General features: G+C 35.7%; 1 protein-coding gene across 1 annotated transcript; it reads right to left on the bottom strand.

The window, feature by feature from the left end:
- Positions 1-58,662: 58,662 nt before the first annotated feature.
- Positions 58,663-63,346, bottom strand: LOC114183448 (lysine histidine transporter 1-like). The gene is made up of 8 exons (XM_028070470.2): positions 63,057-63,346; positions 60,677-60,834; positions 60,218-60,601; positions 59,746-60,139; positions 59,530-59,635; positions 59,332-59,423; positions 59,171-59,239; positions 58,663-59,082 (listed from the first exon to the last, which is right to left on the bottom strand). Exons 1-8 carry the CDS (start codon positions 63,099-63,101, stop codon positions 58,984-58,986), a joined length of 1,347 nt encoding a protein of 448 aa, XP_027926271.1. The 5' UTR covers positions 63,102-63,346; the 3' UTR covers positions 58,663-58,983.
- Between the last annotated feature and the right edge of the window lie 8,743 nt (positions 63,347-72,089).

Below are 72,089 nucleotides of genomic sequence, written 5' to 3'. Positions count from 1 at the left end.
TAAGATCGAAGAACTGGTACGCGCCGGCCATTTTCGCCGCTTCATCCGCAGGGATGACCACGCCTCCTCCTCCCGCACCCGCCACCCTCCACGACACGACCACAGACGACACCATAAGCGGATCCATACTTGTAACCACGGGTGTACTCTTTTTCCTCACTTGGTCTTTTTTCCCTAAGGAGGGTTTTGGCCAAGGAGGTTTTAACGAGGCACCCCCATTTGAATGAATAAAATGAGTGGTTCCCTACTTTATGACTCTATACTACTTTACTCGTGGTTAATTCGTTTAAGTTCCCCACCCTTACCACAAGTAAGCGACCTGGGTCGAACACCCTTTACTCATGGTTAATTCATTTAAGTTCCCCACCCTTACCACAAGTAAGCGGCCTGGGTCGAACACCCTTTACTCGTGATTAATTCGTTTAAGTTCCCCACCCTTACCACAAGTAAGCGGCCTGGGTCGAACACCCTTTAATCGTGGTTAATTCGTTTAAGTTCCCCACCCTTACCACAAGTAAGCGGCCTGGGTCGAACACCCTTTAATCGTGGTTAATTCGTTTAGGTTCCCCACCCTTACCACAAGTAAATGGCCTGGGTCGAACACCCTTTACTCGTGGTTAATTCGTTTAGGTTCCCCACCCTTACCACAAGTAAGCGGCCTGGGTCGAACACCCTTTACTCGTGATTAATTCGTTTAAGTTCCCCACCCTTACCACAAGTAAGCGGCCTGGGTCGAACACCCTTTAATCGTGGTTAATTCGTTTAAGTTCCCCACCCTTACCACAAGTAAGCGGCCTGGGCCAAACACCCTTTACTTAATTTAAAATCTTTTTAGTTCATCACCTCCACCACACGTAAGCGGCCCGGGTCGAGTACTCTAGTTTAACATACAAACGTCAACAATACTCCCCTAGGTAAATATGCATATAACATAACATATCACGTACATAACATCATTATCTAACAAACACGTTCCTATCATATATGTTATCGTCAACAACCACAAAACATATATATCCACAATATGCATCACATTAAAAACAAGTTAAAATATTGTACGAGTTATTACAGACTTAGGATTCAGTGCGAAATAGAATATCATAAAAACTACATCCTAAGCTGCTTTGTTGTCATCACCCTCCACGGTCGCGTCCACATCCTTCTCTTCCTCGACCGCCTCGTTCCCAACCTCTTCCCCACCCTCTTCATCCTCCCCTACCAACTTTCCGCCAACCACATCTTTATCCACATCGAACCTCGAATCCAGGGCATCCACATCCTTATAGAAGAAAGCCGCTTGCCGCAACCCCTTCTCGAAACCATTTATATGCTCCTGGATAACGCTGTTCTTCAAGTCATCCAACTCCCCAACAGCCCCGTCATATTTGTCCTTTAAGTCCTCATAGTCTTCTTCCAGCTCCCCTATACGCTTGTTCAGTTTCTCCTCGGAATCTAAACAACGCACTTTCCATGACGCCAACCTCTTCCTCTCAGCTTCCCAACCTTCCTTCTCCTTCTCTAACGCCGCCTTCTCCTCCGCAAGTTTGTCCACCTTACCCTGCAACTCCCCCACCTCCTTCACTTCCCTTCTGTAAAGGGACCCCACACGTCAACCCAAGACTAACGCCTTGCTCCCAAACTCAACCATGGTTCTCACGATATGATCAACCTCCATGTTATCGATAGAGTTCACAACAGTATCTGGGAGGTTGATCGAGATGTCCTTCCTCACGGATATCTCCGGCAACTCAATCAGCTCGGCCTCCGGCAACTTCTCCCCGCTGGCCGATCCCGCCCCATCAGCTGACCCGAGGATAGCTGCCCTTATTTTCTTCACATCCTTACCCTTCCCAGGTCGAGGCGGGAGCTCAGCTCTCCTCTTCGTTCTGCCATGTACATGTACTTCCACCACGGATTCCTGCAAATTGGGAACACCAGCTTTCCCAGCCTCCTTGGCCTTGGCGGCCATCTCCTTCCTCAGTGCTTGAAAGAGCGCCAAGTTCTTCTTACCAGATTGCGCCATATGCCCTGCAATAACATATCACAACTCGGATCAAAACAACTTAGCATCATTAACACAGCTTAAGTAATAAACAGATACCTTCAATATCTATTATCGGATGCACCGAATTATAAACCCTAACTAAGCCCTTAGTGGGCAACTTATCCACAAATCTTAACAACATCCCCACCACCTCCTTGTCTCCAACCGACAACTCCTCCACTCCCATGTCCTTGTAACGAAAAGGATTGTTGGTCCAACTAAAAGGGAACTTGGTACTCCCATCCGCATTCAGAAAATACGGCTCACCTCCCTCCTTCACTACAACCTTGAAGTACCCGTCTTTGAAGTGCTTGAAAGATTGGGAGAATGCATCCAACCTGCTAATGCTAGGACGACTGATTAAAGAAAGCCAAGTAGCCGGCCTCCGGGGTCTGGTATCATAAAAATACAAAAATGCATAAGGGGAAGGCTCCAAGTACAACGACTCGCATAGAATACGGAAGGCCTGTAAGTAAGCCCAACTATTAGGGTGTAGCTGAGTGGGTAGTCCATAGTGAAGTCGTCGAAGGGTAGTCATATGTGAAGCTGAGAAAAATGGCACATATACATATAAAAGAACTTCTCGGTAGCCCCTTCTTGCCCGTGGCATACCCGATCGATGGCGCTCACCCTTTCCAACGAAACAATATCTCCGCTGACCCCTCTAGACATGACGGGTGTACAATTAAGCCAAGAGTTCAACAAGCGAGACCACCTAAACAGTGATGACTGGTCACGAACATCAGATGCGACCCACGCATAACCGCCCTTGGCCGGCTAGTTACTCTCCTCCAGCTCCTCGGGAGGATCTTCTCGAACTTCCCTCACCACCTCCATTGGCATTCCGCTTGTGCCAACTCCAGAACTCATACCCTCTCCGCGAAGCTGTTCATCCCTACTCCTATCCGACTTAGTACTTTGACTACTACTAGACGCAGATAACGATGTGCTATCGCTACTAGACATACCTGTTTTCGTTTTTACGGAAAGATGTCGGTTGAATTTGGGAACTAGTCGGACAATATGATGCGCACAAGATCTCTGAATTCGAAACTCTCGCAAATGAACCAAGTAAACCCTCCGCTGCTTTCAAACCCATATTTATAGTCCACGATCCCAAACGACTAAAATTCTTCCCGCCAAAATAAAACCCCATACCAATCAACACCATCATTATGAAGGATATGACACACAAAACGACGGCGCCAAAAGTTAACGATGTGACCACCTGACGCCATTGCACCTACCTTCTGACACCTGCAAATCCCAAGCCTTAACACTGTTCACCACACCTAAAGGCTGGGGGACTGGTGTATTACACCTAGCTAGAGATGGCAAATAAACCCGTCCCCGTGGGTATTGCCCGAACCCGTCCCCGTTTTGACGGGGAATCCCCGCATTGACTGGGTATGGGTATGGGTATGGGGAATCCCCGACTTTTTCAGTTGGGTATGGGGATGGGTATGGGGATGTACATATACCCGCCATAATACCCGTCCCCGCCATATCTTCATTCTCGTTTAAATTATTAAAATATTAACAATTAATCAAGTAATCCCTATATATATATATATATATATATATATATATATATATATTCTATTTTTTATTTCTTTTAATTATTTCATTTGTCATGAAACTCATTCTCATCTCCAATATATTTTTTATCTTATCATAACCTTTATGTAATTATGTTAAAATGATGTATGTTAATTAAAAAAAAATTATGCCTCACATTGAATATTTATATTAATTTTTAATATTTTTATTTATTATAAATTTTCCTTTCACATGAAAATGTTTATACTCTCAATTTAAGGTAATATAAAAAAAATTCTTTACTTATTATTATTATTATTATTTATTTAATTTGAAGAACTCTTTTGTTTCATGAAAATAATTTTCGTTATTTTTCAACCAATAAGTATATATGTTGATATTTAAAAAGTTTTCTTAATTCTCTAAGATATTTTTTGTCTTATCATACCTTAGTTATACATTTGATTTCCTTTGTGTGATTTTTTTCGATAGTCTCTCAAATTATTTCTAAAACACACATTTGTTAGTTTTTTAATATTTTTATTTATTGTTTTTATTTTCATCATGTAGAATAATATTTCGATATATTCTATCTAATTATTTTTTATTTTATAACTCATTATTAATCATAATGTAATTTTTTATTAAATTATGTTTGAAGTGGTTAAAATTATATATATATATATATATATATATATATATAATGATATTTAGGAATAGTATATGATAATTCACTACAAGAAAAACATGAAATGGTGACTGATTTAGTCAGTAACCCATATCAGTCACTATTTTTCGTCATTGGTGGTAGTAGTTGATTTATTGTCTGAATCAATGACTAAATTAGTGATCGATTCAATGATCGAATTGGTACTTGATTTAGTGACCAATTTAATTACTAATTTATTTGTAAATTAATGACAAATTTTTTGGTCACTAATGATATTTCTATTTAATTTTAACCACTTCAAACATAATTTAATAATTAGTTCTCTTAGGTATTTTTCATTTTATCATACCTTAATCATACATTTGATTTCCTTTGTGCGATTTCTTTCGATAGTCTCTCAAATTATTTCTAAAACACACATTTGTTAGTTTTTTAATATTTTTATTTATTGTTTATTTTCATCATGTAGAATAATATTTCGATATATTCTATCTAATTATTTGTTATTTTATAACTCACTATTAATCATACTGTAATTTTTTTCACTTTAATTGTATAAATAACTTTTATTTACTACAATATAAAAATTTAATGTAATTGCTATGAATATTTTTTTTGTCACTATCCAACATATATTGAAGTTTAAAAAATACAAAATCTATGTCAAATTTTTATTATTATGTTTATTATTTGTTCTTTGTGTCATTTTGATCAAGTGATGTATTATAACTTTTATTAGTGTATAAAAAAGAGATTCATTATAATTTAAAAAATTGAAGTAAACAAACATTTAAAATATATTTTAATTTGAATATTTATTTTCCTTTTATTATTATGTTTATTATTTGTTCTTTGTGTCATTTTGATCAAGTGATATATTATAACTTTTATTAGTGTATAAAAAAGAGATTCATTAGAATTTAAAAAATTGAAGTAAACAAACATTTAAAATATATTTTAATTTGAATATTTATTTTCCTTTTATATTTTTTTGAAATATTTTTTAATTTTATCAACTAAGTTCATCAATGTTGTAGTTTGCAAATTTAATAAATGTTTTGGTTCACATGAAATTTTATTTGGTATTCTAATATAAAATATAAACAATTATAATTTATTTTAAGGTATTTGGCATCGAAGAAAATCCTCCTAATATTGAATATTTCATAATATTATGTTTTCTTTACGGTAATTTTTTTTCTTTTATAAAAATTAATATTGAAGTAGTTAGAACACGGGTACGGGTATGGGTACGAGATTATACCCGTTACCCGGTGGGGATGGGGATGGGAAAAAAGTTTGATACCCGTTGGGTTTGGGTATGGGGATGGGGATGAATTTTTTATGCGGGGATGGGTATGGGATAGCGAAACCCGTCCCCGCCCCGCCCCGTTGCCATCCCTACACCTAGCCGGTTTTGCTAGTTCACCAACACATGTAATCCTTGACCGACAACTCATATCGGACAAGGCTGGGGGACTGGTGTACCGTACCTAGCCAAACTCAACCAAGTAAACAATATACACATCAAAACCGCCTAGCATCTAGTACCCGGACACCACCGGCATAAGCCACCTAGGCAGGTAGCTGGTTGAAACCGACTACCTGTCTAGAAAGTTAACTAACGTCAATGCCCCGCCTTCAATAGGCCTCCAGGGCCTGTTTTGGGGCCCAGGCCCACTCATGGCCCAAGCTGGGGCCCAAGTCAGAACCCAGCCCATGCAATGGTCAAACGTCATTAATGTTCTATAAATACACGTGGACCCCATCATTTATAGGTACGCATTCATTAATCACTGATTTGACTCTCTGAGAGCTTTGACTTACTTGAGCTTCGGAGATTCTTCTGCAGGTAACCCCTCCTGGGTTCAAGCCGACATGTATCGAATGGGAAGAGGCCAACTGGGGAGATAGCGGACTACATGGTAAGGTGACGCTTGTGCCTGACTTCTTATTTGTTCTCTACAGGAACATATATATATATATATATATATATATATATATATATATATCACACAATCACAACAAAGAAATTCCTTGCTTTGATTTCATACCATGTAAGAGCCTGGAAAAATTAGAATAGAAGGAAGACACATGGAAAAATTGATGGCTTGTTTGAGATTGTGGATTTATTTAAATTAAGTATTTTACTTAATTTTGATATATGATGAAATAATTAATTGATTGATTTAAGTTAAGTGTTGTTTATTTATTTTAATTATTTTTTGAAAATATTAAATATGAAATATAACTGTATATAAACAATTGGTGCACTTTAATTCATGAGAATATGATAAACAATTGGTGCACTTTAATTCATGTGAATCTGTCTAGTTCAGTGGCTAGTGCCATGACTATGTGTGTGTGGGCACATGGGTTCGAATTTGGTCGTCCCTATATAGTTGTTTTAATTTTTTTTTAATTATTCAATTAAAGCATATAGATCTTATGCATTTATAATTTACTGATGCTTGTAGTTTGGTGGTTGTTGTGCGTGTTACTGCTGTGAAGGTACACGTGTTCAAACGAACCATGGCAGCGACATGCGTCAATTTTTAATGTTTTTATTTTCTTCTCTTTCTTCTTTAATTACGGAATGGAATTGTGTTTCACTTTTTCCATTCACTTAACGTGCATGATACAATGTATATATATGGTTGTTGGTTTTTTTTAGTCAAATCCGTTTTCTTTTCTTTTGAAAAATCTTTGCTGTCATATTTTAATAGAAAGGCCAAATGGTCAAATAATATATTTTATATTTTAAATATAAACAGAAAAGGTTAGGAATAATAAGAGATAAAATCTAGTTTTAAATATTAGGATTTTGAGAAGGAGAGAATGAGAGTTGGAAAAACGGGAGAAACATGGAGAGTGAAAGAGGAGGCTGTCGAAGAAAGGAAACGTAGGTTGGAAGCTGCTAACAAGGTAGGGGAAGTTGACCTTCTTTCTTTTCTTTTGTTTCATTTGAAGCGTGTTGCTCTTGTTCCTCCTTCACCAGTGCAGAAAGGGCCTTTGGCAGCGGTTGTTTTCAATATTCTGCACCGGTTCGAGAACCGAAGCATATTGGGACGAGGCCAAAAGGGTATAGCTTTTTGCCTCGGTTAAGAACCGAAGCCATAGAGTCCCCTTCTGCCTCGGTTTTACATTCCACTTGAGGCCATATGGGCTTTTTTTTTTTTTTAATTTGATACCCCTTTGGCCTCGGTTTTGGGTACACCCGAGGCCATATGGGCTTCTTTTTTTTAAATCTGGCCAATCATACATAGCCACATCATCATCTCCTCCATCCTTCTTGCCTCGCACTGCAGCGTCAACGTCGCAAGCAGCCACTGTTCGTGAGCAGCACCTCCATCTTCTCTCCACGCACCACTACACTGCAACAGCGCCTCTATACTCGCGCACCAGCAGCCACCAGAGGAGAAGATGATGAAGGATTGACCTCAATCAAGGATGGAGGCACATGCTTAAGAAGACTAAGCATGTTTAGAAAGGAAGTTCACTAATCCTTCATCCCTTTCATTTATGCTTGTTATTTTTGATTCCCTAAGTTGACTTAGTTGAATCAACTTTAGTTGACTTGTTGACCTTTGACTAGGTTTGACTTGTTGACTATAGTTGACTTGACTTAAGCCAACATGCTAATCTATGTTTATTTGCTTTGTAGGTTAATTAGGAGTAAGAAAGCAATGCTAGGTGGCACATGGTGATTGGGGAGCATAAATGATGTGGAGGAGAGAGTAAAGCAAAGGCATAAAGCATAAAGAAAAAGGCATAAAGCAAGTGTACCTATGTACCTTTGGTCTCCTTTGTTTTTAGCACACTATGGCCACTTTCTAGAGACATATGAGACATATTCTTGGTCTCCTTTTGTCCTAGAACGAAATTAGGCTTGCACACACCATAGTTAGCTCTTTTGTCTCTCATTTTTGTAACCTTATTTGACCTAGTTTCTAGAAGCTAGGGTTAGGTTTTTGTAGAGACATCCTTAGGTATATTTTATTTGCTTAGAGGCCCCTAAACTCTTCTATATAAGGGGTGCTCCTAGACATGTAAAAGGGTTGAACATTTTGAAGTAAAAACACTCTTGTGTCTCAACCATTTGTGAGAGTTTCCTCCCTTGGGAGTGAATACTTTTAAGCCTTATCTTGCATAGCAAGTGGCGGCACACATCCACTCATCTTCAAGGTTGCCATGGCTTCTAGCCTAGCCTTGTAGTGGCGTGCTTCTCACATTTTTACCATTTCTTTCCTTTCCATTTTATGTTTTCTTCTTCCTTTAATTGTTCTTGGTTTTCTATGGTTTATGTGCCTTCCATATCCTTTTTGTTTTGAATCAATCCATCATCTTCTTCTCTTGAGCTTTGTGAAAGGAACCTTCACATCTAGATAGCTTGCTATCTTAATGTCCAGTGGGGATTTCACTTAGCTTTCTTAATCAACTCACATCATATTCAATATTCTTAAAAAGGAACAAGATAATCATTCATCATTTGGTATCTAGAGCCTAGGTTATCTTGAATATGGTGCTTTTCATGTGCTAACCTTGTCTTGTTGTAGCTATCTTGGTATGGTTCAAATCCACTTCCATTACACACAAAAACAGTGCTGGCAGAAAACGTGACGATTTTAAAACAATAAACTGCACCATCTCAGTTGTCCAAAAGTTACGTTCATGGTGTCAAAAGAAAGCTCTTTGTGTCTAGTTTCCAGCAAAAAAAGAACCAACGCATTTGGAGTTCTGTGGAGTGAGTTATGATCAAATGAGTGAGCAAAGGTCAGAGTTCCCGAGAATACGAAAAACAACGTTTTCAGGTTATGTTGTGGCAATTTTGGCTTCGGTTTTGCACCTCTTTAAGCTCCTAAATGTGGTTGGATAACATGTCTTTGGATGCTTAGTCTTTGAGCCTCAAATCCATGAGTTTAAATGCATGATAGCTACATGTTTGTGTCTTTGTGTATGTCATGTTGAGTCTTTAAATGTGTCTAACTTTTGCTTGAGTCTCTTGTCATATGCTTCTTTGAGTTTTCTTGTTTTTGTTTCTAAGTTTTTGAACTATTGCTTGAGATCTATGCCTTGTGTTGTTGTAAGCTCCTTGAAATTGATTTTGACCTAATTTTAAGGAACTAAGTGTTCAAGACACCCTAAAACATCCTTCTCATCATTTTAAGTACCTAGTTTTGAAAAGAAAAAGTGTTTTCAAGAACAAAAACAGTTTGGCCGAGAGCTTTTACAATGCTTGGTGAATCCATTTGGCCATTTTTACTAGGTGTTATGCTACCAAATTTTATACTTGGATTTTGGGTGATATTGGCAAATTAGTTCCATGTTTTAACTTGGTTATGATCTTTCTTGGTGTATGCATAATTTGAGGTATAATCTTGGCTTGTTCAAATGCTTTCCATAGAGTCTTTAAAAGTGTTTTTCATTGCTTTAGTCTTATTCAAGTTTTGTCTTTAAAACAAAATTTCCTTAGAAGTTAAACTTTCTTGTTTTTGTGCTTTTCTTGCTTGTCACTAGGTGTTCTTTGTTGTGTCTTAGTAGTTTTCTTTTCTTGAAACTCTTGGGATGTTGTGGCCGAATCACTTGTCTTGCATTTGAAAGGCTTTGAACAAGTTTTTAAAAGTGTTTGCTTCACTCCTTTGGTGGATTTTGAGTGCTAGCCTTGCCTTGTTACTTTGGGAGAGTGATCTAAACACTTGGGTTACAATTTGGGTTGGATTTGGTCTCGGTTTTCATGTTGTCTAACCTCTAATCCATTTATTTTGTCTCGGATTTGAGTGTTTTTGTTGTAGGAATCATGGCAAGTTCATCAAATGCACCTACACCAAACAAAAACAATACATTGATGAGATTGCTTCGGGATTTGGAGTTGTCTAGGAAAGAGGCCTTTGAACAATTAAGAAAAGACAAAGAGCAAAGTGACCTAAGAATCCAAGAGCACATTCAAAGGCTTGAAGCTAAAGAGCAAGAAAGAGAGGCTAGGAAAAGAGGGCATTCTAGGCGCAACCCATCACAAGAGAAGCAAACTCCAAAGATTCCTAAGTTCTATGGAGGAAGTGATCCCAAAGTCTTCCTTGATTGGGAAGCTAAAGTTGATCAAATTTTCAATGAAAATCATGTAAAGGATCAAACACAAGTTGATCTAATAGTTTTAGGATTTTTGGAGTATGCCAATACTTGGTGGCATAAAGTTTGTAAGAATTATGACCAAGGGCCACCCGCGGCTTCTTGGATGGACATTAAAACTCTTATGCGCGCTAGATTTGTTCCTCCCTCCTATAGGAAGGAACTTCTTTTGAAGCTCCAAAGGCTTCACCAAGGTTCTATGAGTGTGAGTGAGTACTTTAAAGAATTAGAGTCTCAAATGCATAGGGTTGAAATAAAAGAAACTAACAAAGAAAAAATAAAAAGATTTGTGAGTGGTCTTAGGAGAGACATACAAGACCAAGTAGAGTTGTATGAGTACTCCACTCTTGAAAATGTTTTCACACTTGCCCTTGGGATTGAAATTCAATTGAAAAGAAAAAGAAGGGCAAGGAAGAGTTACTCACCCAACCACTACTTTAGTCACTCATGGAAGGGAAATGATAAAATGAAACATGATAAGTTCCCTTCTAACTCTCATCAAGAACCACCAAGTAAAAGTAAGTCACCAAGTGATCACATTCACCATTCCACTTCTCAAAGATCAAGTTCCATTAAATGTTTTAAATGTTTGGGTTATAATCACATTGCTTTAAATTGCCCAACCAAAAGGACCATGATCTTAAAGAAGAGGAATAATGTTGAAAGTGAACACTCATCTCCCCATTCTCTTTCAAAAGAATCTTCTTCCTCTAGTAAAACTAAAATTTTTGAGAAAGACCCTATGTTATTAAGGCGCATGATAGGTTAAGATCAAAGTGAGCTTGAGCCAACTCAAAGAGAAAACATTTTTCAATCTAGATGCAAAATTAACAAATGGGTTTGCTCTCTAATTATTGATGGAGGAAGTAGTACCAATGTAGCTAGCACAAGGTTGGTGGAAAAGCTTAGCTTAGAGACCATTCCTCATGCTAAGCCCTATAAGCTTTCTTGGATAAGTAAAGAGGGAGAAATAGATGTCAATAAACAAGTCCTAATTAACTTCTCTATAGGAAGCTATAAAGATGAGGTGTTATGTGATGTTGTTCCCATGGAAGTCACACATATCTTACTAGGTAGGCCATGGCAATTTGATAAACAAACTTTACATGATGGCTATACCAACCAATACATTTTCTTCAAAAATGGGAAAAAGACAACTTTACAACCTCTAACACCTCAAGAAGTTAATAAGGATAGAAATAAAATAAGAAAAGATAAAGAAGAAAAAGAAAAGGGGCAAGCTTTAACCAAAGTGTTACTTGCCTACAAAAAAATTCTTCCAAAGCAAGATGTGCATCACTCTTCCTTCTCTTCCCAAGCCAAAAAGGAAGGCCCAAAGCATAAGCAAGAGAGGAAGAGTAGTCTAGAAAATAAAGATGGCCTAACCAAAGCTAGGGGTAATACCCTTAGAAAGGATGGAACAAAAGCTCATAAAAGGGAGGCGCAAATCCTCCCCCAAATCAAGTCAAGTTCCATCCACAAAGGCTTAAAGAATTTGTGGTCAAATTCTCTCCAAGAAGGGGAGGATGATGAAGGATTGACCTCAATCAAGGATGGAGGCACATGCTTAAGAAGACTAAGCATGTTTAGAAAGGAAGTTCACTAATCCTTCATCCCTTTCATTTATGCTTGTTATTTTTGATTCCCTAAGTTGACTTAGTTGAATCAACTTTAGTTGACTTGTTGACCTTTGACTAGGTTTGACTTGTTGACTATAGTTGACTTGACTTAAGCCAACATGCTAATCTATGTTTATTTGCTTTGTAGGTTAATTAGGAGTAAGAAAGCAATGCTAGGTGGCACATGGTGATTGGGGAGCATAAATGATGTGGAGGAGAGAGTAAAGCAAAGGCATAAAGCATAAAGAAAAAGGCATAAAGCAAGTGTACCTATGTACCTTTGGTCTCCTTTGTTTTTAGCACACTATGGCCACTTTCTAGAGACATATGAGACATATTCTTGGTCTCCTTTTGTCCTAGAACGAAATTAGGCTTGCACACACCATAGTTAGCTCTTTTGTCTCTCATTTTTGTAACCTTATTTGACCTAGTTTCTAGAAGCTAGGGTTAGGTTTTTGTAGAGACATCCTTAGGTATCTTTTATTTGCTTAGAGGCCCCTAAACTCTTCTATATAAGGGGTGCTCCTAGACATGTAAAAGGGTTGAACATTTTGAAGTAAAAACACTCTTGTGTCTCAACCATTTGTGAGAGTTTCCTCCCTTGGGAGTGAATACTTTTAAGCCTTATCTTGCATAGCAAGTGGCGGCACACATCCACTCATCTTCAAGGTTGCCATGGCTTCTAGCCTAGCCTTGTAGTGGCGTGCTTCTCACATTTTTACCATTTCTTTCCTTTCCATTTTATGTTTTCTTCTTCCTTTAATTGTTCTTGGTTTTCTATGGTTTATGTGCCTTCCATATCCTTTTTGTTTTGAATCAATCCATCATCTTCTTCTCTTGAGCTTTGTGAAAGGAACCTTCACATCTAGATAGCTTGCTATCTTAATGTCCAGTGGGGATTTCACTTAGCTTTCTTAATCAACTCACATCATATTCAATATTCTTAAAAAGGAACAAGATAATCCTTCATCAGAAGAGAAGCTCCGCCACCATAGCCACCGCACCTGCAACGCACAACAGCGACGAGCAATACCATGAACGAACCTCCACAAATCAGCACCACGCATCAGCATCTTCGTTGCCGCAACGCCATCCCTGCACTAGAAACGAAACAGCACCGCTCTTGAAGTCACTCACTGCAAAAAAAGCCATGAAAGCTCCAGGAAACCTGATGTCGTCAGCCATTGTCACCGGACCGCCATGAACGCGTGTGAACCAGATTCATTGCAGCACCAAATCCATTGCAGCACCAGATTCGAACCTGCATAACGTTCCTGCATCAAATCAAAATGGAACACCCTTGCCGGAAGTCCCAACGATAGAAACCACAATAGAGAGAAAGAGAGAGCACGCGAGAGAGAGAGCGCGCGCGAGAGAGAGAGCGCGAGAGAGAGACACAAAAATGGTGGTCGGAGCGCAACAGTAGCAATGGAGGTGGGTGGCTGAGAGAGAGAACGCGCACGCGAGGAAGAAGAAGAAAAAAAGTGATTCGCGATTTTTGAACCCTAATGAACCTTTTGGCCTCGGTTCAATTTTTAACCGAGGCAGAAAACAGTTTTTGGCAGCGGTTCAATTCCACCCGAGGCAGAAAATAACTTTTGGCCTCGGTTCAATTTTTAACCGAGGCAGAAAATAGTTTTTAGCAGCGGTTCAATTCCAACCGAGGCCAAATATCATTTCTGTAGTGGCAATTTTGAAATATAGGCAACGTTTAGGCTTCGAGTCTTCAAAACCGAGGCATATAAGACTTTTGGCACCGGTTTTCTAATGAACGGAGGCATAAAAGTTGAAAAAAATTACAAAAGTGCCACCGCGCCATTTTATGCTTCGGTTAAGCGATAACCGAGGCCTATAACGCGAGTTAAAAGGTCAAAACTGCACTAGTGCTTCTTCCTTCATGTTTTGATTATTTGATGGATAAATCCTTGAAGTGGTAGCTATCAAATTGTAGATGTAGTGGTTAGTTTTTATTTTGATATACTACTTGTGATGGCCATTGTTGGGTTTCTTTAACCACGTAAATGCATGGATGTGTGGTTTCTATTTTTTTATTTCTTCAGCGTGCGTAACTTTCTTTCACAATGCCTAGCATAATATTGTTTTCCAATTATCACGCTGCATTCGTTTTTCATGGGTTCCGTGAGTTTAATGCATGTATGAGTCAAGCATTGGTTGGAATCTTGTCATGGCCATGGTTTATATGAATCATGCTATGCTATGTAAATGCATGGGTGTTTTTCTTGATTGCATTGGCTTTACTTTAAGATGGGTTGTAGAGTTTGAAATGGTGCGGGTAATTATGTGAGTGTAGGGGCTGTTTTGGGTTGCAGCGAGCTTTCTCTTTCATTTTAATGAGGTGTATGAGTGGTTGCATGGGTCTCATATATCACATTTGTTTTGGTAGAATATGTACAGGAATATATATATATATATATATATATATATATGAATGCATGGTGCAGTGTTTATTGTGTTTCACATACCCAATATATATTGTTTCGTTTTGAGTGTATGCTTCGATTTTATTATGTATTTAATATGGCATGAAAAATTGTATTGGGATAGGAAATGATAAGTTGGAAAGGGGCACACGGCCTACCCATGATTGATTTTTTGTGCTTTCACATCTCGGTGCAGTTTTGCTAGTGTATCAAGTGTAACTAAGAATAGTTTTTTGTTGTCTTTAATCATTCATAATACATTTGACTTTGTGGACCTTGTTTACATTTTAGACCTCACATGATTGCATGATTTGATAGATTGGAATTTATCAAAATTTATACATTGGATGGGACGTTTGTTTTACGTTAGCTAGTTTTAATCTTTGCACTCACCATTAATTGCTTGGTTCACTTTTTTATCATTTTCCTACACTGCACATCTTTCGTAAAATGAAGGTTCCTACTTCGTTAATTGTTGGATTGAGCTGATATTTTAACAGATGATACCTAACACATAGTTCTTGAATTTGGCCAGTCGGATCTTGAATCGGAGCTCTGTAGTGAGAGAAGTTTTTATCGCAAGATCCTTGTAGTTTGGTTGTTGACAACATTGACCTTTGTTGCTTGTTTGGTGCATAACTTTCTCTATAGTTATTCAATTAAGTTGGTTATTGTTGCATTTGATTCTTGATTCAATCATCTTTAATTTGAATATAAATACAAAATTTTTGGAATTTTACACAAGCTGCAGTTTTATTTCTAAAATCCCAAATCGTTTGCATAATGTGTTAAGTTGGACTGGATAAACATTATAAGAATTAGTTATTTTCCAAGAGAAAGAGATGTAAGTGAGGATGTTGAGGCATGAAGGTGTGCAAGGCTGAGTCATGGTAGGAGAGTGACGTGAATAAATGGGTTATGTCATTGGTGCTTTTTCTTGGTTTGTATGGGTTGCATGGTATGGAGTTTAAGTGTTGATTTGGAGATAATTTCTTGAGTATGATGTTATATTGTGTTTGAATGAATGTCACTCGTTCGGTTCGTTGTATGAATGTATTATTTGATATGTGGATGAGTTTTTGTTATGGAAATTTATTTCCTAGGCATGATGTGATAGTGTGAATTTTGTTGGCAATTTGTAACTCTGATGTGTTGCATGTTGAGAGTGTTTTCCTTGCTTGAAAACTCCTGTTGGAATTGGGTGTTGTGTGAGGTTTTCGGTACCTAGGAACCCAGTGAAGACTCTTTTGCCTGTGTGAATCAGTGGAAAGGGGTCCTTTTCGCCTATGTGAAATAGTGGTAGAGGATTGGTTCGAGTGTTATACCCTCTCGCCTGTGTGAAGAAGTGGGGAGGGGGAAGATGTTTTCACCTTATTTCAGATCGTTCCGAGTATAGTGCCCGATATGCGATTGATATCGCTGTCGTTAGGCGATCAAATTACCACTACTTTAGCAACTTCAGTATTGCCAGTTTGTAGTGAAGAAAATAGTTAGGGTTAAGATAACCCTGAGTCGTCTCACAACGAATACGAAATTGATCTCAAATATTTGATTCTTAAAAATGCAATTAAAACTAGCAATTATAAAAATAGGGGGTTTTGATATGCAAAAAAAATGACAAGGAAGATTGTAAACACAATAATAGTAAATAGGTCAATTCCACTGCTTTTTCTAAATAAGATTCTTCATTGGTTATCTAGAGATTATTGTTAAATTAATTATTGTTGTTGATTTACAAATCAATCAATGTAAAGACTCAATTAATTTGTTGGCGTTCTCACTTTTAACCAAAGTACAGTCTCAATTAAAAGTGAGAACTTTTAGATTATCCATAGTAAATTCAATCAAAGTACAGTCTCAATTAATTTTACTATGCCTAATCATGTCTATTCCTTTGTTTCTTTACCAAATAGAAAACTTAATTAATCAAAGTAAAGTCTTGACTAATTTTAGTTAAAGTAATTACCTCTAATCAAATTAAAGTCTCAATTATTGGCAAAAACTTATTTAATCAAATGAAAGTTTCTAAACAAAATCAAAGTAAAGTATCAATTTAATTTAAAAACCTTTTAACTCATATGATTAGCATGTATGTAGATTTAAAATCATTATTTTCTATTCGATTAAGAAGCAAAGGACATAGATAAACAAAAACCACAACAATAATCAAAATAACAAAACATATAAATTCATCTAACCTCAGAATCCAGTTAAGACATTACAGTGGAATCAACCCTAAAAGCTTAGCCCTCCATGGCTTTGATGGAATACATGATGATATGAAAGAAAGAAAATAAAAGAAAGAATGAGAGATGTGGTGGAGACGGTATCTGCCAAAACCAGAGAGTTCTAAGTGTCTAAGCTGTAAGCTGTCAGTCGTCAGTCCCCGTTTCTGCTCCCTTAAGTCTCTTTATATAGGCTTCAACTGGACTTTGGGCTTTATCTGTCAGTTGCTAAATTCTTTCATTTTTATTTAATTAATTAGCAACTCAATTTCCGTCCAATTTCCAATTCTGCCCCTCTTATTTAAGCATTTTTACAAAATTGACCAGAATTTGACCAGAGTTTGACCAGTTTGACCAGAGTTTGACCAGTTGACTACCTATCAGATGCTGACACGTGGCAGTGCAGATTCTTTCTCCAGAATTAGGGTTTCACTCTCACACTCTTCTCCTTGGCTGCGCGGCTGACGGCGGCTGCTGCCGTTTTCCGGCGTGGTGGCGCGACTGTGTTTCCCGACGAGTTTGCAGTAGGCTTCACGGTGATGCTTCATGGCGGCTCTACATGTGCAACGTTGAAGGTGTTCTCCGTGCAGGTTCACAGCGTGGTGGTGTGCGGATTGGTTGCTGCTGTGGTGCGGAGGCGAGAAGGCGTCGTTGCTGCTGCGCGGTGGTGTGGCAGTTTGCTTCACGGAGGTGTGGCAGTTTGCTTCACGGAGGTGTGGCAGTTTGCGAGCTTCTGCAGCGGTGGCTGTGCAAACGGTGGAGGCGAAACTGGTGCAGCCATGGCTGCTGCGTGAGGAAGAAGATGGTTGCGCGATTCGTGGTGGCGGCACTGGTGCAGTTCTTGTATGGAGATGGTGGTGGCGCCGCCGTTGCTGCAGATGTTGGTGGTTGCCGGCGTGCGTCCTCGCGGTGGTGTTCGCTACAAGTGCGCGAACGGAGAAGATGGTGGCGCTGTCACGGTTCCGATCTGCTGCTGTTCTGGTTGTTGCTGCAGATGGAGTTGCGCTGGTGGTGTTGCAGAGGCGCGCTGGTCGGAAAGAAAACGAACTCGTGCTTTGATGGAGGAAGATGGTGGCGGAACAGTGGCGGTGGCGGCTGCCGTGGAGGGTGGAAGGAGAGGAGAAAATTAGGGTTAGGGTTTTGGGAGATGAAGATGATGACGTGGCAGCCTTCCATTGGACAGCTTGTTAGTGCAAGGATTGTTGCCACGTGGCTTGCTCTGGTTGGATAATTTTAAGAGGTGGGGATTGTCACATGGCATGATCTGGTTGAATGGAGTTTAAGTGGTAGGAGGGGTGCAACTTAGTGAAAACTGGGGGTGCAGAACAGGTTTTTGTGGTCCACTTGAGGAAGGAGTGTGCAAATAAAAACTGGGGGTGCATTTAGCTCCTGATTTATTCTTTTTCCAGAATTTCTTAATTTTGGACTTATTTTGTAACTTTGAATATTTCAAAATCACACTATTAATTGACCAAAAATAAATTCCAGCTGCATTAACAAACGTTAGAATATCCAATAATATTTTATGCAACTAAAATCAATTTTTACGCCACTTTTACCAAACTTATTCAATAAATCCAATAATCACAAATCCTAATTAAATCAATCTTTAAGCATAGAAAATTCAATTAAATCCCCAAATTTAAATATTAAATGAGGGCAAAAGTTTGAACTCATCACACACCCACACTTATCCTTTTGCACTCCTGGGCAAAATTGAAGAATTTCAAAACTTTATTCTGAGGTCTTTTATTCCATATTTTCAGTGGATTAAAGAAATGAATACCAATGGAAACAGATCAATCTTCTAGAAATCATGTTGTCATGCACAAACAAATGGTTAAAATTCTGTTTTTCACACATGAGTTAATCTTTTGAGTTTACAAGATAATCAAATATGAAAGAGAAACACTCAAGTTAAATATATATTTTCTCACCATGATTCGCTCAAGTGTTTTGGCTTGTGTTTTCACTCAAAATACCCATGCAAGTAAACACTCTCAATGCTTAGCAAGACTCTAATATTCACAGCTTTCAGAAAACATGCATTCAAAAATCATGAGGACTTTTCACAGGTTATAATGAGGCCAAGGCAAAGGTAGGAAAAACTTTAGGATTTGTGTGTTTTTGAAATAGTAAGGAAGAAAAAGTTATGGAGCATAGTTTCAAAAACAATCTCTCTTTTTTTTTCCTTTGTTGCTCTTTTTCAGACAACAATCATTTTTCATTTCAACACTCTGTCATCAACTATTATTTTCCTTTTGCCATTTTTACAACTTTGTGGGGGAAATACTCACCCCCACACTTTATTCCTCAACCAATCTCAACATAATCCACTAGCTCCTTCTTTCTCCCTAAGGTAAGGAAAAACATGGTCTTTTTTTTTAAGGTTTAGTAATATGCTCAAAACAAGAAAAAGAGGTTTAAGCTCAAGGGGCTACCAATGGATCAATGTTATGATTAGCTTATTTGGCCGAGTAGCTAAAAACAAGAAATGCCTCAGTCATATCAAATCATGCATGTTCACCTAAGCTGCAAAACAACAGAATCAAGCTAAACATTTGAGTACGAACAAGACATGAGCAAATCACACAAGAAAAATAGGAATGACACATGGTAGTTCATCCTTACAATAAAGCTCAAAACTCACAAGGTCAAAAACTCTTTCACAAAAGATTTATTCCAGAAACTCTCAAATCAACTCAATCAAGTAAATCACAGAAAACAATCCACTCATAGCACATGACTTTTATTTTCCCAGAATTATGATCGTTCCAATTAGTAAATCAAATCCAAAAATCCAATGTCAATATGTTTTATTGAAAACAGAAACTTTTTTTTTTTATATAAAAACAAACAGAAAACAAAATTAGAAAAGGAAAAATAAAACAAATAGAAAACAAAAACAGAAAAGAGGGAAATCTCCCCACACCCCCACACTTTATCCATGCATTGTCCTCAATGTATTCAATATGTATAAAATGCAAAGAAAAAGTATGAAGTGTACTTACCTCCTCAAGGTGGAAGGTATGAGGGAGAAGTCAAGTTCATCCCATCCATCGTCTTGTTCAGCATATCTTGATTTTCATTGAATATCCGAAGACGATGCCCATTAACTTTAAAAGTTCTTGCTGAAGATTCTTCCTTGATCTCCACTGCTCCATAAGGGAAGACTTCTGTAACAATGTATGGTCCTTCCCAAGTAGAACGCAACTTACCACTCATGTGACCAAGCTTGGATTTGTATAGTAACACCTTCTGGCCTACCTTGAAATCCTTTCTAGCCACAAGCTTTTGGTCATGGAACTTCTTGGTTTTCTCTTTGTAGAACTTTGAATTTTCATAGGCTGCAAGCCTAATCTCCTCTAGTTCTTGCAACTGAAGCTTTCGCTCATTTCCTGCTTCTTCCAAATCCAAGTTGCATGCTTTCACGGCCCAATAGGCCCGATGTTCAATCTCCACAGGTAGATGACAAGCCTTTCCAAAAACCACCCTGAAAGGTGACATACCTATAGGTGTTTTGTAGGCTGTCCTGTGTGCCCAAAGTGCATCATCCAATCTTGTGGCCCAATCCTTTCGACTAGGCTTCACTACTTTCTCTAGTATCTTTTTAATCTCTCTGTTAGAGATCTCTGCTTGTCCATTGGTTTGGGGGTGATATGGTGTAGCAATGCGATGTGTCACCCCATACTTCTTCAACATGTTCTCTGTAACATCCCTAGCGTACACACCCCTCTCCGTCCATTCATACCGGGTGGTGTCCCAACCATGTCAGGTTACTGCAGCCCAATGCACCCCAACCCATCACCCTTCTCCGTCCATTCATACTGGGTGGGTTGTTGCCAGTGGGAATCGAACCCCCAACCTGACCTTTAACACCCCTGGCACGCCAGCAGATGTTACCAGCCAAAAGGAGATGAATGATAGAACTCAAGCACATGAGGTATCTCGATATCTGGAACACACCTCCTTATGACTTGGTCACTACCAATGTGCCATAAGATTGGGTCTTCCCAGATATAGTACTTTGCCTCACTTTTTAGCTTGATTCTTTCATATTTGGAGAAGGAAGGACGAATAGCAGAAACAACCAAATAATTAACAATGTCAGCAAACCAAGGTTCAGGAAACATACCTTTCACAGTAGTCAATGCTAGGAGGACTTCATCAGGAAAGTCATCCTTAATAGGAATGTTATCTTCTCCATTTTCAATCCTGCTAAGATGATCGACTACTAAGTTATGTGCTCCACTTCTGTCTAGAATCTCAATGTCAAACTCTTGGAGCAGTAGCATCCATCTGATCAACCTTGGTTTCGAATCTGCTTTCTTCACAAGGAATTTTAATGCTGCATGATCAGTATAAACAATTACCTTGGAACCAAGTATATACGGTCTGAATTTGTCCAAGGCAAACACAACAGCCAATAATTCCTTCTCAGTCGTGGTGTAGTTAGCCTGCGCTGTGTCCAACGTTCTGGAAGCATAATATATCACATGTGATAGCTTCCCCTCTTTTTGTGCAAGCACCGCTCCTACTGCAAAGTTTGATGCATCACACATTAGCTCGAATGGTAATGTCCAGTCAGGTGGCTGGATGATAGGAGTGGTGGTAAGCGCCTTTTTCAATGTATCAAATGCATCTTTGCACCTCTCTCCAAAGTCAAATACTATATCCTTTTGCAACAAATTGGAGAGAGGGTTGGCTATCTTGCTGAAGTCCTTGATAAATCTCCTGTAAAATCCTGCATGTCCAAGAAAAGATCGAACCTCTTTCACAGAAGAGGGGTAAGGCAATTGTGAAATAATATCAACTTTAGCAGGATCTACAGATATACCATTCTTGGAAACAACGTGACCTAAAACTATACCTTGTTCCACCATAAAATGACATTTTTCAAAATTTAGAACAAGGTTAGTTTCTTCACATCTCTCCAAGACTCTAGCAAGATTAGACAAGCAGTGATCAAAAGATGAACCATATACACTAAAATCATCCATAAAAACCTTAATACAATGCTCCAACAAATCTGTAAAAATACTCATCATACATCGCTGAAATGTTCCAGGAGCATTGCAAAGGCCAAATGGCATTTTCCTATAAGCATATGTACCGAATGGATAAGTAAAAGTAGTCTTATGTTGATCCTCTGGGGCAATACAAATCTGAAAATACCCAGAGAATCCATCAAGAAAATAGTAATGAGACTTACCTGCCAATCGATCTAACATCTGGTCCATGAATGGTAAAGGGAAGTGGTCCTTCCTGGTGGCCTGGTTTAGTCTTCTATAATCAATACAGACCCTCCAGCTATTCTGAATACGAGTAGGAATCAACTCGTTCTTCTCATTCTTGACCACGGTGATCCCAGATTTCTTGGGGACCACATGTACAGGACTCACCCAAGTGCTGTCAGAAATGGGATATATAATACCTGCTTGTAGTAACTTGGTGACTTCCTTCTTCACAACCTCCATCAGTTGAGGATTCAGTCTCCTCTGAGGTTGCCTCACTGGCTTAGCATCCTCCTCCAAGAGTATTCTGTGCATGCAGAAAGAAGGACTAATACCAGGAATATCTGCCAAAGTCCAGCCTATTGCTCGCTTGTGATCTTTGATAACCTGCAATAGCTTTTGTTCTTGCTCGTCAGTAAGCAAGGCATATATAATAACAGGGAGTTTCCCATCCCTCTCAAGATAAACATATTTCAAATGAGATGGTAAAGGTTTCAACTCCAAAGTGGGTGGCTGTTCCACAGATGGCAACATTTTACTACCTAAGGTAATTTCAGCCACCTCAGCATCACACTTGGATGCCACAGAGGTATCAAATAGTGACACCGCGTCCTCAACATCACCTGTTTTACAATTTTCTCTTTCATCTAAAATTGAGCCCAAAATATTCGAAAAAGAAAAATCCAAAGAAGAAGAAAAACTAGATAAAGCGTCCAAAAGTCCAAAAGCATAATTGTTTACTACATTACTCAATAAATCAATACAAAACAAAGAATGGTCTTCAATTGGGTGCTTCATGGCTTCTAGCACGTTGAACTACTCCTTCTCATCTCCTATCTCCATAGTCAAGGATCCTGCATGCACGTCTATCTTAGTACGTGCTGTCATCATGAATGGTCTTCCCAAGATGATTGTGGTTGAACTCATTCCTTCATCATCCTTCATATCCAAGATGTAGAAATCTGCAGGAAAAATTAACTTGTCCACACGGACAAGCACATCTTCTAGCACACCTGCAGGGTTAACTATGCTACGGTTGGCCAATTGAATGACCACACCAGTAGACTTAAGAGGTCCAAGATGAAGTGAAGTAAAAACAGATAAAGGCATTACATTAATGGAAGCTCCTAAATCTAACATAGCATTGTCAAACTTAGTACTTCCTATAATGCAGGGAACAAAAAACATACCTGGATCCTTACACTTTTGCGGCATTCTGACTACAGGCTTCTTAATTAAGCTAGAGACATTTCTTCCCATGTTCACTACCTCTTTGTCCATAATATGCCTTTTATGTGTACATAATTCTTTGAGAAACTTGGCATATTTAGGGATTTGTCTTACAGCATCCAACAAAGGGATGTTTATCTCCACTTTCTTGAAAGTATTCAGGATTTCTTTGTCTAACTCCTCCATCTTTTTAGTTTTTGGTTTCAAACGGTTTGGATAGGGAGGAGGAGGAGAATAAGGAGAAGGATTTTCAGAGGAAGTATTAGGGGATACCAACCTGGAGTTATCACTGGGTGCAGGCATCTCAGATGTTGCTTGTGTTGCTTCATCTAATCTTCCTCTTTCATCATTAGGTACAACTTCATTGTCCTTATCTTCATCTTCTTGGGCATCCCCAAGACCTTGTATTTGCTTACCCGATCTTAAAGTAATAGCACTTACATTTCGCGGGTTGATTATAGTTTGTGCAGGCAAATTGTTCGAGCCTTGTTGAGACTTCATCTGATTTAACTCATTTGCCATTTGTCCAATCTGGTTCTGCAAGTTTTGATTGGTTGCTTCCATTGTCTGTTTCAACTCATTGATTTGTCCCTTCATCATGTCAGCCATCATTTTCATCATTGCCTCCATGTTTGAATCACCAGAGGTTGCAGTTGGTTGTGGTTGTTGCCTCTGTTGAGGTGGAACATAAACTTGTTGGTGTTGAGGCTGTTGATTTCCCCATTTCTGGCTGGGATATTCCTTCCAATCTGGGTTGTACTTGTTGGAGGACAAATCATGGTTGTATTGCTGCCGAGGTGGTCTATTATTGCCATAGATGTTTGCAGCATATGCCTGAGGTTGTTCATTGTCTAACGTCCCTGTCTGTTTTAACATAGAACAAGCCTCTGTAGGATGATTAGTAGAAGCACAAATTCCACATAAAGTAGAAGGGATAGGCTTTTTCTGTAAGTCTGTCAAGGTCCTTACCATGGCCGCTAAGTCATCCAACTTCCCTTCTAATTTCTTGTGATCTGCAAGATATGAAGCTTCTACTCCATGGGTTCCCTTCAATAGAGTTATAGAATTACTCCTTGTGGAAAATTGTTGATGGTTCGACGCCATAGTTTCAATCAATTGTCTTGCATTTGTTGGCGTTTTGTCCACCAATGACCCTCCACTTGCAGCATCTATCATTTGTCTATCCATGATACTCAATCCCTCATAAAAGTACTGAATGAGGAGATGCTCATTTATTTGGTGATGAGGACAGGAAGCACATAACTTTTTGAATCTTTCCCAATACTCGTGAAGACTTTCTCTTTCTTGTTGCCTTATCCCATAAATATCTTTGCGAATAGCAGCAACTCTAGATGCTAGAAAAAACTTTTCCAGAAATAATCTTTTCAGAGTCTCCCAGGTATTGATGGATCCTGGCGGAAGGCAGTATAACCAATTCTTAGCGGCATCTTGCAATGAGAATGGAAAAGCCTTAAGCTTGATATGTTCCTCTGTCACTATTGTAGGTCTCATGGATGAACAAACAACATGAAATTCCTTCAAGTGATGGTATGGGTCTTCTCCTGCTAATCCATGGAATTTGGGTAAAAGATGGATTAACCCAGACTTAAGCTCACATTCTCCATCTGGATATTGGATGCACATGTTTTGTGTAATTGCTGCATCCGGTGAAGCCAACTCTCTTATTGTTCTTTCTTCCATTCTATCTTCTTGAAATTCTGGTTCAGGTGATGGATCAGAAGATATGTTAATCACCGGAGGTGATTCTAGTGGTACACTTTCAGTGGTAGGTTCAGATGATGATGGTGCTCCTTCAGTAGAACACCTAAGTTCAAGTCTCCTACGTGATTTACGCAAGTTCCTTTCAAGTTCTGAATCAAGTTGATAAAATTGACCCGGATTGGCCCGAGTCATGCACTATGCAGTCCACCTGAAAGTGTTTCCCTGTGTGTTTTTTTTTTCTTCCTATTCTTGTTTTGGAGAAAGATTTCAAGAAAGAAATGAGTTAAGATGTCGTTGGGTCTACTCCCAGGAAAGAGAGGTGCGTCACAGTGGACAACTTAAATACCAAGTCTTTCCTAGACAGAGTTTTCCAAACTAGTCTCAAAAATTTCTTAAAAGAAATTCTTAATCAAAACAAAAATAGAACTTTGCTTGGAATATATTAACAGAAAACTAAATACTACAAAATAACAAACTATATCAAACGTATATGCGTAAAATAAATAAAAAATAAAAATAAAATAAAATAAAAATAAAATAAAATAAAATAAAATAAATAAAAACAGAATCAAAATAAAAGAAATACTAACCGTATTCCCCGGCAACGGCGCCAAATTTGATATCGCTGTCGTTAGGCGATCAAATTACCACTACTTTAGCAACTTCAGTATTGCCAGTTTGTAGTGAAGAAAATAGTTAGGGTTAAGATAACCCTGAGTCGTCTCACAACGAATACGGAATTGATCTCAAATATTTGATTCTTAAAATGCAATTAAAACTAGCAATTATAAAAATAGGGGGTTTTGATATGCAAAAAAATGACACGGAAGATTGTAAACACAATAATAGTAAATAGGTCAATTCCACTGCTTTTTCTAAATAAGATTCTTCATTGGTTATCTAGAGATTATTGTTAAATTAATTATTGTTGTTGATTTACAAATCAATCAATGTAAAGAATCAATTAATTTGTTGGCGTTCTCACTTTTAACCAAAGTACAGTCTCAATTAAAAGTGAGAACTTTTAGATTATCCATAGTAAATTCAATCAAAGTACAGTCTCAATTAATTTTACTATGCCTAATCATGTCTATTCCTTTGTTTCTTTACCAAATAGAAAACTTAATTAATCAAAGTAAAGTCTTGACTAATTTTAGTTAAAGTAATTACCTCTAATCGAATTAAAGTCTCAATTATTGACAAAAACTTATTTAATCAAATGAAAGTTTCTAAACAAAATCAAAGTAAAGTATCAATTTAATTTAAAAACCTTTTAACTCATATGATTAGCATGTATGTAGATTTAAAATCATTATTTTCTATTCGATTAAGAAGCAAAGGATATAGATAAACAAAAACCACAACAATAATCAAAATAACAAAACATATAAATTCATCTAACCTCAGAATCCAGTTAAGAAATTACAGTGGAATCAACCCTAAAAGCTTAGCCCTCCATGGCTTTGATGGAATACATGATGATATGAAAGAAAGAAAATAAAAGAAAGAATGAGATATGTGGTGGAGACGGTATCTGCCAAAACCAGAGAGTTCTAAGTGTCTAAGCTGTAAGCTGTCAGTCATCAGTCCCCGTTTCTGCTCCCTTAAGTCTCTTTATATAGGCTTCAACTGGACTTTGGGCTTTATCTGTCAGTTGCTAAATTCTTTCATTTTTATTTAATTAATTAGCAACTCAATTTCTATCCAATTTCCAATTCTGCCCCTCTTATTTAAGCATTTTTACAAAATTGACCAGAATTTGGCCAGAGTTTGACCAGTTTGACCAGAGTTTGACCAGTTGACTGCCTATCAGATGCTGACACGTGGCAGTGCAGATTCTCTCTCCAGAATTAGGGTTTCACTCTCACACTCTTCTCCTTGGCTGCGCGGCTGACGGCGGCTGCTGCCGTTTTCCGGCGTGGTGGCACGACTGTGTTTCCCGGCGAGTTTGCAGTAGGCTTCACGGTGATGCTTCATGGCGGCTCTACATGTGCAACGTTGAAGGTGTTCTCCGTGCAGGTTCACGGCGTGGTGGTGTGCGGATTAGTTGTTGCTGTGCTGCGGAGGCGAGAAGGCGTCGTTGCTGCTGCGCGGTGGTGTAGCAGTTTGCTTCACGGAGGTGTGGCAGTTTGCTTCACGGAGGTGTGGCAGTTTGCTTCACGGAGGTGTGGCAGTTTGCGAGCTGCTGCAGCGGTGGCTGTGCAAACGGTGGAGGCGAAACTGGTGCAGCCATGGTTGCTGCGTGAGGAAGAAGATGGTTGCGCGATTCGTGGTGGCGGCACTGGTGCAGTTCTTGTGTGGAGATGGTGGTGGCGCCGTCGTTGCTGCAGACGTTGGTGGTTGCCGGCGTGCGTCCTCGCGGTGGTGTTCGCTACAAGTGCGCGAACGGAGAAGATGGTGGCGCTGTCACGGTTCCGATCTGCTGCTGTTCTAGTTGTTGCTGCAGATGGAGTTGCGCTGGTGGTGTTGCGGAGGCACGCTGGTCGGAAAGAAAACGAACTCGTGCTTTGATGGAGGAAGATGGTGGCGGAACAGTGGCGGCGGCGGTTGCCGTGGAGGGTGGACGGAGAGGAGAAAATTAGGGTTAGGGTTTTGGGAGATGAAGATGATGACGTGGCAGCCTTCCATTGGACAGCTTGTTAGTGCAAGGATTGTTGCCACGTGGCTTGCTCTGGTTGGCTAATTTTAAGAGGTGGGGATTGCCACATGGCATGATCTGGTTGAATGGAGTTTAAGTGGTAGGAGGGGTGCAACTTAGTGAAAACTGGGGGTGCAGAACAGGTTTTTGTGGTCCACTTGAGGAAGGAGTGTGCAAATAAAAACTGGGGGTGCCTTTAGCTCCTGATTTATTCTTTTTCCAGAATTTCTTAATTTTGGACTTATTTTGTAACTTTGAATATTTCAAAATCACACTATTAATTGACCAAAAATAAATTCCAGCTGCATTAACAAACGTTAGAATATCCAATAATATTTTATGCAACTAAAATCAATTTTTACGCCACTTTTACCAAACTTACTCAATAAATCCAATAATCACAAATCCTAATTAAATCAATCTTTAAGCACAGAAAATTCAATTAAATCCCCAAATTTAAATATTAAATGAGGGCAAAAATTTGAACTCATCAGCGATGCATCAACTTTTTTACTCATAATTCCTTGAGGAATAAGGGAGACAGTCTGGCTATTTTAAGTGGGACACATTGAATCATTTGTTCTAGGAAATTAGATGTTGTGGGGTGAGAGGCCGCGGAAAACCAAAGTTTGATTATGATCACTATGTTTGAAGATTTTAGATGAATGTGATGCTATGTTTGGTTTGTTATGATTGTTTGGATTTGGGGTTTGTGTGTTCAAAAGCAAGGATGGATTGTGATCATAATGTTTCTGTGTTTGATGAATGATTAACTTGTTTCCTTTTAAGATTATGAATATGGTGAAGAGTTCTTTAAAGAAAGCTCAAGGAAATCCCCACTGGAGATTAAGATAGCAAGCTATCTAGATGTGAAGGTTCATTTCCAATAGTTCAATAGGAGAAGAGATAGTTTAAGGTGCTTAGAAACAAAAATAGCAAGAACAAAACCAAAAACGAAAATGCATTGAAACAAGAAGAACAAAAAAAAAATGGAAGAGAAGATATTAGTGGTGATGGAAGTGGAGCACGCCACTCATAGAGGGGGCAAAGCCAAACCAAGCTCTAGAGATAAGTGTATGGTGTCGCCACTTGCATAGCAAGATAAGGCAAGAGTCTTTCCTCTCCTTGGGAGGAGGGATAACTCAAGGAAAAGATGTTGAAAACAAGAGTGTTTAGATTCAAAGTATTCAACCCTTTTACAAGTGGAAGAGCTCCCCTTAAATAGATGGTCTTCGGGGTCTCTAAGCAAAATACAAAAGATGAAAGGGCTAACTAGAAAAGCAATGAAAATCCTAATTCTAGAAGCATCTCCAAGCTAGGCACAAAATGAGATGGTGATGTTGCTTACCATGTTGATTCTCGGCCAAGAGGGTGGAGGAAGAGACAAAAATGGTCTCCAAATCATGCAAAGGAGCATAAAGAGCAAAAGAGACTAAAGGTACAATGTCTACTCTTGCTTTATGCTTTTGCTTTTGCTTTACTCTCTCCTCAACATCATTCACGCCCTCCAATCACCATGCGCCATTGATCAAGCTTGTCTCTACAAAATTAACTTACAAAACAACTTAAACAAGGATTAGTATGTTGGCTTAAGTTTAATTAATTTTGGTCAATGAGTCAACCTTAATCAAAGGTCAACAAGTCAACCAAAATTAAATTAACCAAGTCAACTTAGGGAAATCAAGAAATCAAGATGGAAAATAAAGAAAGGGACATAGAAGAAGGATCCTCCCTTTTGGTCATGCTCCTAGTAATTCTCCTTGGGAGAGTCTCCATGGTTCTTTGGGTGGTCAATCCATCATCAGTGTTTCTTGAATGCGATGTAGAGTAATATTGGACATGTTTTATTTATGAATTTCTCTTATGAATATCATTGTTTATGGTTAGCTTACCCCTATTTGTTTGTTTGTGTGTTTGTTGTATGTGTGATGATCGTATAACGTGTGTGTTATACGGGAGTAGATGATATTGCAGATAATCTTGGCATGAAGTAGATTGACGAGAGGCTGGGGTGGACTCAGGAGTTTTTATAATATATTTAGTTGTTTAAAATCAAATACTAAAAATTATGTAATTTTCTTTTGACCGCAAATGTTATTGGAAGTTTTTGACAAAGTGGCAGTTTGAATTATGTAATTTAAATTAAATTAAAAGTTTTTATTAGAACATTCTCAATGTTAATTCTTTTTCCACTAAATGCAAAAATTTTCTAACGTTCTGTGACATCCCAAAATTGGGGTGTTACATTTTGGTTTCAGAGCCAGGTTTTCCAAAAAACTTTGGGATTATAGGGAGTGAGATCGTCTAGTTGATGTTGTGTGACTCTAAATAGTGTTGTGAATTATACTTGATTGAGGTATTTTTTTGGGTGGTTTCCTCTGGTTTGACTTGTTGTAATTGTTTGGTGATATTTACACGACATGTAAGGTATGATTGGTAATGTTTGTGTGATGCAAGCTTGGGTGAGATGCTATGTTTAGTGAGTGTTATGGTGATGAAGCATGTTATACTTGATTGTGTGTGATTTATAGTATGAGTTCTCTCATATCTGTAAAACCAAGTTGCACTTTTATCCATAGAACTTTGGTGAGTTGGGTAAAAGGGGGTTTTTGTTCTATTGTAAGACTTTGGTCTAAGCTTAGTAACAATGCTCTTGCTGGGTTTTGGTGAGCAGGCAAGGGTTATTGCTTGTGGGTCTTAGGGAAAGCAGCGCTCTTACCGAGTTTTGGTGAGTACGTAGGGGTTGTGCTCTTGTTGGGTTTTGGTGAGCAGGCAAGGGTGGATGCTTGTAAGTGTTAAGGAAAGTAGTGCTTGTTGGCACAGGCAAGCTTGAAAGCAAAGAATTGATAAAGCCATGTGCATGAAAATTGATGAAGATCCTCTTGAAGATTAAGTTTTAGTGTGTTAAATTTGTATATAACATGTTAAATGAATGTGTTAGTGTTATACATTGTTGATAGGCTATATGACATAGGTTAGATGTCTTGTGTGCCTTAGTGTATCTCTTTTAATCTGTTAAAATGGGTTTTAACAGGTTAAAAGGCTTGCTGTATATAGTTTCTGGTATGAATGCATTCAGTCAGTTGAATTATTTTTCAATCGACTGATTTCACTTAAGTCAGGTGAAATCAGCTGATTGTACGAAAAATTCAATCGGTTGTTTTCACTTAAACCATACTATATAAGTTGTGTTTTCACAAGCAAAGGTGCGAATCTGAGTTTTTCTGAACGAAACCGTTCTCTTTATGCAATACACAGCTGGAACTCGTGCTTTAAAGATCTTGGTTGATCTTGGAGGCATTTTGGCTTGTGAGTAGCTTGAAGAACACATGTATGGTTGGCTAGGGACAACCACCATCAAGTTTGGATGTTCTTGTGCCTCTGGATGGTTTGCCTTTTGTGATTTCAGGTTTGCAAGTGTGATTCTTGTAGGTTGTTTGTCTAGATTTTTGTGTGAGTCAAAAATCTTGTTTGTTTTTGTGTTTAAAAGTGTAATCTTGGTTTGTGATTTGTAAAACTTTTGAATATAGTGGAAATCAGGCTCAGGTTGTCCTAGTAAACTGGATGTAGCTCTGTGATTGAGTAAACCAGTATAAAAACAGTTATGCAATCTTCTTTCCCTCATCTCCCTCTCTTTGAAACTCTTTAAAAACTCAAGAAAACCAAGCAATTTGATCTTTGGTGTGATCTAATATGTTCTTCTGTAATCTACGGCTTTATACTTGTTATAAATACTGATTGGAACATGTCTTATATTGAAAAGATTGTTGTTTGAGTTGAATTCGTGAATTCTGCATTCTACATAATTCTCCAGTATTTTAGCCGACTGATTTGTCTTTTTAATTAACTATTTCGTAGCATCAAGAACAATTTAGTCTGTTGTTTTATATTTTAATCGACTGAAAGTGTATTAGTCTGTTGCATTTACATCAAAACTTTTCAGTTCATTAGATTCAATTGAAAAGAGGTTTAAGCTTTCGAAAAAATTTTATAAAGTCAATTCAACCACCCCCTTTTTGGCTAAACTCACCATTTCAAAACGAACAATTGGTATATGGAGCAAGGTTCTTGAAAGGTATTCAAGTTGATCAAAAATCTTTTTGAAATGGCTGAAAGTAAACTCCCTTTTGCTGAAGGTGCATCTCTTCATAGACCACCTATGTTTTGTTGCCTATACTATCAGTTTTGGAAAATAAGGATGCAAATTTTCATTGAATCTATAGACAAAGGAATTTGGGATGCAATAGTTAATGGACCATATACTCCTAAATGTGTTGTTGAAAATAAGCAGGTAGATAAGCCTTGGAGTGAATGGACTGAAGAAGAAAGGAGAATAGCTCAATATGATTGCAATGCCAAAAACATCATCACTTCATCTTTGAGTATGGATGAATTTTTTGGGTCTCTCAATGTAAGAATGCAAAGGAAATGTGGGATGTCCTAGAGGTTACACATGAAGGAACAAGTGAAGTGAAGAGAGCAAGGAAGCATGCCTTGATTCAAGAGTATGAGCTTTTCAAGATGCAAAAAGGAGAGTCCATAGCTGAAGTGCAAAAGAGGTTCACTCACATAGTCAACCATCTCATGGGTCTAGGCAAAGAATTTGACAAAGAGGAGATAAACATCAAAGTGCTTAAGTGTCTTGATAGAAATTGGCAACCAAAGGTGACTGCCATATCTGAATCCAAGGATTTATCCATCATCACAACAGCTGCACTGTTTGGTAAGCTTAGAGAGCATGAGATTAAAATGCAAAGGCTAAGTGAGCTTGAAACAAGTGATAAAAAGGTAAAACCCATAGCCTTGAAGGCTAGCTCTAAGAAGAGTGATGAAATCGAGGAAGAGGTTGCTGAATCTAGTGACAATGAGAACTTGAATCTACTAGTCAAGAATTATAAACAAAGGATGTAGAATTATAAACAAAATGACTCAAGTAATTCTTCCAAATTCTCATGTTATAATTGTGGAAAGCAAGGACATATCAAGATTGAATGTCCTAATGTTAATAAAGAGAAGGAGAAGGTTGATGACAGGGAAAAGGAGAAAAAGGGCAAGGAAAGGCGTGCCTACATAGCTTGGGAGGACAATGATGATTCAACAAGTACTTCATCTCAAGAAGGAAGTGAGGAATTAAATTTAGGCCTCATTGCCGGATATGAATCATCCTCATCAAGCCAAGTAAGTTCCTTGTCATCCAAGGATAAGAATGAATATTACCAATTCTTGCATGACTTTAAAGAGTTACATAGTGAGGCAAACAAAATTGATGTCATGAACAATCGACTAAAAGGATTAAATAGCTGGCTAGAAAATAGAGTTAGCCAACTAGGATCAGAAACAATCGACGTAAAGACTGATTTCGAACATTTGGAAATGATTTATAGTAATTCAGCCGATTGTTCTGAAAAACAATTGGCTAGAAAACCTTGTGAAAATTGCACTACTTTGAAAAATCAAGTGAAATATCTTTTGAAAACTTATGCAAGGTTCACAAGAGGAAAAGCAAATCTGAAAGCTGTTTTTGGCTCTCAAAAGGCTGGACTTGGTTATACACCTATCCATGAAAAGAAAGCTAAGAAGTTCTCTAGTTTCTTTTCCAAGAGTGAGCCAAATGTTATGCCATTCATTTCCTGCAAATATTGTATGAAAAAAGGGTTATGTTCTTAAGAATTGTCATGTTAGAAAGTATGATGTACCTAAGGGATTTATGAAATGGATCCTAAAAGGATCTAGAAAGGCATAACCATGTTGGACTCAAACTATCAAAGGGTATCATGTAATACTATGTTGTTTTGCAGGTCATAAAACAGGAAAAGAAGGATCTATGGTACCTAGATAGTGGTTGCTCAAGGCATATGACAGGAGATAAGACCAAATTTGCAAAGTTGGAATTGAAAGAAGAAGGAATTGTAACCTATGGAGACAACAACAAAGGAAGAATCCTTGGAAATGGAGTCATAGGCAATGGATCCTCTTTCAACATCAAGAATGTGTTGCTGGTAGAAGGGCTCAAACATAATTTGATAAGTATAAGTTAATTATGTGACAAAGCCTTTAAAGTGATGTTTGAACCAAATAATTGCTTGATATAGGATGCACATGGTAGAATTGTTTTGATAGGAAAAAGAGTCAACAATATATATCTACTTGATCTGCATCATGCATCATTTAACATCCATTGTTTGCTTACAAAAGAGGATGACACTTGGTTATGGCATAGGAGACTTTTTCACATACACATGTAGCATTTTAATTGGCTAAACTAAAAACAGTTGGTTGAAGGACTACCAAAACTTAAGTTTGAGAAGGATAAAGTGTGTGAAGCATGTCAAAAAGGAAAACAAACCAAGGTCTCTTTCAAACCCCAAAACGGTGTTTCAACTGAAAGACCTTTAGAGATGCTTCACATGGATCTATTTGGTCCATCTCGAACCATGAGCCTTGGTGGCAATCTTTATACATTAGTCATAGTAGATGACTTCTCTAGGTACATATGGACTTTGTTCTTAGCTGCCAAAAATGACATTTAAAAGACTTGCCAAGATGCTTGAAAATGAAAAGAGTTCCAAGATAGTGTCTATTAGAAGTGACCATGGTGGGGAATTTCAAAATGAAAGGTTTGAACACTTTTGTGAAAAGCATGGCATTAAACATAATTTTTCTGCACCAAGAACCCCACAACAAAATTGTGTTGTTGAAAGGAAAAACAGGTCACTTGAGTAACTAGCTAGAACTATGTTAAATGAGAATTCACTACTTAAGTATTTTTGGGCTGATACAGTCAACACTGCTTGCTATGTTTTAAATAGAGTGTTGATTAGGCCAATTTTAAAGAAAACAACCCTATGAACTTTTCAAAGGGAGGAGGCCTGTTTTAAGTCACCTAAAAGTATTTGGATGTAAGTGTTCCATTTTAAACAATGGCAAAGAAAGTCTTGACAAATTTGATGCAAAAGCGGATGAAGGTATTTTTCTAGGCTATGCTACATAAAGTCATGCATATAGAATCTATAATAAGATATTGATGATTGTGGAAGTCTATGCATGTCGTATTTGATGAAACTAACCCAAAATTCCAAGATCATGTGCCTAAGATTGCAAATGAAGAAGAAATAGCATTGGAAAAGAAATCTGCTGCAAAATTGGAATCTGCTGCAGGAAATCAGTCAGCTGAAAAGGAAATTTAGTCGACTGAAAAAGTTGTAGACAACAACTTACCCAAGGAGTGGATTGAACCCGAGGGATTATCAAAGGGCAACATAATTGGTGACGTAGAACTGGGAGTATCCACTAGACACAAGCTTGCATTCTTTCAACATGTTGCATTTGTTTCTCAAATTGAACCTAAGAATATGGATGATGCATTGTGTGATAGTAATTGGGTTGTTGCTATGCAAGATGAACTTAATCAATTCACTAGCAATGATGTATGGTTTCTTGTTCCTAAAACTGATGTAATGAATGTGATTGGTATAAAATGGGTGTTTAGGAATAAAATAGATGAAAATTGTAATATAGTTAGAAATAAGGCTAGGTGATAACGCTGTCGTTGACGCGATCAAATTAATACTACTTATCTATAACAACTTCAGTATTGTTAAGAAAGTAGTCAACAAAATAGTAAGGGTAAAGTAACCCAAAGTCGTCTCCCAATGAACACGGAATTGATTTTTAACAAATTAGTTCTTATAAAACTATACAAGTGTTAGTCAAATAAAATTATAAAAATAGGAGGGATAAAGATAAAAAGATAAAATAAGATATAAACAATAGTAAAGAAAATAGATTGATTCCATCACTTTTTCAAAATAGATTCATCATCGGTTATCTAAAGATTATTGCTCGATTAATTATTATTATAGATTTACAAATTAATCAATGTAAAGTCTCAATTAATTTGTTGGCGTTCTCACTTTTAACCAAAGTATAGTCTCAATTAAAAGTGAGAACTTTTAGATTATCCACAGTAAATTCAACCAAAGTACAGTCTCAATCAAATTTACTATGCCTAATCATGTCTAGTCTTTTATCTCCTCATCAAATAAAAAGCTTAATTAATCAAAGTAAAGTCTCAATTAATTTTAGTTAGAGTAAATACCTTTAATCAAAGTAAAGTCTCAATTATTGGTAAAAACTCATTCAATCACATGAAAGTTTTTAAATAAAATCAAAGTAAAGTTTCAATTAAATTTAAAAACCCTTGAACTCATATGATCAACATGCATATAGATTTAAAATCATTACTTTTTACGTGATTCAAAGATAAAAGACATAGATGAATTAAAACCTCAACAATAATAAAAAAGAACAAAGAAATTATTTCATTCTAACCTCAAAATCCATAATGAAATTACAATGGAATCAACCCAAGAAGTTTAGCAATCCATGGAATACAAAATAAAAATAGAAGAATGGAGAGAAGAAAGAAATTAGGTCCCCCTAAGGGTTCCTAAATTCCGACGTGCCGAGCTTGTCTTCTACTTCTCCCTTGGTCTCTTTATATAGGAATTGGACTGGGCTTTTCTGTTGCTAAAATCTCTCAAATATCTTTTGGAATAAAGATAAATATAAATATTTAAAAATACTTGGAGAGATATAGACTATTTGACAAATATAATTGGTTGATAATATCAATATCTAATATAATTAAATTAATTAATTACTTAAAGATATATGATAAATTATCACCAATTAATATTTGTATTAATTTTCCAAATCAACCCTTTGCAATCTCCTTAAATTATCTTCTAAATAATCCAATATCTTCAAGATATATTTGTTTGTTGTGGAACTAAAAAGATTCAAGAAGATCTTGTCATATTTAAAAAGATTTGGTAGTTATTATCTTTTAATATTTTATGATATAATTAAATAAGATAATTATTTAAAAATATCAAATAAAATATCTAAAGATATATTTTCCCAAATTATCTTCTATCATAAAGATAAAGAAAACCGCAAGGTCCAATTTTTCTTTCCTCTCTTCTTGGTTTAGCCAAACTTCTTCACTTTTTCAAGCTTTTCTTGTCGTCTTCATGTAATGCTTGGCCTAAATTTTTGTGCTTTTGATAATTTCTTATTCTTTGATTTATCTTTAAGGTGTCATGAAGCTTTAATCAATTTATTTCCACACCTCTAAATGAGCTTAAAACTTAACTTCAGCTGCATCAACAAACGTTAAAATATCCAAAAATAATTTATGTAGCTAAAAATCACTTTTTAAGACATTTTTATCACACAAGCTCAAACAACCTAATTATCAAAATTATCAATTAAATCACTCTTGAGGCACACAAATTCAATTAAATACCAAGAATTAAACATTAAATGAGGGCAAAAATACGTACTCATCATACCCACACACTTATCCTTTTGCACTCTTGGGCAAAATCAAACAATTTCAAAACTTAATCTGAGGTATTTTATTTCACATCAACACTGGATCAAAGGAATGAACATCACTGGAGACAAATCAATACTCTAGAGATCAAATTATCATGTATATACAAACAGAAATGTTCTATTTTTCACACATAAGTTAATCTTTTGAATTCACAAGACAATCAATTATGAAAGAAAGCACTCAAGTTAAATGTGTATATTCTCACCAAAATTCTCTCAAGTGTTTTGGCTTGTGTTTTCACTCAAAATACTCATGTAAGTAAACTCTCATAATACTTAACAAGACTCTAATATTCACAAACTTTCAGAAAATATGCATTCAAAGATCATGAGGACTTTTCACAGGTTATAATGGGGCTAAGGCAAAGGTAGGAAAAATTTTAAGATTTTTGGGTTTTTGAAATTAAAATATAGAAAGAATAATGGAGCATAATTTCAAAAACAACTCTTTTTCGTTTATTGCTTTGTTGCTCTCTCTTTTTTTTAGAAAGCAATTATTTCAACACTTTTTCATCAACAATTTTTCCTTTTGCCATTTTTATTAATTTGTGGGTGAGGTACTCACCCACACACTTTATTCCTCAACCATTCCTGAACATAATCCATTAGCTCCTTCTTTCTTCCTAAGGTAGAATATGGTCTTTTTCTTTTCAAGGTTATGCAATAGGCTTAAAACAAGAAAAAGAGGTTTAAAGCTCAAAGGGGCTACCAATGGATTAATATCAAGGTGGGCTTATTTGGCCAAGTAGCTAAAAACAAGAAATGCCTCAGTCATATCAAATCATGCATATTCACCTAAGATGCAAAACAAAAGACTCAAGCTAAACATTTGAGTATAAACAAACATGAGCAAGTCACTCAAGAAAAAAATAGGAATGACATATGGCAGTTCATCCTTTACATTAAGGCTCAAGACTCACAAGGTCAAATTCTTTCACAAAAGATTTAATCAAGAAATTCTCAAATCAACTCAATTAGCAAATCATAGAAACAGTCCACTCATACCAACATGACTTTTATTTTTCTATAATCATGATCATCCCAATTATTGAATCAAATCCCAAAATCCAATGTCAATATGTTTTATTGAAAGCAGGGAAATATTTTTGGTGGATTTCTTATGAGACATATTGTTTAAAAGTTTCACTTAGTAAAAAGTTAATACTTTCACAATTTTCTCAAAAAGAAATCACAATTTTTTTTAAATGAAAAAAAACACAAAAAACAAAAAACACAAAAAAAAAACAAAAAACATAAAAAGGAAAATCCTACCTACAGTTTGTCTCCCCCACACTTATTTCAAAAAAAAATGTCCTTGATGGACTTATTTTGGGGAGGAAACGAAAATTTTTTGATTATTGGCTCAATCTGGCCATATGTCAAAATTTATTTTCTTTAATTTTATAAAGTACAAGTCAGCTTGTACCATTTTTTTAATTTTTACTTTTTGAAGTTTATGAAAACTAAAAACAAAAAAACATATTTTTGAAATTTTTTTATATTTTTTATTAACATCAAAAACAAAAAACAAATATGCATGCAATTTAAATTTTTTATCAACAATGCTTTCAAAAGAATTTGAATCTAACCTGTTTACTTGTTGCAGCAACCTTTCTTCTTTTTCTGCAGCCATGTCAACAAAGATAACCACTGAAAACTTATTTGCATCATTCACATCAATAAACTTGATGTGTGGAGTGTGTGGCTTCAACTCAACTTGAGCATCATCAGGTGCATTCGAATGGTTAAGCGGATCATCAGTAATCCTCATAATCTCATCTTCTGAGCAAAAATTTTCACCTGGTGTTGTTGACTCTACTGCTTCATCATTAACCAAGTCAGTTGCAATAGTAGATGCTTCAGTTGCATCTTCGAATATTGTTGGCTCTTCAACTGCACTTGGTTCCTCCATTGTATTGTTCTCACAACTTTGCTCTTGAAAATGATCATTTGTACTCATAACATCATCAACAGGTACAACTTTATATTCACATGGAGCATCGTCAACATATCCATCAGTAGATATGTTTATGGGAGAATCTTTAATTTCTTCATCAGCAACATCTTTAGCAAAATTGATATGTCCATCAGTAGACATATTACTATGAGCATCATTATATCCATCAGTAGATATATCAACGTGATGTGATTCCGCTATTGGTTTTTCAGACTGACTCTGCAAGCTTTGTGTCACGGCATTCATCATCTCTTTCTGATCTGTCTGATCCATCTTCATCATTTCAGTCATCATTTTCATCATATCTTCCAAAGTGACCTTTCTCAATGCATCATTCATTAGCTGACTCAAATCTTCAGACATTTGTTCAGCTCTAATGGCCAACTTCAGAAGCACATCTTTGATTTTATGACGAAGTTCGTTAAAATCTGGATTTTCAAGAAATCTCTGATGGGGTTGAGGGGTGGTATTAACAGTTACAAGTAATTCTATGAAGTTGTTCTTACTTGCATCCCTCAACATATCAGATAGTATTTGCTTATTTTCATACCACTCTTGCTCAATATTTCTGTATCTTTGATCAACTCGCAACCTTTCATCCATGGACTCTAATTTCTCTATAACTTCACCCATTAGTATCATAACTTCTTTGTAGGATGGTCCATTGGTTGCTTCAACTTGTTGTGGCGGTATATATTGTTGCTGAACACTATTTGGAACATATGGTTGCTGAGGTGGACACTCAGAATATGGTTGTTGCTCATATCCCAAAAAAGATGATCTAGGATATAGATCATTAAATTGTCGTAAAGTTAACCCACTTATATCAGGTGCAGAAGTAGGTGTGACAATTTGTTGTTGATAATCATATGAATCACATGGTTGCTGTGGATAGTAATCATAATTCACTTGAAAATCACACTGTTGATTATTTTCATATGAAAAATTATTTTGCATTTTTGAAAGAGGTTTTCTGAAAAGAAATAAGTTGAAAACTTGTTGCGTAGACTTCCAGGAAAGAGAGGTGCGTCTCAATGGACAACTTAAGTACCTTGTCTTTCCTTAGCCAAAGTTTTTCCGAACTAGTTTCACAAATTTCCCAACAAAATTCCTCAAACAAAAACTATGCTTAAAAAAATAACTAAATAAAATAAAATAAAATAACTAAAGAAAATAAAAAAAATGTTAGAACAAAAATTGAGAAAAGAAAATGTTAGTGATAAACAAAAAAATAAAAAAATAAAAAAATAAAAAATAAAAATAAAAAAATAAAATCAAAAGAATAAAAATAGAAATAAGAACTAAAATGATAAAAATTTTAACCGTGTTCCCCGGCAACGGCGCCAAATTTGATAACGTTGTCGTTGACGCGATCAAATTAATACTACTTATCTATAACAACTTCAGTATTGTTAAGAAAGTAGTCAACAAAATAGTAAGGGTAAAGTAACCCAAAGTCGTCTCCCAACGAACACGGAATTGATTTTTAACAAATTAGTTCTTATAAAACTATACAAGTGTTAGTCAAATAAAATTATAAAAATAGGAGGGATAAAGATAAAAAGATAAAATAAGATATAAACAATAGTAAAGAAAATAGATTGATTCCATCACTTTTTCAAAATAGATTCATCATCGGTTATCTAAAGATTATTGCTCGATTAATTATTATTATAGATTTACAAATTAATCAATGTAAAGTCTCAATTAATTTGTTGGCGTTCTCACTTTTAACCAAAGTATAGTCTCAATTAAAAGTGAGAACTTTTAGATTATCCACAGTAAATTCAACCAAAGTACAGTCTCAATCAAATTTACTATGCCTAATCATGTCTAGTCTTTTATCTCCTCATCAAATAAAAAGCTTAATTAATCAAAGTAAAGTCTCAATTAATTTTAGTTAGAGTAAATACCTTTAATCAAAGTAAAGTCTCAATTATTGGTAAAAACTCATTCAATCACATGAAAGTTTTTAAATAAAATCAAAGTAAAGTTTCAATTAAATTTAAAAACCCTTGAACTCATATGATCAACATGCATATAGATTTAAAATCATTACTTTTTACGTGATTCAAAGATAAAAGACATAGATGAATTAAAACCTCAACAATAATAAAAAAGAACAAAGAAATTATTTCATTCTAACCTCAAAATCCATAATGAAATTACAATGGAATCAACCCAAGAAGTTTAGCAATCCATGGAATACAAAATAAAAATAGAAGAATGGAGAGAAGAAAGAAATTAGGTCCCCCTAAGGGTTCCTAAATTCCGACGTGCCGAGCTTGTCTTCTACTTCTCCCTTGGTCTCTTTATATAGGAATTGGACTAGGCTTTTCTGTTGCTAAAATCTCTCAAATATCTTTTGGAATAAAGATAAATATAAATATTTAAAAATACTTGGAGAGATATAGACTATTTGACAAATATAATTGGTTGATAATATCAATATCTAATATAATTAAATTAATTAATTACTTAAAGATATATGATAAATTATCACTAATTAATATTTGTATTAATTTTCCAAATCAACCCTTTGCAATCTCCTTAAATTATCTTCTAAATAATCCAATATCTTCAAGATATATTTGTTTATTGTGGAACTAAAAAGATTCAAGAAGATCTTGTCATATTTAAAAAGATTTGGTAGTTATTATCTTTTAATATTTTATGATATAATTAAATAAGATAATTATTTAAAAATATCAAATAAAATATCTAAAGATATATTTTCCCAAATTATCTTCTATCATAAAGATAAAGAAAACCGCAAGGTCCAATTTTTCTTTCCTCTCTTCTTGGTTTAGCCAAACTTCTTCACTTTTTCAAGCTTTTCTTGCCGTCTTCATGTAATGCTTGGCCTAAATTTTTGTGCTTTTGATAATTTCTTATTCTTTGATTTATCTTTAAGGTGTCATGAAGCTTTAATCAATTTATTTCCACACCTCTAAATGAGCTTAAAACTTAACTTCAGCTGCATCAACAAACGTTAAAATATCCAAAAATAATTTATGTAGCTAAAAATCACTTTTTAAGACATTTTTATCACACAAGCTCAAACAACCTAATTATCAAAATTATCAATTAAATCACTCTTGAGGCACACAAATTCAATTAAATACCAAGAATTAAACATTAAATGAGGGCAAAAATACGTACTCATCACTAGGCTAGTTTCTAAAGGTTATAATCAAGAGGAAGGCATTGATTTTGATGAAACATATGCACTTGTGGCTAGGCTAGAAGTTGTGAGGTTATTACTAGCATATGAATGCATGTGTAATTTCAAACTTTCTCAAATGGATGTGAAAAGTGCATTCTTGAATGGTTTCTTAAATGAAGAAGTGTATGTATCACAACCACCTGGCTTTGAAGATCACCTCTATCCTAATCATGTTTTCAAATTGAAAAAGGCTTTATATGGTTTGAAACAAGCACCACGACAGTGGTATGAGAGGTTAAGCAACTTTCTTTTATCTAAAGGATATGCTAGAGGTGTTGTTGATAAAACACTTTTCATTAGAAAGCATGCAAGTGATGAACTACTTGTTCAAGTATATATGGATGATATAATCTTTGGATCAAATAATAACTCCATGTGTGAAGAGTTTGTTGTAGCTATACAGGGAGAATTTGAGATGCCTATGATGGGTGAGCTAACCTACTTCCTAGGGCTGCAAATGAAGCAACTCAAGCATGGAACATTTTTAAGCTAGTCAAAATACTGTTTTGATCTACTGAAAAAGTTCAAAATGGAGGATTGCAAAGAGGCTGCCACTCCAGTTGCTACAAATTGCCTTATGGATGCAGATGAGGCTGAAAACCAAGTTGATTCAACCAAATATAGAGGGTTAATTGGTTCCATGCTATATCTAACTGCTAGTAGGCCAGATACACAATTTGGTGTTTGCTTATGTGCTAGGTTTCAATCCAATCCAAAGGAATCACACTTCAAAGCTGCAAAACGGATTCTTAAGTATCTGAAAGGGACAACTAATGTTGGATTATGGTATCCTAATGAATCTAACATTGTTCTTAGTGGTTTTTCAGATTCTGACTATGTAGGATGCAAATTGGATAGGAAAAGCCCAAGTGGTACATGGCATCTACTTGGATCAAGCCTAATCTCATGGAATAGCAAGAAGCAAGCATGTGTAGCACTCTCTACAGTTGAAGCTGAGTACATAGCAGCTGGACATGCATGTGCTCAAAGCATATGGTTGAAGCATCAACTTATGGATTATGGTGTAAAGCTAGAGAAGGTACTTCTTTATTGTGATAATACAAATGCAATCAACCTAACCAAGAATCCAATCCAGCATTCTAAAATTAAACACATTGAAATCAGGCATTATTTCATAAGAGATCATATTCAAAAAGGTGATATTGAAATCATGTTTGTGAAAATTGAAAATCAATTTGTGGATTTATTCACTAAACCACTTGCACGTGATAGATTTAATAAGCTTAGAACTGAATTAGGTGTTCTTGATATGAAGAATATATGTTGATATTTGTTTGGCTTGTTAATCTTATTAGATCATGTGTGTGTTGCACTTAAATTGACAAAAATCTGCATAATTTGAAAACTGCCAGTATTTCAGTTAGCTAAATTTGCAATTTCAACCCAGATTTCATTTAAAATGTCAAAATCTGCATAATTTGTGTTTTGGAACTGTTTCAATCTGCTAAATCTCATAAAATAGCACATATATTTGATTCAAATTGATCTAGTGTGAATTTCGTGAAATCTGAAATTTTTAGTTAGCTAAAACTGCAAATTTAACACAGATTTCACTTAAAACTGCCACTGCACCAAAAATCAGTTTTCTGGTACAGTTTTAGTCGACTAACTCTGTATTTTTATGTGTTAAAATCACTTGTGCTGATGTGGAATTGCTTGAATTGATTTTAATTGATTGACCCAGTCAAAGTATGTATCACATGACTGTTTTTAGACTGTAGCAGCAGCTGTAACAGCTATTACATCAGCTAAAATCAACTTTTCAGATTGCATTGACCATAAAGTGCTTTAATTACATGATTTCTAATGTGCATGCATTAGATGTGAATTGTTTGTGAGTGGATTGTTCATAAAACGCATGGGAAACACATCACTGCATCTCTTATATAGATTTCCTCACATTTAATTGGTTGTGATTTTCTGTACTGTCTTGAAACCAAAATATCTGTACAATTTAATTGACTATTTTTGAAAATCAACATGTTGATTCTATAAATACTTGCATAAGTATCATGCATTGGCATTCTCATTTGCTAGTAAAAGCCAAACCTACATTTCACAATGCCTAGAAGATCATGAACAACCCCCTTAGATGATGAAAGCTCCATCCCACCTACTTCATCCTCTCAAAATGCCATGAATCAAGGAAGGCTTGAGATATGGTTTGAAGGCCATGAAGACAGAACTCAAACCTTCTTGATTGAGATCAATAGGAAGCAAATCATCCTTCATAAGGTGATTCGTATGTCATGGCTAAGGGTAGAGAATTTTGGCAACCTTGAGCAACATCTCAAAACCCAAAAATTGAAGACATTCCTTGAACTTTCGGGCAAGGTGTATCCGGACTTAGTGAAGGTGTTCTATGTGAACCTCAAGTTCAGCAATGGTGTTCTCAAATCAAGTGTCAAAGGTGTGGAGATGGAAATCACTAGGCAAACATGGAAGGATGTGGGTGGCCTAAGGCAAAGAGGTGTGCAAGTCCGCAAAGGTGAAACTAGTGTAGTGGATGAATTCAACATGGTGCAATACTTCAACCAATGTGTGAGAAATCAAGGTGAGCAAGCTAGAAATTTCCATGTGGGAAGGCTTCGTGTGGAGGAAAGGTTACTAGCCATGGTGGTGACCAAGATCATCATGCCTAGGGGGAGCAATCATGCTACCTTGAATGAAGGTGATCTTGTGGTAATATATTGTATCCAAAATGGTGTGATGGTGGATTGGACATACACCAACCGTGATCACATGATGAAGGCAAAGAGGCTTACGGATTTCAAGCTTCCATATGGCAATTGAGTTGTATAACCCTCCTGATAATACTGGACCTGCATACTCCCAATTTGAGAGAATGGTTCTCAATCAACTTCAAGACCTCAATATGGCTCAAAATACATATCATGCATACTACACAACAAGGTTTCAAGACTTGGATGACCAACTCCATAACGTTCATGACATCCTCTCCAATGTCTACAACAGAGACAACCCTAGGAATGAGTGAAGGGGATGGCTCATAGGTCATGCATTGCATTTTCGTATTGTATTTTGTGTGTCTGTTGTCTGTTCCGGTATTTTAATTGGCTGATTTCTCATTTCAGTCGATTGATTATATCAGTTTTTAGCTTCATGTTTTATCTGTCATTTCTATTTCAATTCTGGTGTGCTTGTATTTGTATCAACTGCTCTGATACATCCCTATTATGTTACTATTTTAATGAAAATTTTCATCTTTCCAAATTGATTTATGCATTTACTTTCCTTTGATGAATCCAAAGGGGGATAAAAATGAGTTAAAATGAGTAAAAATGTGTTAGTTTTGGAAAACCTGAAATAAATCTACTGGAATCATATAATACTGCAAACTTAATCTAAAATCTGAAGTTAAATCATATTATTAGTGATAGGGGGAGCATATGCATATGTGATATGTATGTATGCTTGTGTGCTTTTGCTTAGTTATATATTTGGAATATTTGTATCTTGTATGCAAAACCTTTTTCAGGTTTCTCTATGGATCTTAGCTCATCAATTCAATTCGAGGGTGTTGGCTTCATCAATTCAGGGGGAGATTGTTGGCACAAGCAAGCTTGAAAGCAAGGAATTGATAAAGCCATGTGCATGAAGATCTTAAGTGTTTGATGAAGATTGATGAAGATCCTCTTGAAGATTAAGTTTTAGTGTGTTAAATCTATATATAACATGTTAACTGTAATGTGTTAGTGTTATACATTGTTGATAAGCTATATGACATAGGTTAGATGTCTTGTGTGCCTTAGTGTGTCTCTTTTAATCTGTTAAAATGGGTTTTAACAGGTTAAAAGGCTTGCTATATACTGGTATGAATGCATTCAATCAGTTGAATTATTTTTCAATCAACTGATTTCACTTAAGTCAGGTGAAATCTGCAAACTGTACAGAAAATTCAATCGACTGTTTTCATTTAAACCAGATATATAAGCTGTGTTTTCGCGAGCAGAGGTGCAAATCTGAGTTTTTCTGAACGAAACTGTGTCATTCATCGTTAGGAAGCGTTCTTTCTCTGCAATACACAGGTTGGACTCATGCTTTGAAGATCTTGGTTGATCTTGGAGGCATTTTGGCTTGTGAGTAACTTGAAGAACATATATCTGGTTGACTAGGGACAACCACCATCAGGTTTGGATGTTCTTGTACCTTTGGATGGTTTGCCTGATGTGATTTCAGGTCTGCAAGTGTGATTCTTGTAGGTTGTGTGTCTAGATTTTTGTGAGTCAAAAATCTTGTTTGTTTTTGTGTTCAAAAGTGTAATCTTGGTTTGTGATTTGTAAAACTTTTGAATATAGTGGAAACCAGGCTCAGGTTGTCCTGGTAAACTGGATGTAGCTCTGTGATTGAGTGAACCAGTATAAAAATAGTTGTGCATTCTTCTTTCCCTCATCTCCCTCTCTTTGAAACTCTTTAACAACTCAAGAAAACCAGGCAATTTGATCTTTTGTGTGATTTAATGCGTTCTTGTGTAATCTGAGGCTTTAAACTTGTTATAAATACTGATTGGAAAATGTCTTGTATGTAAAAGATTCTTATTTGAGTTCAATTCGTGAATTCTGCATTCTGCATAATTCTCTAGTATTTTAGCCGACTGATTTGTCTTTTTAGTCGACTATTTCATAGCATCAAAAACAATTTAGTCTGTTGTTTTATATTTTAATCGACTGAAAGTGTACTGGTCTGCTGCATTTACATCAAAAATTTCTAGTCCATTAGATTCAATTGAAAATAGGTTTAAGCTTTCAAAAAAGTTTTATAAAGTCAATTCAACCCCCCCCCCCCTTCTTGGCTAAACTCACCATTTCAAAACTAACAGTGCTCTTACCAGATTTGGTGAGCAGGTAAGGGTTGTGGCTTGTTCCCTCCACGAGGCGTTGGTGCGTAGGAAAGGTAGAGTGGTTGGTTATGAGAGAATGACATACTGTTAGAGATTACTTGGTGGTAATATGTTGTTGATTGCATGTTTTAGTTGGGAACATGTTTTTGGTTGTTATCTTTGATGAGTTATGCGTATGTTGGAATCAGGCGATGTGAATTTTATGTGTGTGTAATATAATGTTGCATAATATCACAATATGATTGTTTTTCTCTATGAGATTATTTGTTTTAAAGGTATGTAAAAAAATTTCATGTTGTTATATAATTATTTTGTGGTTTTTCTTTTTTTGCTAAAGTTTAATAATGGTATGGATTCTGAATAATTTATTTTATTTACAAATTATAATTTTATTTAAAAATATTGTGCAAATGCAAAAGGTATAAAGCTATCTGTGGAAAGAAAAGAAAGGTTGTATGTTAGATTATTTTATGAAAAATATATTTTACTTACGTTACTTCATGGAGGATTGTGTTTTCTAGGATTAAGATAAGGATATATATATATATATATATATATATATATATATATATATATATATATATATATATATATATATATATATATATATATTATTTTTTTAAGAAATATGAGGTTTTTATTTTATATTTGTGGTGAATGTTTTATGTGTACAAATTTATTTGATATGAGATTTTTATTTCATCTTGTGATGTGTGCAAAATTTTAAGTATGCAAGATGTTTTATTTTTCTCGGTAGACAATTTTCGAGGACAAAAATTTTTGAAGTTGGGGAGAATGTGAGACTCGGGAAAAATTAAAATAAAAGGAAGACACATGGAAAAATTGATGGCTTGTTTGAGATTGTGGATTTATTTAAATTAAGTATTTTATTTAATTTTGATATTTGATGAAATAATTAATTGATTGATTTAAGTTAAGTGTTGTTTATTTATTTTAATTATTTTATGAAAATATTAAATATGGAATATAAGTGTATATAAATATGGAAATGGGTGTTGTGTGAGGTTTTCGGTACCTAGGAACCCAGTGAAGACTCTTTCGCCTGTGTGAATCAATGGAAAGGGGTCCTCTTCGCCTGTGTGAAGCAGTGGTAGAGGATTGGTTCGAGTGTTCTACCCTCTTGCTTGTGTGAAGCAATGGGGAGGGGAAAGATGTTTTCACCTTATTTTGGCTCGTTGCAAGTTTAGTGCCCGATGTGCGATGCATTGACGTTTTTACTCATAATTCCTTGAGGAATAAGGGAGACAGTCTGGGTGCTTTAAGTGGGACACGTCGAACCATCTGTTCTAAGAAACTAGATGTTGTTGTGGGGTGAGTAGCCGCAGAAAACCAAAGTTTGATTATGATCACTATGTTTGGAGAATTTAGATGAATGTGATGTTATGTTTGGTTTGTTATGATTGTTTGGATTTGGGGTTTGTGTGTTCAAACCAAGGATGGATTGTGATCATAATGTTTCTATGTTTCTTGAATGCGATGTAGAGTAATATTGGACATGTTTTATTTATGAATTTATTTTATAAATATCATTGTGTACGGTTAGCTTACCCCTATTTGTTTGTTTGTGTGTGTTGTATGTGCGATGATCATATAACGTGTGTATTATATGGGAGCAGATGATATTGCAGATAATCTTGGCATGGAGTAGATTGACGAGGGGCTGGGGTGGACTCGGGAGTTTTTATAATATATTTAGTTGTTTTAAATCAGATACTAAAAATTATGTAATTTTCTTTTGACCGCAAATGTTATTGGAAGTTTTTGACAAAGTGACGGTTTGAATTATGTAATTTAAATTAATATAAAAGTTTTTATTAGTACATTTTCAATGTTAATTCTTTTTCTGCTAAATGCAAAAATTTTCTAATGTTCCGTGCATCCCAAAATTGGGGTGTTACATACCACATGGCCACAACCATGTTAATCGTGTTCTACGTCTTTTAGTGAGTACCTCAAGATGTCTTGTTGCCATACCTATCGGCCACAACCGATAGAGCACGTGCGAGAAAACCATGCTACGGATCACACCGTAACGCCAGGTGGAGTTCCCAAATACGAACATAGTTTGCAACGTCCCAAGACTACTAAACTCGTCAGCTGACTATTGAGGAGGGCAATCTATCTAGACCCATATGTACTGGCCACAACCAGCACACTCACACCAGCAACACTCGCCAACCCGAGCTCAACTCGAGGGATGCCATTCCGAGCCACAACTCAAGGAATGCCACATGCTTAAACCCTATCCCGAGCTCAACTCAAGGGATATGTTTCAAGCCACAACTCAAGGAACACCAACAAGCCGACCCTTAAGATATTCTAGAAGCCTTGTTGATCACGCATATTATAGCAAGCATAACACCAATCTGCTGCAGCAAAACCGCTTGGCGCTGCTCATGAGGCGCCAGGAGTTGCCCGTGTTCATGAATGCCTGGCGGGGGTCACGTACCGCCAAGCGCAAACACGCCTTTGATGCCCATGCTTGCAGTTATCGCTTGGCGAGACACTCCTCACTGCCAGGTGCCACGCGTTCCAGTAGCCATTGGTTTTCAAACTACTGCCTGGTGGCTCCAAACCTTCCGCCAAGCGATACATTAGTACAATGAGTTGTACTGGTTATCCCCCTGTAGCCTGATTTTTTCCAAGTTCGTGTAAGTGCTACAACAGAATTTCCACCTCTATTCCCATAACAATTCCCTGTACTCCATGTGCTAATTTCATATACATGTAAGGGTATCCCCAACTCCAACCATGTTATTTCAGCCATTTGCCACAAAGTTATTCCTTCCAAAGGGCTTTAAAATAGTTAGGTAATATCCGTGTGTTCCCCACCTCAAACCAGTACATATATATATACATATATATATATATATATATATTCGTTTACGGTCCTGGCAGCACCTTAATATTTACATTACCTATGATAGCTCCCTTAACTTTCCATAAATTGTTTTATACGCCCATATGATCAATTTGCTTACAAGATAAATTGTGAAACCAGCAATGGTGCATAATATATATCTCTTGCTAATGACCTCCAATTAAAATCTCCACCGTTCAAAGTGAAGAACTACATGTTATGGACAACCTGTCAAAATTTCACCTAAATCGGACGGTTAACGAACCGGAAAATGCAGTTTTAGGAAAATTGCGCAAACTAAAAAAAATGGTGGCGCCTATCACCCAACAATCAGGAACCTTGCGCCTGGTGGTACAAAGCCAGCGCCGGGCGATTCCTACTCCACGAAAATAAAAAAAAGCAGCGTTTTTCGTGAATTAGAGCACCTCTCGCATCTCTGGTATAGCGCCTGGCGGTAACCAATGTGTCGCTAGGCAGTTCCTGTTGTTCCAGGAACCCCAACATTCTTCTATGCACCTGCGAACCTCAACCCATTCACAACCACTCTGATTTAAACCAATTCATGACTCTGTAAGATATGATTCCATCTTTTAGGATTACAATTCATCTCTAACACTTCCCATACTCGAATTCATTCACATTTTCTATTTAGATTAGTGTCGTTTTCGAAATCCCCAATTCACCAACCCTAAGATAACCTTCATGCGATTTTCATCTCAATTAAACCCCAATTCCACGAATTTTCAATGAAATATGATGTCTAATCATTCATAAAGATTAGAACGCGATTTCTCCCCAATTAGAACTCGTGTCGCCTGGTGGTTGTTCATCACCGTTGGGCAGTTCATCAAAACCCAGAAAATTGGGTTGGCCAGCTTATGTCGCCTAGCGGCACAAGGCTTCGCCGCCAGGCGGTTCCTTACAGAAACCCAAAAAATCACACAACACAGATTTAGAATACTCTCCTTTTACAACTCTTTCCTTTGGCAGCTCCAAAAACCCTTTTTTTCTCCTCAATTGGTCACTTAATTAGGGGTTAATGAAGGTTAATTATCATAAAACGAAATTTGGAATTTACTTAGCTTAATGGTCATTCAATGATTGTTTTATGATGGTTTTACAACCCTCCATTAGCTGCCCATTCAGCTAGGGTTTCATCTAACCTTTCACCTTCATGCCAAAAATAAAATTGACAATAAAGAAAGCCTAATTTGGTTCCACCAAGGTTCGGACCCATAACCATTCCAATGTCAAATCAAAGCACAACCATTCAACCAATTCATGTTTCGTGATAATTCATATAATTCTATGATTACATTATCACTCAACATGATCACGCATATTATTAAAAATAATAATAATAAATCAAATAACACATAATTGGCACACAGAGGACTTGAACCCAAGTCCTCTCACATAATTAAGTACTCTCAACCACTTAAGCTAGTACTTTTCCACGTCATACATGTCCGAATTAAATGCCATAAAGGCTCTCACTATCCGCATTTATTAATTAATTAATTTTCACGTGTCTTACAGCAGTCACTCAAACTCCAAGCTACCATAAACAAAAATTGGTTGTTGTTGCTTGATGAAGTCAGTGAAAGAGAATAGATGTTGTAACAATGTGCTTAATTGGTTCCTTCTTTGCACCGTTTGGCACCACGAGTAAACCAATCACCAAATTAAAAGTAGCTTGCTTTCAGGTTGCAAAACTCAAACGTGACTACTGAAACGTGCTAGAATGGACCACATCACAAGCTTTAAATGTTTTGGATCAAATGAATTGTAATTGCGTGATGGTAACACCCACGTCCAATTGTAATTCCATGTTGTTACAACTGCACCGCACAAAAAAAACACTCATCAAACCCCAAGATTTTGCAATGTGCCAATCAAAATTCACCACTACCAGCACATGAAAGAACCAAGTATCGAATGAAGGGACTAAAATACTGAACAGATCAATGAAAGGAACAAAAATTTGATGATGTTGACAAACTTTTGCTAAGGAGTTGTCCATTGAAACAAAAACATAAACATGTGGGTTGCAACCAACTAACCAACCTAATTTCAAGTGTAGCACATATAAACCACGCCTCGAACATTATTGGTGCGTGCCATCCAGGGATTCCCACAATAGAATCAAAATTTTAACAATCATAAACCAAACCAATTTTTCTTGCAACACCAAACTTAGGACAATATCAATAGCTTTTGCGAACTTCTAACAATCTTCGTTAGAGCTTTGAGGTCTTAAGGTAGCGTTTCAGAATTCGCTGATTCTTGGGATGCACACTCACAATAGCAAGGCACAACACGATATTGAGAAAGAATGCTCTGATCAACTCCAAAATAAACCATAGATAGTACCTTTTTGGGTTGAGACCACTCAAAATCACTGAGTCAAAAGCCACACGAAGAGTTACGAAAATAACCTCCACAACTTGAATGGAAATGAAGACGAGCGCACAAAATGAACAATGAGAAAACCAAATCAACGAACGAGAACAACACGACAGAACCCAAATGCGAAGAAATTGAGAACGACAATCCGAAACGAATTCGAAAGAGAAAAAATCGAGCTCTGATTTCCAAATGATGAAGGATTATCTTTCCTTTTTAAGATTTTGAATATGGTATGAGTTGATTAAGAAAGCTAAGTGAAATCCCCACTAGACATTAAGTAACATGTTATCTAGATGTGAAGTTTCCTTTCACAAAGATCAAGAGAAGAAGATGATGGATTGATTCAAAACGAAAAGGAAATGGAAAGCACATAAACCATAGAAAACCAAGAACAATTAAAGGACGAAGAAAACATAAAATGGAAAGGAAAGAAATGGAAAAAATGTGAGAAGCATGCAACTACAAGGCTAGGCTAGATGCCATGGCAACCTTGAAGATGAGTGGATGTGTGCCGCCACTTGCTATACAAGATAGGGCTTAAAAGTATTCAGTCCCTAGGGAGAAAACTCTCACAAATGGTTGAGACACAAGAATGTTTTTACTTCAAAATGTTCAACCCTTTTACATGACTAGGAGCCTCCCTTATATAGAAGAGTTTAGGGGCCTCTAAGCAAATAAAAGATACCTAAGGATGTCTCTACAAAAATCTAACCCTAGCTTCTACAAACTAGGTCAAATAAGGTTACAAAAATGAGAGACAAAAGAGCTAACTATGGTGTGTGCAAGTCTAATTTCCTTCTAGCACAAAAGGAGACAAAGAATGTGTCTCATATGTCTCCAAAAAGTGGCCAAAGTGTGCTAAAAACAAAGGAGACCAAAGGTACATAGGTACACTTTCTTTATGCCTTTGCTTTACCCTCTCCTCCACATCATTTATTCTCCCCAATCACCATGTGCCACCTAGCATTGCTTTCTTACTCCTAATTAACCTATAAAGAAAATAAACAGAGATTAGCATGTTGGCTTAAGTCAAGTCAACTATAGTCAACAAGTCAAACCTAGTCAAAGGTCAACAAGTCAACTAAAGTTGATTCAACTAAGTCAACTTAGGGAATCAAAAATAACAAACACAAATGAAAGGGATGAAAGATTAGTGAACTTCCTTTCTAAACATGCTTAGTCTTCTTAAGCATGTGCCTCCATCCTTGGTTGGGGTCAATCCTTCATTATAGAGGAAATAAAAAATATTTACTTTGCTCCATACATGCACAAGTAAGTCTATCTTTATATAATAACCTATATAGTAAACTACTTAAATATGTTGTAGTATACCAAATTTTCAAAGTAGGCGTCGTTGGTAGCTACTACTTATATCACTCCATGATCATACTATTGTATGGTTATGCTTTATGCATAGGAGGCCTTCTACCTACTTTAAACAAATAGTGGACATGTAAGCCAATTCCATTTAACATCTCTAATTACATTAATCTTGCATAATGACATGTATTCTAACTTGAAATATTTGTAGTGCTTACAATGGATATAACATATTAAGAAGTAGACCAAGTGCAAGCACACAAAAGCTCACTTGTAGGGTTGGGCAAAGTTACTGTAACTGTACTAAACTACAGTTAACTGTACTATAAAAAATTGAAAATAACTAAACTACTTATATAGTTAACTGAACTGAATCATAAATCAGTTCAGTTTTAAAAAACTGCACTGTTATTAGTTAATTAGACACTGAACTAAACTGAATTCCATCTATAATTTTTTTCAAGTTTTCTTCGTTCGTTTTTGTGTTCTGTTTCTAGCTAGGTAACGAAACACTCCATTCCTGCGCTTCTTTCACCACCACTGTTGAGACAAAGCTTTTCATTGCCTTCCTTGTTGTTGTCGTCGAGACATACTTCTATTAGGTTTTCTTCCTAACCTTGCCATCTTTAATTTCACTATTGCTGAGCATCAATTGGTATTTTTCAAACCTTAACCTTAACATTCGATAATTCTCTTATCCATTTCATATATGTGTATTTATTTTGTCATGGGAATTGTTTAAGAGGGAATGAGTAGTATTTAGTTTTGTAATATATGTGTATTTATTTTGACATGAATTTGCTAGAGGTTTTGTAATATATGTGTATTTAGTTTTGGAATATGTGTATCATCTTCTAGCTTTAGAGGTTCCCAAACCCTCATTAATTATCACACGGATCAGATGGATTTTACATTGCCAAAAACTGTCGAAACTCTCACACCAACTACTTCTGGGATTGATCCTTTACCTCCTTGTATGGCTACATCGTCAACTGAGCATAGTAAAGGTCGGTTAGATGTGTGGGGGCATTTTACCAAACAAAAACCTTATTTTGAGAAGAAGGCTAAGTGCAATTACTGTGGTGATTTGATTAAATATTTGGCTGGAACAAGTGGGATGAGGAATCATTTGATAAGATGCAAGGAAAATCCTAATAGAGAAGCATTCAAAAGGCAAAAATTGTCATCATCAACTACAGAAGGGGCTAGTGTTGGCCCTTCACCAACTATTTCTAAGTTTGACCAGAATGCATCTCGAATGAAGTTGGTGAAGATGTTTGTGAAATCTGAGCTTCCTTTTCGATTTATGGAAGATGAAGACTTCCGTGACTTTGTACGGTCCTTGCAACCACGATTTGAGGTCCCATCCCGCACTACATTAAGGCGTGAAATGTGGCAATTATATGAAGAGGAAAACAAAGTTGAAAATTTTTCTATCAAAGCAGTGTGGGAGGGTTTGCTTAACTACAGACACATGGACTTCAATCCAAAACCTAAACTACATGAGTTTAACAGCTCACTTTATTGATGATGATTGGAAGCTTCATAAGAAAATTTTGATTTTTTCTCAAACAACAGGTCATTCAGGGGAGCTCATTGCTAAACATGTTGAGACTTGTTTGAATAATTGGGAGTTGAAGCGAGTCCTTAGTGTCACTGTGGATAATGCTACAGCAAATGATGTTGGGGTCCAATACCTCAAAAGAAGGATGTTATCATGAAATTGTCTTGTCTTAAAGGGAGAATATGTTCATATGCGTTGTTGTGCACATATATTAAGTTTGATTGTGAAGGATGGGTTAAAAGAGATAAAGGATTCAATTTCAAAAATTCGAAGTGTAGTTAAATATGTGAAATCTTCTCCAGCTAGATTTGCTAGATTCAAGGCTTGTGTTGAACAAGAGGGAATTTCTTATAAAGGTCTTGTTCGCCTTGATGTTGAAACCAGATGGAATTCAACTTATCTAAGGTTAGAGGCAAGCTTGAAGTACAAAGATGCATTTGTCTTGCTAGATATGCAAGATAAGAAATTTGGTGCTGAAATGGCCAAAAGTAGTGGTGTGCCATTAAAAGAGGATTGGGAATATGCGAGGTCTGTTCTACCATTCTTAAAGATGTTTTATGACTCTACCATGCGCATTTCTGGTTCTTCTTATGTCACTAGTCATATGTATATGAAGGAGGTGTTTGGAATTGGTAAAAAGATTCGACAATATTCTGAGAGTAGTGATGTGAGCATAAGATCGATGGCAATGAGGATGAAGGGTAAGTATGACAAATATTGGGGAAATCCCAATGGAATTAATATACTATTATTGATTGTTGTTGTGCTTGACCCTAGGAGTAAGTTGGATTTTGTTAATTACTTCATTGACTATATATTTGAATCTAGCATGGCCAGTGGATTGAAATCAAAATTATTGTCATCTTTAAAAGCACTTTATGATCAATATCAAGGGATTGAGGAGGGTTCTCAAAGTAGCCAGCAAGAATCCCAACTAGATGATGAAGATGATGATCCTCATGGCATGAGTTTCTACCTAAGAGCTACAGGACGTAGATTTGATTATATATCAGAGCTTGATAAATATTTGAGAGAGGATCCTGAACCTTATACAAAATCAGTTGAGCTTGATGTTTTACATTGGTGGAAGATCAACTCAACTAGATTTCCTATCCTTGCAAACATGGCTCGAGAGGTGTTAGCCATTCCTATCTCTACCGTAGCATCAGAGTGTGCATTCAGTACAGGAGGAAGGGTGGTTAGTCCTTATCGGTGTTGCCTAACGCCTAAAATAGTGGAAGTACTTGTTTGCACACAAGATTGGTTAAGAGGAACACATTTCTCTATACTTTTTGACGAGGATCCTAAAGAGCTTGATGAATTTGAAAACTTTATATACTTTTTAGTTGATATTTTTAAATTTATTTTAAGTTTTCAAAAACGATGAAATATATATATATATATATATATATATATATATATATATATATATATATATATATATATATATATATATATATATATATATTGTAGATATAACTTCTCAAGATGAAGTGGGACCTTCAAGTGCAATTAATTTAGATGATTGAAGATGTATTAAGATGTATTAACATTTTGATGTTGTTTGTGAGAGAACCTACGGGAGAATCTATGTATTAAGATGTATTAATATTTTGATTTTGGTGTATTGAAGTATGATGCATATTTCAAGTATTATTTCCTAAGCACTTTCAAATTACAAACATTAGATTATTATTGCGTAGTACAATCATATGTAATTAGTGCAATTCAGTTCAAAAAGTGTAATTCAGTTAAAAAATAGTACAATTCGGTTCAAAAATAGTGAAGTTTATTCAAAATCAGTGCAATTCGGTTCAAAAATAGTACAATTCGGTTCAAAAATAGTGAATTTTATTCAAAATCAGTGCAATTCGATTCAAAAATAGTACAATTCGGTTCAAAAATAGTGAATTTTATTCAAAATCAGTGCAATTCGGTTCAAAAACAATGTAGTTAAGTTAAAAATTAGTGCAGTTTAATTCAAAAATAGTGCATTTCAGTTAAATAAATAGTGCAGTTCAGTTCTAACGTAGTGCAGTTCATAAAACAGTTCAGTTTATAACAGTTCAGTTCAGTTTATATTATAGTGCAGTGCAGTGCAGTGCAGTTCAGTCCAGTTTATTTTTAAGAAAAATAGTTTAGTTCGTCTGAACTGTTTTTCAATTCAGTGCAGTTCATGCGAACTGTTGTTTAGTTCAGTGCAGTTTTTGGCAGTGCAGTGCAGTTTGGTTTATTTTGCCCAACCCTAGTTTTACATTGGTGGAAGATCAACTCCCGATATTTAAAGTTCACGCAAGCTCACTTGGATGTTCATTCACCTCATCTTTGTATATTGATATTGATAATCAAATAATGTTTATTTTGAGTTGTATAGTAATAAACAAACTGGAGGGTATAACTATGGCTACTACGTGATGTAGTGGTGACTATCGTTGTGCAATTTGGCATTGATAGAGATTGAGATTAGGTAATATATTATAAAAAAAATGTACCAATTACTTATTATAAATGGACAATATTACGATAACTTCAATTTATATATGTTGTAGATTTTCGGTAATCAACAAGCATTGGTCCCAAAAGTTATGCATGGCAAAAACTTGAGTCAAAAATTTTATAAACTTATATAACACCTTAGGATAGATGACAAACTAGTTTATAGAGCTTTAATTTTGTTTTTTTAACATTGTATAAATTTACTATGACTATGTTTATGTGAAATTTTTGATTGGTTTTCCGAATAATTGTTTGACTGAACATGGAGTAAATTATAAAAAAATATATCAAATTAAAAAAAAAAATCAACTTTTAACTACAGTTCAACGATGATTATAGTAGAATCGTCTTACTTTCTCCTCTTAAATTAAAATAAATTTAAAGGGAAAATGTTTAAGAAAAATAAATATCCGACGCAAAACGACGAGAATTCATACTTATAATCATTAAGAGCTTGTTTACTACGATGGGTCAAACTATTCTATCTAAAAATAGTTTGAACAATTCTATCTAAATCTTTTTTAACTGTTGTTAAAAGTCCCTTTATACTAATGCATTATTATTTCTATCTTAATGATCAACCATTTGAAAGAAACAATATGAAACAGATAAAAGTAAAGTACATGTCTATCTTGATAACAAAGATCAAATAACAAAGTATTTGATAAAAATAAAAATAGAAAATATTTGAAGTACTCGATAAATTATTTTTTTAAATAATAACTTAATTATTTTATAATGTTTAAAACTTGATTAAGTGTTTTTATTTATGCTATTCTTTATAATAATTTATAAATGCCATAACTATATAATAATGTAGAAGTAGTATAAGTAAAGTATTTATTTGATAATTTTGACAAAATTTATGTAATGCCAATAACATATTTTTATTTTTTAAAAAAATTATATTCAATATAGTTTAGATTAACTAAATACAATAAATTAACGGATTGTTTTAACTGTTTTTGCTGCATTAAAAATTTTAATGTTTAAAAAAAAATAAACATTTAACAAAAATAATGACCAACTCCACAACAAACAACCAAGTCACTAGGTGTTCTTATATGAATTCATCATAAACAAATAAAAAGCAAACAGTTTTAAAAACAGAGAAGAACGGTTTATATTCATGAAGTAAAAACTGGCAGAAAATACATACAAAATTCCCTTTTTGATTTCATTCATGAATATCTTTCCACCAGTAGACAAGGTGTGGATGCTCCTCAACCAAAATATTCAAGATATAAAGATCACCCAAGAACCTAAGATAAACTAGATTGTATACCCAATTTCACTTTCGTTCTTTTCTTGTGTTTTCACGCTTTATAATCCAATCATTAATTATACGAGGAATGTGTTTATGAGTAGAAGTGGTAGCTCTTGGCATCAATTATGATTGACCTCAATCCTCCAATTGGTGATAAAATCATCAACATTAGGCCAAGCACAATGCAGATCTGTTAAGAATAGAGCAAGATTAATCTGAGCTTAAAATGAAATAGTTGTAAGGAGTATAATTGAAACAAAACTGAAAATCAAACATACCCAGTTGGTCCACCAAGACAAGCCGAATCTCTTTGGTTTGTAGATTGCAAGCCACATGATACAAGGGAGCTGAGAAATAAGCAAGAAAATGAAGAATTATGATTTTGTTTATCCCTCTAATGACTCTAGGTGGATTAAATTCACTAATGTGTTTGGCTTACGAAGTATGTTGTAGGGGCAAAAGCAAATCCTCCAAAAAATCCTAGGAGACCACCAAAGAATGGGAAGGTAATAGCAACGAACATTGTGAATGCTGAAAATATAGAGAATCATACATCAATTGCACTGATACAAAACCAAAGTAGAAATGAAATATTTGCTTATACCAAAACATTAATTAGTAGAAAGTATTTACTTACCCACGTACAAATTGCGTACAATAAAGCGAAGCACTCTACTAGGATTGAAGTTCAACTTCTTCACCAACACAGTTTCGATCATGTCAAACACTGGCATTGCATAAATCTAACCAACAAAAGAATTAGTTACTCTCGGTGACTAATTTTGAACCAGAAAGAAAGGTGGTTTTATGATGAAAAAAAGTTTTGAACATGAATAGAGAAACTGAATCTCACCTGATAACTTCCAATAACATGTATCACAACAAACATGTTAGCCATTGCAATAAGCCATTTTGGTTTCTCTAGACTGATGAGAATGTTGTCTTGAACCCCATTTCCAAACATCCAGTAACCAATAAGGGCAACTGGGAAGTAGCACAGAGCCACAACTATGTAAGCAACAATCACTCCTTTCCACATAGGACCCTTGGATGGTTTCTCTGGAGTAGACGGAATTGTTGCCTGGATTTCCAACACCACATTGTGTCCAGCGTAGGCAAAAGCAACATCACCAAGGGCACTAAAGAAGTTAAACACTGTTCCCGCTGTACTCTTAGCTTTGTAACCATATTGTACATCTTCTTGAACACCCTTGTGAGCAGAAGCTGCCCAAGCAATTGTAGAGTAACTGTATGTCATGCAAATATCAAACTACAAGTTAGTACCTTCTTCTCTTGTTTTCATTTGAAAAAGTAGAATTAATTACCTGAGGGACATAACTGCTGCTGCCAAAGATACACCAGAAATGGAGTTGAAGTTGGGAAGGTGAGACAATACAAAGTGAACAGAGGCAAAGATCATAATGAAAAATGTCAACTTGATCTTTTTGCAATTGTCACACACAGTGTTATGGAACTTCTGCAAGGATTTACCCCCAGTGACCATATACACAATATTCACTCCAACTTCAACCACAAGTTGTTGAGGCACCACAATATAAAGTCCTAGCTTTTCCCCAAAAGCATACTGTCCTAGTTCATGGTATCTGTCAAAACGTTTACCAGGAACCATCTCATGCATTTCAACCATTTGCCACAGAGTGTAAAGGGTGATGATCCATGAGAGAACAAGTACAGTTACACCAGGACCCCTACAGAAAACAAAGTTATTCTTAGTTTTAAAAAGCACAACTTGTATTACATAATTAAAAAATAATTTAGTATACCATCCTAGCTCAGACATGGCATAGGGGAGACTAAGAACACCAGCCCCAACCATTGCAGTCACATTGTGGAAAGCAGAGTACCACCATTTTGCATTCCTTGAAGAAGTAATTGGAAGCCAATCATCAATTGCCTTCTGCCTCTGCAGTTCTTCTTCACTCTGTTCACCAACCATCACAAACAAATTACAATGAGTAAGCCTAAGAAAAATAAACAATATTTTTACAACCAACCAAGAACAAAATATAGCACGAAAGCTTGGTTTTGGAATGTTCTTATGCATGATTGATTTTGATGGGCCAATGAATTGTGGCCCAATCAATACAACTGTTGAATAAATTGTCCAAATTTCTTGCAAAATGTAGTTTAAAGGTTGTCATTGTACAATCCCGAAGTGCTGCCTTATGCTAACTTGTGGGCATCAAATATCATATGACTTTGACTGTAACCATTGGTATTATTTTTATAAATGTTTATATATTTTTATTGTTACTTATAAGAAATTAATTTCTAAAAAATTATATTTTTTCTATAATTTATTAATACATATCCTTAGTATAGATAAGCTCAAACTAAGTCATCGTTGGTAAATCAAATGAGTTGACTAAGTATATCTCCTTAATAAAAATGAGAAATGAAGTAAACAGTCTTATTTTCTGTGATTGGTAATTCTGTCTTCTAGTCTGTTGACTCTTAAATCTCAAATCAAATATATTTGTTTTCTTAAACTATCATCATACTGTAACCATAAAAAAGTAAAACAAAATAAAATAAAAAGATTGCTCCAATCAAGCTCAACTTAAGTAACACGCAGCTTCAGTGAGTTGATCTTATCATCTTGCAACATGTTATTTTGAATAAATTGGGTTTTAACTATTGTAAAAATTAAGTGACAACAACTTGGTGTGCCGTTTATATGTGGGAAATGGCAAATATTACGAAAAATCCCAATAATATTTTTGTAACTTCTTCGTGGTACACTTTTTTATTTTAAAAAACAATATTAAATTTAATAAGTAAGAAATATTTAAAAAATATGCCACTAGATTATTTTAAAATTTTAGTCAACGATGTATCTTGGGAGCCCATTTATTCAATTCATTAAATAGATTCCCTTAAGAAAATTATTTGTCCGTCCTGTTGGCAGACCTAAAATCAGTGGATTTGAAGAGTCACTTTGAGTTGACTTGACATAATAAGAGGACGAATTATAAAAAAAGAGAAAAAAGTTTTAAAACTGTGATAAATTATAGGATAAAATTTAATTTCATTTTTGATTTATATATTTTAATATCTCTTAAATGTAACATATTTTTTAAAATTTTGATAATTATATGATATTGATAATTTTCATCTGTGAAAATTAAAAAAATATTTTAGATAGAAATATAATTAGCATTATGTTATGATTTTTTTTTCCTACATGAGGAATAAAAATAATGCAAACCCTTTTTAGAGAACATATTTAATATTTTACAAATATATCAAATATATATATATATATATATATATATATATATATATATATATATATATATATATATATGTATGTATATATATTGTTTAAAATTTAAGTTCTTTTTTAAGTAAGAAAAGACTGAAACATAAGTGAAAGAAATGACACGTTATAGTGAAATCTCCCAACGGAGATTTGTGTTTACTAAAGGAAATGGAGTACCAAAAGCACGTGCAGCCATAGGCACCCAGCCACAACAATTAAATGCCAATAAAAGATAGTAATTTTTTTTCAGACTTGATACGAAATAGTAGAAATTGATTCGAAGATGAATGGGTGAACGTTATGGTCAAATGTACTATTCACGCGTTTTGGCTATTATTCAAATGGACCCCTTTCTCATCTACAAAGTTCAAGGGAACAGCAAAATTAAATCTCAATCAAGGGACAAATTTCTACACTCTTTACATCCAAAAATAAACTGTTCATCTTCATGATCACGTTTATTCTCTTCCAGAAAGTATAAGTATTCACAATTTTCTACAAAAAACTATCTAATTTAAAACCAGTACACAGTATAAAAAATATACATAAAATCGACAATATAAATACTGACGGTTGATTTTCTCATCATCAACTCTGTTTAAAAATAAAAATCCTAAAATAAGTTATCTTTGAGATTCAGGATTTCAAATTACAGTCACAGTACAATTTCACAGTGATTCTTGATAAACCTCTCGCAACTCAATTACATTTTTCGCGTAATAGTAGCAACAAAAAACGAAAATATTGATGCTTATGAAGAGTTTTTATAGATTTTGTTATAACTTAATGCTAAGAAAGAGTAGCAGAACAGAATATGCAATCAAGAGAAAGATTACAAAATTTATATTAACATCGACAGAGAGAGTGAGAAAGAGACTTACAGCGTTCTTCAGATAATTGTTTTCAACTGGTGTCTGAGTTGCCATGGTAATAAACACAAAAGCAGAGACTAATGAAGCAGAATCTATTTAACAGTATGCACTTTCTGAATTTTGGCCTTCGGAAAACGCTGAATCACGTTTCAGCTTTGTATAATTATCGTGCGCTAGTGTTTCAAAAGGAGAGAAAGAGAGAAACTCAGAGAGTTCTTGGAGAACCAAGATAAATTCCTATATACACTCACAAATGTATATATATAGAGATAGGGGGGAGAGAGAGAGAAAGTCTACGTATCAAAGTTCTGTTTTCTGTCCCAACTTTCTCCGTTCCGGCGCTTGCTTTTTTCCTTGCTGAATTATTTTTAATAAAACCGTATATTTTATAAACAATTTTTTATTTTAAAAATTATATTTTTTAGAAAAAAAATTTTATGTCTATTTATTTATTATTTTTGAGAAAATTATTAGAATTTATACATCAAATCTCTCCACCTAAATATTTAAATTATTTTATTTTTTACAAGTGTAAAAAATTTCAAGTGCACAAATTTATAAGTGTAAAAATGTAAAAAAGAAAATAATTTGAGTATTTAGATGGAGTGATTTGATGTATAAATTATAAAAAATTATTTTAACATGTATAAATAAGTTGTAATTAAGTTTAATTACTAATTTGTTATCTGATAGGAGAGGATCAAATTGGATCGTTTTAAAAAATATAGGGGACTAAAATGAATAAAAAATTTAAATAGAGGACTAAATTGAAAACAACTAATGTCATTGCCATGTGACACGATTGTGACTTTGACACGTGGAAATTTAAAATAATTTTTTTTTAAGAATTAAAAATTGAAAAATTGAAAATTTCACGAACTGGCACATGACATGTTTGGACATAGTGTTAAGGTCAACTTAACGGAAATAATCAAATTGGACCTTTTTAAATAATTAGAGGACTAAATTGAACAAAAAAAATAGTAAGGAACTAAAATGAACCAAACCAAATGATTATAGGACTAAATCAGTAATTATACCTAAGTTTTTTGTTATCAAGTGTTTCTTGTAATGTTATTATCCTAATGATTGTGAATGGTGAATGAAGGGGAGTTATAATTAAAACCTTTCAATATTTTAAGAAATTACGTAAAAGATCGGTATTATTACATTTCAAAATAAATTATAATTTTCAGTCTAAAAAATGATTTTATTTTAACTATCTAATTTTTAAAATTAATTACCTAATAAATTATAAATGTATGACGTTGTTAGTTCTACAATTAGTGTAAATGTTAAATTGAAATATGTTTTACACTATCGGAATTGTTGAAGAATAATATGTAGTAAGTCTCTTACATTACATGTATTATAATATGTTCCTACAGGAGAAATACGAGGTTATTATAGGACCAAAGTATTATCTTACCACAATCTTTGAACTTCTCAATGGTTCCTGCGTCTCTAGTTTTGACTGTTCATTAAGTATCCGTTCTTTTTTTTCTTTACCACCAATGGAGATGTACCTGCAAAAGAGAGTCCAACGCTCAAGTCAGCAGAGAGCTTTTCTCCAAAGTCAAATCACAGATTAGTTGACTAATGAATTTCCTCCCTTAAATTGTGGGGTTCCACTTGTATTTATAATAATTATTTGACTCTTTGACTTATCTTAATTACTTTGTTGATTTGTGGGCCTTTGGATCTCTGATCGAAGGTATTTTGGCCTGTACCTACAGGCCCAATTTCTATCAATGATCATCAATGAGTTTCATTGAGAATTCCCTTGGTTTTGCCTAAGTTATTTTCAAGGTGAGTGTGAGAGAATCGTGTACATACCGATCTACCTCCATGTCACCTTATTTTGATGTTCACTTGTCTTATGGCAGCTTACCTTGCATTAGTTAATTACTTAGGATGTTTTTGGCGTGATATATGTGTAATCGACTTCTTATCTTGACCTTAAGGTTAGTTAGAGGCTAAGGGGTTGACTAATTTTCTGTTATTATAAATGCTATGCTTCTTGCCGGTAAGTAACTGATCTTGTTTGACTTATGTGGGAGGTACGTAGCTTATCTTCCTTTCTGTTAGTTCGGGAAGTTTACAACCTATCTTGGGAGGTATGGGAACATCCAACCTATCTGGCCTTCATTGTACTAACAAGGCTAAGGGTAAAGAATGAAACAATTAGGCACAAAGAGGGTAACAACAAATAAGTAACATTTTAGGTTGGCTATTTGGCTAAGTGACTTCAAACATACCAACAAATTCCTTTATCCTCTTTAACCAATAAAGTGATTTTATTAACAAGAATCCTGCAAAAGTCGATTTCATGGCAATAACTAGTCCTCTTACAACATAAGCTCACAATACTAAAAACTTTTCAAAAGTCTAGTTTCACTCTCATGTTTGAAAAAGGACAAATTGTCATATTATCATACCAAACTATCTTTCACTCAAAGAATGTCACAAAATATTCCAATTGATATGCACAATCAAGATGCGAAACAGTTAATGCTCATGTCTATTTCATTTTAATTGATCATTACATCAGTTGACAATGCACATTGAGAACATGATTAGCTCATATGAAGCTTAAGATAATGGCAAACACATGCAAAAAAAAATATAATGTAGAAACAAAATACAATAATGAAAAGGGTTAAATATGTTTTTGGTCCCTTAACTTTTAGTGAATTTTGGAATTAGTCCATTTTGAAACTTTGGACGAATTTAGTCTTTAATCTTTTGAAATACGTGGATTTAGTTCTTTTAATCAAATTTTGTTAGGTTTATTTGATGTTTCCTACGTATTTCAGGATTATATTTGAGTTGTTTATACGGTTTGACACATTTTTACTTTAATGTTAAGTCAAATACTATTATAAAATGTGCTTGAAATGTCAAATAAACTTAACAAAATTTGATTAAAAGGACTAAATCCACGTATTTTGAAAGATGAAGGACTAAATTGGTTCAAAATTTCGAAATGGACTAATTCCAAAATTCACTGAAAGTTAAGGGACCAAAAACATATTTAACCCTAATGAAAATGACTTAAAGTAACAAAGACATAATAAGAAAACACCTTGTTCTTCGTTGGGCGAGTGATCACTATTTGTTGGGTGAGCTGCCTCACCTAGCGGTTGTAAATTGTGAGATTAACTGCTTCGCTGGGCGAAGTTGCTCATTGGGATAGCTCTTTCGCTATATGAATGGCATTTGCGAAGCTCCATGGGTACTAGGCATGTCTACTTCACTGGGCGAGTGAAAAACAAAGGCTAATAGGTTGTTGGGCAAATGGACTTGCCTAACAAGAATTGTTGTTTCTTTTTTTTTCAAATGAAAAATTTAAATGTTGGGTTGCCTCCTAGTAAACGCTAGTTTAACGTCTGATAGCTCGACCTTTGATGATCATGGTTTGTGATAAGTTTTTCTGGTGTGATTCTTCTCTTCACACCTATGTGGTTTTAACTTTTGATTGATCCTTAATTTTGTCGTTCCAGAATAAGGCTTTTTAATCTCTACTCTCCCATTAGCTTTGATATCTTTAATAACCCATAAACTTGGCCACTTTTTCTTTATTTTTGCATAAAGAAATTTCCACTTAAATTTCCTTAACATAATTGGTTGGCCTGGTTTGAGTTCCTTCTTTTCCAACAAAGTGTGATGATTAACTAGAATGTCTTTCTTTTTATTCGGAGGAGGATCCTTTACTTTTTTTTCCTTCAGTTGTTTTGGAGAAAAGCAACTAGAACAATTTTTCAGTAAATGGGAAACCTGTCCTAGCTTACTTGTCATGGATAAGACTTCCTTAGCAGCATTAATATCCTTTGGTTCTAGATTGTGTATTCCTTCAGACATACGAAAGTTTACCTCCTCCTCTTGATCTCTAATTTTGAGCTTGCCGCCATTAACATCTATGATAACTTTAGCGGTTTTCATGAATGGTGTTCCAAGGATGAGAGAAATCTCAATATTTTCCTCCATATCATGTATAACAAAATCTACTGGAAAAGTAAACTTGTCCACCTTCATAAGTACATCCTCAACGACTCCATAGGGGCATTTGATTGATTGATCTGTTAGTTGTAAAGTCATCCTTGTTGGTTTCACTTCAAGGCCGTTAATTTTTTTCAAGCATATATAAGGGCATCAAATTGATGTTGGCTCCCAAATCAATCATTTTCCTTTGTAATTGTGATGCCTCGAATAGCCAAATTCCGAATTGTACAAGGGATAGTAAAGATATCTTTGAACCTCAAAGGGAGAGTCTTCTAAATGATCACACTATAGTTTCCTTGGACTTCATTAGTATCTTTCTCAATGTACTTTCTCTTCTTTCTAACCAAATCTTTCAAATATTTTGCACACACAAGCATTTTTGTATTGCTCTAGAGAAAGGAATTTTGATTTCCAATTTTTTGAAGATCTCCATGAATCTAGCCAATTGTTTCTCCTTATCTTACTTAGTTGGTACAAGAGGATATGAAAGGATTTTCTCCACCTTTTCTTTTTTTCTCTCTTAATTTTCTCCTTTTTTTTCTATTTTTTTCTTTCTATGTTCGTTCTCTCCACTGTCTTCCTCTCCTTTTTTTCTCTATTTCATCATACATATTCTCACTTTGTGTTATAATAGCATTATAATGCTCTTTTGGATTCACCTCTGTATTGGTTGTAAAGTCTTTTTCAAATTTCTCTTCTACCTTTTTCGCAATTGACCCGGTTGTGTTTCCAGATTATAAATATAAGCTTTTGTGCTATTATGATTTGAAATAGACACTTGCATGAATTGTTGAAGTGTCTCTTCCAATTTTTTTTGCGTTTCTTGCAAGGAGGGTTATTGTTGTTGCCTATTGGATGGTCTAGCTTGTCCCATGCTAGGATGAGACTTTCATCCTTGATTAAAATTGTTGTAGTTTCCTTGGCGGTCTTGATTTCCCATGTAATTGACTTCCTCCTGTGGTTGACTTTGTACAACATATTGCTCATTAGCATGATCTCCTCCGCATAATAGACAATTTTGCACTATTGGTTGGTGTTATAATTGAGAAGCATTCTAGACCTCCTGTGGCAATGATGATAGCTTCTTCATAAGCTCCTCCATTTGTTATGTCATTAGCTTATTTTGAGCTAATAACGCATCATGAGTTTGCAACTCCAATACTCCCTTCTTCTACAGTTGAGTGCGCTCATTCAACACCTCATAATTGTTGTAAGCCATGTTTTCTATCAATGCTTTGGCTTATGTAGGGGTCTTGGATTTGATCGTGCCCTCAGTTGAGGCATCCAACATCAACTTGGTTTGAGCTCTAAGTCCTCTCAGAAAGATGTTGATTTGGGTTGGATCATCAAACCCATGCATTGGTGTCTTCCTTAGTAGCCCTTTGAATTGTTCCTAGGATTAGCTCAGTGATTATTCATAGTCTTGTTGGAATGATGTTATCTCTTGCCTTCCTTTATTAACCTTGGAGGCGAGTGTGATGAGTTCAAGCTTCTGCCCTCATTAAATGTTTAAATTTTGGGGATTTAATATCATTTTTGCGTTTAAGAATTGTTTTTAGTTGCATAAAATCTTATTGGATAATCTTAACATTTAATAATGCAACTGAAATTTAATTTAGGTCCTTAAGAGTGTGAATTTGGAATATTTCAGGTTACAAAATAATTCCAAAATCAGAATTCTGGCGAGGAATAATTCAGGAGCTAAATGCACCCCTAGTTTTCATTTTCACACACCCTTTTTGCAATTGGGCCATCTAATTTTGGAAAGAAATATTTCATGAGCTAAATGCACCTCCAGTTTTTATTTTACACACCCCTCTTACAAGTGGGTAATCTAAATTTGTTATGGACCCCTACTTTTTACTAATTTGTACCCATCCTACCACTTAAACTCCACTCAACCAGATTATGCCACATAGCAATCTTCACTCACTAAAATAACCAATTAAAACTTGTCACATCATCAATCCTCCACTCACTAAAATAACCAATCAAAGAATGACACCTCATCACCTTCTCTTATTCACACAATCAGAAACCCTGACCCTAATCTTCCTTCTCTCTCACTAACACCATGTCGCAGCCGTCGCATATGACGCCAGCAGTCACCGCATAGCCGTCGACCTGCCCCCTCCATGCTTGCAACTCACCGGAACAGTCCAAGAACCTCTGGCAGCACCTGCATCAACGCTGCCACCATCTTCTCGCACGAAACTGCCATGATCGACGTCGTCCACCACATGAAGCCACCACATCCACACCTACAATTGCGCCTCGTCCTCTCTGTTCGTCACGCTACCACCACCATCGGGCTCATGTTGGAGCCACAACCCCGTCTTTGCACTCACGCCAGAATCACCACTGTTGCACCATCTTCCAACACACGTCGAGACCACCACTGTTGCACCAAGATTGCTTGCGAGACCTGCAACAGCCAATACGGAGCTCCGTTGCGTCTTCTTCGAGCCACCATCTCCTCTGTTCAGCACGCTGCCGGAAACTACCATTGCAGCACCACTCGTGGGACCTGCAGCAACCACGCAAACGTCGCTGCAACTTGCCGTTAAATGTTTTCCATTCTACACTGCTTCGGATCTGCGTGCCTCATCTTCTTCCTCACCTTTAACGTCGCGCCAGAGACCACCACTCATGGTCTGCACCTTCTTCATCACGGCAACACTCATGACAGTCGAAAACACGAACCACCACGCTCTACACCTTCAATGGCGGCACCACCGTAACCTGCAATCGCGAGCCCTTCGCGCAACCACCATCACCGCTCGAGAACGCGAACTTGACGCCACTTCTCCACAACAGCCGCAGACCCAACAACATTTTTCGTGTCAACTCTGCAGCCACCATGACAACCACCATAACCTCGCCTGAACCACTCACGGCAGGCAAACCCTAATGGAGGGAAGAGAAATCTGATTAGAGAGAGAGACTACTCTAACATGTGGCAACCTCTCAATGGATAGTCAAAGAGTCTAAACTGGTTAACCAGTCAACTTTGGGCAAGGATGGGTCAACGTTGGTCAAATAGGCTATTTGGCGATATATTTGGCAAGTGGTTCCTCTGCAGGAACCCAGAATGGCCTAGAAAAGGGAGGAGTCACCTGGCGGCAGTTCATCGCCCGCCAAGCAGTTTCTGGAAATTTCCAGAAACACTAGATTAAACGAAATAAAATAATTTCAAGCATAATCATACTATATTTAACATGTCAGTCATACTTAAACATAAGATTAACGCGTAAAGCTCCCCTAACTTTGTTTCCTTGCTAAACTTGAAGGTTCTTGGCTTCTTTTTTGTTCAAAAAATGGACGCCCCTTGCTTTCCCACTTTAGCTCTCCTTCTCACTCAATTATCACAGTACACTCTTTGAATTCGCACCTCTCACAATGCTCAACAATGGCAGCACAAAAAACCCTCCTTCTCACTCAAAATTTGACTTTTAATGGTGCTTTAATGGTAGTTTAATGTGCTAAAACGAAAATGGCTTAATGTTCATGATAATTGTCATTCAATTAGTCATTATCGATTATTTTTCCAACCTCCCTTGGCTGCTCATTCAGCTAGGGTTTTCTCTACTCTTTCACCTTCATGCCAAAACTAATTTTAGCAAAAAGGAAGTTTAATTTAGATTTACCAAGGTTCAAACCCATAACCATGCCAATATCAAACCAATGCATAACCATTCAATCAATTCATGTTTCATGATAATTCTTACTCATTTAAGAATATAATATCACACACCACAACCAATATATAATATAAAACAATTACATAATTAAAATAATTATAAATTAAATAGCATATAAAATGGCATATATAAGACTTGAACCCAAGTTCTCACACATAATCAAGTACTCTCAACCATTTAAGCTAGTACTTTTCCACATCATACTTGTCATAATTAAATGTGATAAAGGCTCCCACTGCCCGCATTTATTAATTAATTATTTAATTAATTAAATTTAGCGGATCTTACATGTATTATGTGAATCCAAATTGATGTAGATGTTTTGTGCATATAACTATAGTAACTATCATATTGCAGTTATATAGAATTGTGATGTACATATATACGTGTAAAAACCATGCTATTCAGTAAGAGAAAAATCTCTTGTTTCTTAATGTCATAAACACAGTCACTCTTGTTATGCTTTATATGTGTTTTATCTTGACCCAACAATAATCACAATTAAGAAAAAAAAATTTGACATTAATACAAGAGGACATGACATTTTTTATTTCTAATTATTTAAAATTTTATTATTCATGTAGAAAATTAACAGAAGAAACCATGAAATTTATTTTTAATATGTTATTTGTAAAGCCCACTTTTTGTTGTTATGTTTTGGGCCTAACTTTAGTGAAGGACCCAAGTCAGCCTCTTGTTTTCTCATCTTCAGTTTACCCCTCAATTTCACACTTAGTTTTCTCTCATATACCAAATCATTTTCCCCCTCAGTTTCCCCCTAACTTTAGTGAAGGACCCAAATCAGTTCTCACTCTTGCTCTCCTTGGAACAGAAGCTCAACTAGGGCAGTTGCGAAACCCTCCTCCGAACTAGCGAAACGTTCTTTCCTCCATGTCAGTCAAGCTTAAACTTCCTTTTTCTCCTTTTCCAGCTCTATTGCATTGGTTCTATCATGGAATCTTCCTTAGAGCCTCATCTTTGTTCTTGTGTTTGTGTTTTTCAGCACTCTAGTGTGCTTCTAGAGTTGTGGTGCTCCTTCTGTTAGTGTTTTCTCCCCCTCAAGTTTAGCTCTCAGTCAAGGTAAGGGAAGCTAGGGTTTATAAGTTTTTGAAATGATTTGCTTGTTTTAATCCTTACATGTGATTTAAGATAAATTTGATGGAAATTGAGACTAACTTGAAATTGGAAATGCTTTTGACTTACATAGGGCTTAAAATGAGTTTTAGGTTCATTTGGCGTTATCAAATTGCAGAATTCGCGTTTCTGATTGCAGACCCGCTAAACGAGCCCAATATCTAACTGGGCGAACCCAAAATCGCGTTGGGCGAATTGAGCTTTC

The sequence above is a fragment of the Vigna unguiculata genome, chromosome 5, assembly GCF_037176805.1.
Source record: "Vigna unguiculata cultivar grain cowpea cultivar isolate G323 ecotype 2 chromosome 5, ASM3717680v1, whole genome shotgun sequence".
Lineage (NCBI taxonomy): Eukaryota > Viridiplantae > Streptophyta > Magnoliopsida > Fabales > Fabaceae > Vigna > Vigna unguiculata.
The sequence above is the reverse complement of the archived record's forward strand: the minus strand, read 5'-3'. Positions and strand labels throughout refer to the sequence as shown.

Coding starts and splice junctions, on each gene's coding strand:
- LOC114183448 (XM_028070470.2), bottom strand. CDS start 63,101: ATGGCAACTCAGACACCAGTTGAAAACAATTATCTGAAGAACGCT. Junction 60,602..60,676: donor GCCATGTCTGAGCTAGGATG/GTATACTAAATT, acceptor TGTTTTCTGTAG/GGGTCCTGGTGTAACTGTAC. Junction 59,083..59,170: donor TGTCTTGGTGGACCAACTGG/GTATGTTTGATT, acceptor TATTCTTAACAG/ATCTGCATTGTGCTTGGCCT.